The following is a 72,089-nucleotide window of genomic DNA, read 5'->3' on the forward strand; positions in this document are numbered from 1 at the left end:
AGGGAGGAGCCTTAGCTACGTGGGCGGGATCAGCCAAAAGAAGCGCGGAACGGAAAGCGCGGTGAGGCGCCAATCCCGGAAGAGGAACTCCAACCTCCAGCAGGTTAGTGGGAGGAAGGGACGGCCATGTCCGAGTCGGGAGGAGAGGAGGTGGCGGTCGCAGCCGCGGACGCAGGGGCAGCTCCGGTCCCCGCAGCGGGCGAAGCCGCGGCCCTAATGCCACCACTGACTGCCGCAGAACCCGCTGCCCCCATCAGCCAGTCGGACACTGCCGCTAATGCAAAAGCCATAATGCCCTTCTCCATGCCCTACCTGCCCGGAGCGGCCTGGCTCCCACGATACTCTGGGGAGGCGCATACGTTCACTGACTTTAAAGAAGGGCTCTGCAGCCTGCTCGAGTTCTATCCCCTAACCGAGCCCCAGAAGGTCCATATGATAACCGGCCAACTCTTTGGGGCGGCTCTGAGGGAATTGAAATCCTGGCCCGCTGAGGATAAAGGAACTGCACAACAGATTTTTGCCAAGCTTAAAGCCACCTTTGACACTCGCACTGCTACAGAGATTAAACTGACTTTTTATGGATGCAAACAAAAGTCACAGGATAGCTTGCGGGACTATGCCCTTAATCTCCAGGAAGCGATGCGGGCCATTAAGCAGAGTGACCCCGGCAGCATGCAGGATGAAGATAAAATCCTGAAGGAGCGGTTCATTGAGGGGCTCCTGTGCAGTCACCAGCGGGGCCAATTGCACTTTCTGGCCATGCAAAATCCAGACTTGACTTTTGCGCAGTTTAAAGATAAAGCTATCCAGGCATTGCAGGAGCGACAGCCCAGCCGCGCAGTACCACCCAGGCGCCCCGCTCTCACATACCACCAGGAGGTGGCATCGGATACCCCAGTTGCCGCGGAGGCCGACGCCCAGAGCTTCGAGGACGACTCCCCTGCAGGACTTCGTCTCCAGATGCAAGAGCTAACCAAGAGCGTTGCTGCCCTGGCCCGGACGGTGCAGTCCCTACAGGAGGCCCCCAAAGAGAAGATCCAGTTGGCTTCCAGCCCGGAGGATGTCCCTTGGATGCGACAGAGGAGGACTCCGCCGACCAGGAGCCGGCCCGACGATCGCTTCCACCAGGATGGACGACCCATCTGCCGCCGCTGTCACCAGGTGGGCCATCTTGCAAGGTACTGTCCTTTAAACGAGCAACCCCTGGGGCAAAGGGCCAACCCCCAGGAGTAGGACGGTCAGGCCCGCAGCATTGGAGAACCAAGTATATTGGAGGACGACCAGTTCTCCCTGTAGTGATTGATGGAATCCCCTTGAATGCTTTGCTGGACACCGGTTCTCAGGTGACGACTATACCTTACGTGCTCTACAAACGGTATTGGGAGGACGCTGATATTACTCGTGGCCCTGATGATGATTTCACCATAATCGCCAGTAATGGTCAGCCATTGCCACAAGTGGGGTATAAGGAGGTCACCATCAAAGTGGGGCGGGTGGAATTGAAAGCCCAAGGGATTGTGATTGTAGATATTGATCGTCGAGAATGTAATCCCATGATGACTCTTGGTACTAATGTTATAGAAAATTGTCTTGCAGAAGTGATTGTTTTGTTGCAACAGGTGGCAGAAAACGCTGGCCACAGTGAGCAACGTGCCCTGCAGAAGGAAATCAGAGCTCTGATGCAGAGACAGCAGGTAGAGCTGACTGGTGGTGAGATTGGTCGTGTCACTGTAAGTGATTCAAACCCCATCGCGATACCTCCCAAGAGTGAAATGTTAATATGGTGTCGAGCAGCCATAGGCCTCAGGGGTAAGGACTACCAGGCCTTGGTAGAACCTGTATATTCAGACAATAGGCCTACTGTTCTGACAGCCCGGGGGGTGGTAGACGTCCGACAGGGGAGAGTGCCTGTACGTGTCCTCAATTGTGGGGAGGAAGAGGTCCACCTAACCAAGTATACTACGCTCGCCAAACTGTTCACTGTCAATAATAGTGTAATACAGACACCTGAACCCTTGGGCCCGTCAAACGTGGCAGAGAACAAAGGTTCTGCAGAGCACTCGAAAGATTGGTGTCGGGAATTGCATGTGGGCACTGACTCTACCCCATCTCATCAAATACAGGGGGCTTACAGGGTGGTACACGAGTACGAACAGGTATTCAGCAAACACCCCTCAGATTTTGGGCAGGTGAAAGGGATCCAACATCACATCCCCACGGGAGATCATCGACCCATAAAAGAGAGATATCGCCCTGTACCCCCAGCTCATTACCAGTGTGCCAAGGACATGTTGCGGGAAATGAAGGAGGCTGGGGTGGTGAGAGACAGCTGTAGCCCCTGGGCGGCTCCGTTAGTCCTTGTTAAAAAGAAAGATGGTACAATGAGGATGTGTGTTGATTACAGACAGTTGAATCGCATTACACATAAGGACGCATACCCACTGCCCAGGATAGAGGAGTCTCTGGCTGCTTTAAAATCTGCTAACTATTTCTCTACCTTAGATCTCACCAGTGGGTACTGGCAGGTTCCTGTGGCGGAGGCGGACAAGGAAAAGACGGCCTTCACGACGCCAATGGGCCTCTGTGAGTTCAACTACATGCCCTTCGGATTGTGCAATGCTCCCGGAACGTTCCAGAGGATGATGGAGAGCTGCCTGGGACACCTGAACTTTGAAACCGTGCTGCTATATCTGGATGACGTCATAGTCTTCTCTAAAACCTACGAAGACCATCTGAAGCACCTGGCCGAGGTGTTTGAAGCCTTGTCCAAATTCGGCCTAAAAGTGAAACCGTCCAAGTGTCATCTGCTGAAACCTAAAGTGCAGTACCTGGGCCATGTGGTGAGCGCTGAAGGAGTGGCCCCAGACCCCGACAAGGTCACAGTGATCCAGGACTGGCCAAAGCCTAGTGACCTCCACGAAGTCCGGCAGTTCCTCGGGTTGGTAGGTTACTACCGGAGATTCATTAAGGATTTCACCAAGAAGGCCGCACCCTTGCAAAATCTGCTGGTGGGCCAACCAAAGAAGACCAAGGGGAGGAAAACCCTCTTTGATTGGAACGAAGAGCTGGAGGAATCCTTCACCTGCTTGAAGTCGGCGCTGACGGGGGAAGAGGTACTGGCTTACCCCGAATACGACCAACCGTTTGTGCTGTACACAGATGCCAGTAATGTGGGACTAGGAGCCGTGCTGTCTCAGGTCCAGAACGGCAAGGAAAGAGTGATCGCTTACGCCAGCAGGAAACTCCGTCCCACGGAAAGGAACCCTGACAACTACAGTTCCTTCAAACTGGAATTCCTTGCCCTTGTCTGGGCAGTGACGGAGAGGTTTAAGCACTACCTGGCTTCCGCGAAATTCACCGTCTTCACGGACAACAATCCGCTAACGCATCTGGATACCGCCAAACTCGGGGCCTTGGAACAGCGGTGGATGGCCCGGCTGTCCAACTATGATTTCACCATCAAATATCGGGCAGGGCACCAGAATGCCAACGCCGATGCTTTGTCCCGAATGCCCAATTTACCAGAAGTGGGAGAAGACCCGGAGGCACTTGAAGAGGTGGAGCTGCCTGCCTTCCATCGCCCCAAAGCCACTCAGAGCTCTCACCATGTGAAGAACAGGCACAAGAACCAACCGGATGCCACGCTGAATCCCCTGCCCCACCACGGATGGGCAGAAACCCAGGATAGTGACCCCGCGGTCCGTCAGGTGAAGGAGCTCTTGACGCAGGCTGGGTTGCACCCTGGCCCAGATGATCCACAAGAAACCCAACAGCTGTGGAAGGGAAGAAGCAAGCTGTTTATCCATGATGGCAAGCTGTGCAGGAGGAGCATCGACCCACGTACTCATGAATTGGTGTGGCAGATAGTGGTGCCAAGGCGAGATGCGCCCATGGTTCTGGGAGCCTACCATGATGGAGCCGGACACTTCGGATGGAAGAAGCTGGAGAAGCTACTCCGAGGGAGGTTCTATTGGATTGGCATGAAGAGAACCATTGAGAAGTGGTGTCGGGAGTGTGGTCCATGTAGTCTGCGCAGAAAGGACCGTGACAGCCAACGGGCCCCCCTGCGGCCTATCATCACCAAACGGCCGCTTGAACTGGTCACGCTGGATCATGTGAAGCTGACACCTAGCCGGTCGGGCTATATCTACGCCCTTACCATCGTGGACCACTACTCCAGGTTTCTGGTGGTTGTGCCTGTTAAAGATCTAACGGCCAGGACTGCCGCCAGGGCCTTCCAGCAGCACTTTTGTAGGCCCCATGGCTACCCAGAGAAGGTACTGACCGACCAGGGACCTGCCTTTGAAGCAGAAGTATTCCAAGAATTCTGCCAGTTGTACGGGTGTAAGAAGATCAGAACTACACCGTACCACCCTCAAACCAACGGGATGTGCGAGAAGATGAACCAGGTAGTAATCGATTTATTGAAGACCTTGCCTGTGGAGGAACGGAATCTGTGGCCGACAAAGTTACCTGACTTGGTGGATATGTACAACCACATCCCAGTAAGTTCCACCAACTGTACTCCAGCGTACCTGATGCGAGGAAGGTCTAGTCGGTTACCCGTTGATCTGGACATGGGGGTCCTAGTACCCGAAGATACCTCGCCGGATGCGGATTGGGATGCAGAAAGGCAGCGAAGGTACCGCGAAGTGCAAGAGTGTGTGGAGAGAAGTCTCGCCCAGGCTAGGCAGAGGCAAGAAAGGGACTACAACCAACACGCTCCTGCGATTCCCCTGTCACCTGGTGAGCAAGTGCTTAAATGAAAGAGGAGGTTACACAAGCTCGATGACCAATGGGAAGCGGAACCGTATACCATCTTGCCATCCGACTTCGACAACACTAAGGTCTGTCTCATCAGCAAGGACAAAGGGGAGACCTCGACAGCGGTATCCAGGGATCACCTTAAGGTCTGCCCCGATAAATTGAAAGAGAGGGGCACGGCCCCAGAAATCTCCCCGCCGGTGGAAAAGGAGAAAATGTTCCATACTGTCCTTGGCGACTTTCCCCAGTCCTGGACTCTGATAAACCAAGCCGTTGCGGTACCTGTTGTAATGTTTGAACAGCCGGACCCGCCAGAAACAATGGTGGAACCAGATCATCCGGCCCCGCAACCTCAACAAGCCTTGCCTGAAGAAGCCATGCCAACCGTTGAACCGGCAAATCCTCCCTCTGCTATCAGTGAGCCTGCCGTACCCACTGTTGATAGCAGCAGCTCTGAGAGCCCCAACCTGCCAGTGCTACCCAGACTCACTAGAAGTGTAGTTAGAAGACAGCGCACTACACCAGCGGTAGCAAGCATAGCGGGCCCTGTTAGGCCAATAGCAACCCCTGCGCTGCGAAGGTCCACACGCAGCACACAGAACCAAACTCCCCTCCGCTACAAAATGTGGAGGTATTGATAAGGGCTGCTATTTCATTAAAAATGTTTGTATGCATATCTTTTTGTTACAGGTTGTTAAAATGGACAATAGAGTAATGGACAGTGAATTGCTCAAAAACTTTCATAAGGGGGACCCCTTTGTTTACCCGGGGTCCCCGCTGTTTCAACCACTGAACTGAGAGTCATAAACTGTGCATGACCTAACTTTTGCAACGTTCAAGAATCCTCACCTCTCGTAAAGGGAAGCATTGTTATGTTCAATTGTTATGCTATTTCAAAAGTTTGTGTGTTTCCTGTTAACATGTATTATTGTTCTTGTTTTCCCAGTCCCGGAGAACTGGATTTAACCGGGGGGGAGTGCAGCACCCCAGAGTCCTGGTTGTTGCAGTACTGTGGCTCCGCCACTATGGGGAGCTATGGTACGTCTGATTGCACTAAAGGTACCTTCACACGAAGCGACGCTGCAGCGATAGCGACAACGATGTCGATCGCTGCAGCGTCGCTGTTTGGTCGCTGGAGAGCTGTCACACAGACCGCTCTCCAGCGATCAACTATGCCGAGGTCCCCTGGTAACCAGGGTAAACATCGGGTAACTAAGCGCAGGGCCGCGCTTAGTAACCCGATGTTTACCCTGGTTACCAGCGTAAAATCTAAAAAAAACAAACAGCACATACTTACATTCACGTCCCCCTGCGTCCACTTCCTGACTGACTGAGCGCCGTACAGTGAGAGCAGAGCGGTGACGTCACCGCTGTGCTGCTTTCACTTTCACTTTGCGGCGCTGAGTCAGAGGAGGAAGCAGACTGCAGGGGACGCAATGTGAGTATGTGCTGTTTGTTTTTTTTACATTTTACGCTAGTAACCAGGGTAAACATCGGGTAACTAAGCGCGGCCCTGCGCTTAGTAACCCGATGTTTACCCTGGTTACCAGTGTAAAATATCGCTGGTATCGTTGCTTTTGCTTTCAAACACAACGATACACAGCGATCGGACGACCAAATAAAGTTCTGGACTTTATTCAGCGACCAGCGACATCACAGCAGGATCCTGATCGCTGCTGCGTGTCAAACGAAACGATATCGCTAGCGAGGACGCTGCAACGTCACGGATTGCTAGCGATATCGTTATAATGTCGTTTCGTGTGAAGGTACCTTAAGGAGTTTCTCTGACCAGGTACATTCTCACCACACTTCACACTCCGGCCACCAGGGGGGGTGGTCCTATCTAGTAGGCCACTCCTCACAACTCTGGTAAAACTGGGGGTTGGACAGGAAGACAGGGAGAAGTAGCTGGGAAGAGCTAGTGAGAGGACCTGTCAGGGATGGGGATCCTGGCAGACTCCTCAGAGCAGAACTAACCAGCAAACAACGGGAATACAGAAAAGGAGAATACCAGCAGGGGTTTTGTTGAAAGAGGCAGCACCTTGCTGAGGCGCAAACAATCGGTGGCCGGAACGCCGAGCAAGTAAGAGACTTTAAGTACATTGCAAACCACGGCCGGACAGCCAATTATAGGTTGGCTGTCTCACTTAACACCTAAGCAGACAACGGAGGCAGCTGTGGGAGAGGGGCGACTCTAGAGTCCCGGAAGAACTCCAGGCCTACCCCGTCATACGGGTGCGTCCTACCATATCACCTGGAGGACGGAGAACGAACAGTAGAGACAGAAAGAAACAGTTGTGAGGACTATCCCGGGAGCTCAGCAGGGAAGAACTACAACACACAGCGCTAGAAGGTAGATACTGATTCCCACCTGTGAGGAGAACTCCTGATGTGTCGTTGGACCGGCCGGTCTCTGAAAACCCAGTTAACAGCGCTCTGGACTGAGGTCTCCAACATCTTCAGTAAAGAGGTAAAGAGACTGCAAACTGGTGTCTTCGTTATTTACCGCGACCTGCACCGTTACCACACCACTTATTGCACCGGACGTCCCCCATTGACAGACAGGGCCACGGACCGGGTCTAGCCACCGTGACAACCCCAGGACTGAGACCTAGAGGCCCGGCTCCGGGTACCCCTCGGCCCTGCGGCGGTGTGGGGGCGCTCCATCTCCGTTACTTGAGAAAACTGTCACTACACGTACCGGAGCAAAAAAAGGGGGAAAGCTAGGGAGCACTACCAATGGGCAAGGAGCCAATCACAACCTATAGGGTAAGTATAGTGAGGGGTGCAACTCAATGCATAGCAGCAGCATATATCAGACAAACAAGAAAAGAGACTATGCATATAGGGCTCACTCCCAAAATACAAATAAATACCAAAAATACAAAATTTTTATTAGGGAAGACAGAAAACACAAGTAAAAACATATATCAAAATACAACCAACACACCACTGGTCCTATAATAAGTCAATATATAGAGACAGCTTAAGGTACAATAGTATATCGTAAATCACGCCACCAACACACTATTGGTACTATCATGAAATATATAGAAGGACAACCCAGGGTACAGTGATGTATCACAAATAGCACCACACATATGCACAGACAATGGCTTGTGTACACAATAGCTTATGTACACAGAGCAAGGCAGCAGGTAAACTATGGGCGCCCCCAGAGTACCATATAGTGCGGGAGTGCCCCTATTTAAGTAAAGGGGCTAACGCTAGCTAGGGGGCCCCGATAAGCCTACTAAATTGCAGCAAGGGAATAAGCATAAATCCCTCAAAAAGAAGAAGAAAAAAAAAAAAAAGTGGAGTTTTATACCAGAAACAGCTCCTATGGAGAGGCAAAGCTACCACTGCGGCAGAGAGATAAGCCTGTTGGAGTAGTGTAGGGAGCGTTTAGGGTTCACCTGCCAACATATGCCATCAAAATGGAAGGAAAAAGGGCAGACCTATGTCAGGAAAGTGGGCCAAAAGGCTAAATGTGAAAAAAGAACATCACCATATCAGGCAGTCCAGTGCGTGGCGTCAGCCGTCATAGAGTCAGAAAGGGAATGGTCCCGGGATCCAAGTAGTGTGGGGAGAGCCCCACTCGTATCGCTGCAGGATGCAGCTTCGTTGTACCGGAGCCACTGACGTGTGAAACTGGCCTTAGGCCGGGGTCACACTTGCGTGTGTGATGCAAGAAACTCACGCAAGTCTCTCACATCAATACCCGGCACTGCCACCGGCACTCAGGACCGGAACGTTCAGCTGCTAGAAATACATGCATCCGCACACTCCGCTCCCGAGTGTCGGCGGCAGTGCCGGGTAATAATGCGCGAGTTTCTCTCTTCACACTATCAAGTGTGACCCCGGCCTTAGAAATGCTTACACATTAGGCCTTTGGGTAGGTCATCAATGTTTGATTGATTGGGGTCCGACACCCAGCACCACCGCCGATCAGCTGTTATTGGTGTCGGTGGCAGCTGGAAGTACTCACTGGTGGACTACTCTGTATTCTGATAGTGGCCTAGGCTGGGTACTGCACATCCGCCTCCTATTCAAATCAATGTCTAATACCCTGCAACGGCCATTATCAGAAAACGGCCAGCTCCGCAAGTGGACATCCTCTTTAAGGCATAGAAAACAGAAGATTCCTCTAAGTTTTTTTCATAAAAAACTAAAAAAAACACTTTATCAATGGGATGGGGATAACCAGCTGAACCTTGAGGGTCCAACTGCTGCAACTCTGGAACCCTGAGAGGATGGCTCTGCAACCTTGTCTTGAATGGAGTGGAGAAGTGTATGCTTTGTCAGGCGAGAGAGATGAAAGCTGTACGTGACTTTGATCAATGAATTAAGCGGAGGCTGAGTATGGGGAATACAGGTTCTAAAGCCCCGATCTCAGGATCTCTGGGGGTCCCACAGTTTGGACCCAAGTGATTAGCAAGATATCTCTTATGGCATGGAAAGATGCGCATGCATATGGGTATAACACCTTTAGAAAAAATTTCAGGATTGCACAAGATAAGATTCAATCCATTCTTGGGTGTATCATTAGTGCAGAGGTAATAATCACACCCAACCCTGGGAATTGAGGATATCCAAAGGCCCTGCACCTGCTGTCATTATAAAAAGATACCAGTACTATAAATGGCACATGGTACAAGGAAGGTGGAAGGCGTTACAGAGATTTCCTTCGATGACTGGAATGTAAATTTGTGACAATATTATTGATTAATGTAGCATGGGTTATGTTTCTTGAGTAGTTAAGAGAAATGAATAAATTGTTCGAATTTGCCTTAGAAATTCTGTAAAAGGCTTGTGAGTGCGAAAACAGTCATTTCCTGCACATGTGTTGCATTTTTCCCCTTGCCTGTAACCTCACTTTTAATATGATGTAATAAAAAATAATTTTTATCATTTTTGGAGAATGCTGCTGAAAATTCTTTACAATCGATATGAATTAGCCCAAATAGTTGAACAAAAATGTAGCAAAATTTGCACCAAAATTTCAGGCACTTACTACGGTACATTAGACCAAAAATGTTGTCACATTTTGAAAATGCAATTGATGAATCAGCCATAAACATCATACCCAAATCATGCCCCTAAAAGGGTTGTCTACTACTAGGTATTCCCTTCTCAAACTGCATGCTTGGCATCGATAAAATGCAATTAGAGGAGATCAAATCATTGTATCTACTCCAAAATGATATCAAGAAAAATATCAGCTCAAAGCGCAAAAAAACAAGCCCTCACACAGCCCCATATCCTCAAAAATGAAAACATTACAGCTCTCGGAAAATGGATACACAAGGAAAATTAATTTTTTTTTACAAATTTCTGATTTTTTTTCACCACTTAAATAAAATAAAAACTACGGATGTCTGATATCTCCATAATTGTACTGACTTGAAGAATCACATTAACGGGTCATTTTGAATGCTGTAAATAAAAGAAAAAAGCAATTGCCGAATTTCAATTTTTTTGTTGTTGCAATTTTGCCGCACTTGGAATTTTTTTGCCGCTTTCCAGTACATCACATGATAAAATGGATGGGGTCATTCAAAAGCACAACTCGTCCCCCAACAAACAAGTCCTCACATGGCTATATCGACGGAAAACTGGAAAAAGTTATGGCGCTTGGAAAAAGGGGAGGTAAAAATGACAGCGCAAAAATGGAAAATCGCCCAGTTGGCAAGGGGTTAAAGAAGGCGTAAACTGAAAGAAAAGTAAGGCACAAATGAGGTGCAAATTAAATAATGAATTGGGCCCATGGTGTTTTTGGACATTGCAAAGGTATTTGACATTGTATCGTGTCACTAACAAGATTAGTGGGGCAATTAGTCCAAGGAAAACAAAACTCCCATAACTTTTTTTTCTTAGCACATTTTATTCAGCAACAATGCAGTTTAGATCTCGTGTTTGCATATATCTTGGTCCTGACAGAGTGCTGCTGTGTCCCCTTTTTTATGCATGCTATGCAGTCATTGCAGCTTACACCTGTTCACACTATATGGAGGTGCTGGTCAGGCTTTTTTCTTTTTAGTTTTTACACCCTCACGACTAGTCACCCACTACTTAGCATATCACGGACCAAGATATAAACACTATTTTATGATGATAGACAAAGCAATAAACCAGAAGAAGTATATTAAAGGGTTTGTCTGGTCTAAAATGAAAATGCCATGTCTTTATTTAACCATTAAAGGGGTTGTCCAGTCTAAAATGAAAAGTTTGCAGTCACTTTGTGTGAATGAAGACCTCTGAAGTGCACAAAATGTGCACTATTAGGATACGTCATTCACTGCAATATGCATAGTCCCAGCCAGAAACTGTCTAATGGACGCAACCTTGCTCAATACAAGTGTATTGTGCGATACTCCATCCCGTCTATATTGTGCGTTACCCTTTCACCCGAAGCCTGTTTTCACCTTCCTGACCAAGCCAATTTTTTAAATTCTGACCAGTGTCACTTAAAGGGAACCTGTCACTCCCCCCCCCCCAGGCGTTTGAAACTAAAAGAGCCACCTTGTGCAGCAGTAATGCTGCATTCTGACAAGGTGGCTCTTTTAGTTATTGGTGCTGTAACTTGAGAAATAATCCATTTTGTAATTTGTCCTAAATGCCTTTCTTCAGTCCTGGAGGCAGGCCTTTCCCCCCCCTGCTGCAGACACCACACAGCCGTCACTCGAGTCTTCTTGGCGCCGGGCGCCGCCTCCTCAGCGCTGTTTTGAAATCAGCCGGCACCTGCGCTCTTTTGTCATGCCTTGGGCAGGCACAGTGAGCGCTGCCCGTCCGTCCTCATATGCTGTCTAGCTGACTGCGCCTGTGCGGCCGCCCTGCCTGTGAATCCCAGCCCCGCAGTGAGAATAAATCAGAAGACACTGCGGGAAAGGTCAGAGAGGCCCAGCACCTGCGCACTGCAGTACTTTGCCCTGCCCTCAACAGGGCAGACAAAGTATGCCTGCGCCGGAGCCACGACAGGAAGCAAAGAAGAGGACGTCATCGCATGAAGATGGGAGTCCCCGCACCGGGACCTGCAACACCCATTGGACCGGACCGCCCCCCCAGGTGAGTATAATAAAAGTTATTTTTCTTATCTTCCAGGTCGGATCGGGGGCTTATCTACAGCATTATAGAATGCTGTACATCAGACCTGAAAGGCAGTGGCCGTATCTTATATCGGCCGAACCTGGTAACAGGTTCCCTTTAATAAGTTAGAAGGGTTAAAAGTTGAACAGCAATTTCTCATTTTTCCAACAAAATTTACAAAACCAGTTTTTGAGGGACCACGTCACATTTGAAATGACGGCCTATATGACAGAAAATACCCAATAGTGACACCATTTTCAAAATTGCTCCCCTCAAAGTACTCAAAATTGCATTCAAGAAGTTTATTAAACCTTCAAATGCTTCACAGGAATTAAATCAATGTGGAAGAAAAAATGAAAATTTTACTTTTTCCCACAAAAATGTTGCTTTAACTCCAAATTCACAAGGGTAATGAGAGAAAATGGACCATACAATTTTCTATGCAATTTGACCTGAGTACACCGATACCCCATATGTGATGGAAAACCACTGTTTGGGCGCACAGCAGGGCTCAGAAGGGAAGGAGCATAATTTGACTTTTGGAACGCAAAATTGTCTGGAATAGATAGCGGACACTACGTCGTGTTTGCAGAGCCCCTGATGTGCCTAAACAGTAAAAACCTCCCCCAAGTGACCCCCTTGAATACTACACCCCTCAAGGAACTTATATAAGGGTATGGTGAGCACCTTCAACCTGCAGGTGCTTCATAGAATTTTATAACGTTATGCCGTGAAAATGAAAAAATATATTTTTCCAAAAAAAAGGTTGCTTCAGCGCAAAATTTTTCATTTTCATAAGGATAATGGGCGAAAGTGGAATTTACAATTTGTTGTGCAATTTCTCCTGAGTACATCAATACCCCATATGTGGTGGGAAACTACTGTTTAGGTGCACGGCAGGGCTTGGACGAGATGGAGTGTAAATTGAATTCTGGAGAGCAATTTTGACTAGAATAGATAGCAGATGCCATGTCACATTTGAAGATCCCCTGACATGTCAAAACAGCAGAAATCTCCACAAGTGTCTCCATTTTGGAAACTACACCTCTTGAGGAATTAATCTAGGGGTACAGTGAGCACCTTTAACTCTCAGGTGATTCATAGAATTGTATAACATTGGGTTGAGTCAATAGAAAATTACCACTTTTTCCACTAAAATGTTGCTTTGGCCCCAAGTTTTTAATTTATAAAAGGGAAAATAAGAGAAAATGAATGGTACAATTTGTTATGTAATTTCTCCTGAGTACACCAATACCAAATATGTGGTCCAAAACTACTTTTGAGGCACAGTTCAAAGCTCAGAAGGGATGAAGCGCCATATTGGAGTTCAGATTTGGTTGGAATGACTTGAGGGCAGAGCCGCTGAGGTGCCAGAACAGCAGACCCTCCTATAAGTGACCCCATTTTATGAACTACACCCCCAAGTGAATTCATTTTGGGGTGCAGTGAGAATGTTGACATTACATGTGCCTCACAGAATTTTATACTATTGGGCGGTGAAAAAAGAATAATTAAATTTTTACCACTAAAATGTTGTTTTACCCCCAAATTTTAAATTTTTATAAGGGCTATGAGGACCTAACAGTTTTTTGTGCAATTTCTCCTGAGTGCGACAATATCTTGCATGTAATTGGGGAATGCTGTTCAGGAACAGTGCAAAGCTCAAAAGGGAAGGCGCTCCATACTAAAGGGCAGACTTTGTTGTTATTGTTTGTGGGTGCCATGACCCACTAGGAGAGACCCTGAGGTGTCAGAACAGCCGAAGCCCCTCATAAATGACCCCATTTAACAAACTACACAGCTCAATTAATTCATCTAGGGGTGCAGTGATCCTATTGACACCACAGGTGTGCAGAGAATTTTATACCATTGGGCAGTGAAAAAATAATAATTACATTTTTATCACAAAAATGTTGTTTTAGCCCCAAATTTTACATTTTAACATGGAGAAATGGGTAAAAATGGCACCAAAATTTGTCACACAATTTCTGCTGAATGTTGCAATTCTCCATATGTGGTGGTACAGTACTGCTTAGCGAGTCTCGGGAGGGGCAGGGCACTATCTGACTCTTGGAGAACAAATTATTGTAGAATAGTTTGTGGACTCCATATACAAATACTCAAGTGTCTGAAGAGCAGAATCCCCCTCAAGAGATCCCACTTTGGAAATTACACTCCTCTGTGAAATTATCTACATGTGCAGTGATGATTTTGACTCCATGGGTGTTTGTTAGAAGCAAGCAGCAGTGAATGTTGCTGAGTGAAAATTGTAAATCTACCACTGTAGTGCCCATACGTTGCAGTGCCAACTGCCAACTGCGTTGCACTGTCCAGCTTGTGCTTCAGGAGACATGCACCAGACGTGCTTCAGGAGACATTAAGCTGTCTCTCATCACTACAGAAATGCCAAACGTGGAAGCTAAATGTGGTTTAGGTACACTGTGGGGCTCAGAAGAGAGGGGGCATTTGGATTTGGGAGTGCAAAATTTGCTGGATTTCTTTTGGCGGGCGAGGAGCCATTTCGCTTTTCCAGAGCCTTTGTACTATCAGTAACGTGGAACCCCCCTATATTTCCTTTGACAGATGACAGACCTGAATGGGGACTTTTTTTATGTGGATTGAGTTGAAGCTTTTATTGGGAACATTTTACATAACATTTTGGATCACGCTTATTCTGCTCTTTACGCTGAGAACTTACATAGGGGTTTCCTTCTAAATCTCTTAATGATGTGATTGAGATTAAACCCCTGTGGGATTCATTCATTGTAAAGAGTCAGCAGAGATACTCTGAACTCTGTCTGGCCTCTGTCCAGCAGCGTGCTTCTTTGTAGAAGATTGTTCTCAGTGGGAAAAACAAGAAGTTTTGAGCCTTACAGCAATCTTTGGGAGGCAGAATAAACAAATCAACAATAGGTGAAGAATTGGTTTTAATTTATTACCATTTCTGGTGCGATATAACCAGGGGCGGATTATCAGAGGGTCAATATGGGCGGTAGCCCAGGGCTCAGTGGTGTGGGGGGGCCCTGGGCTACCGCACACATTGACCCTCTGATAATCCGCCCGAGTGTGACTGTGAATGCCCGCCAGCATTTATGTGCCCCCGGACCCGGTGGGCAGAGAGAGGGGGCCCGCACGTCAATAGTTAACAACAGCCGCCAGCCAATTGGAGGCTGGCAGCTGAAGTCGGCCGCAGCGCACACGTCGGCTGCGTCTGACGTCATTGTCAGTTGCCGGCGAGTGTGCGCTGCTGGAGGGAGCTCGCCGCCTGGAGCGCTGGTCAGGTGAGGAGACTCTGTTTGTTTTTTTTGTTTTGTTTTTTGATAAGCTAACGGTGGACACACTGGGGGCAATGCTGGAGGACACACTGGGGCAATGCTGGAGACACTGGGGCAATGCTGGAGACACTGGGGCAGATTGCTGGAGACACTGGGGGCAATGCTGGAGACACTGGGGCAGATTGCTGGAGACACTGGGGCAATGCTGGAGACACTGGGGCAGATTGCTGGAGACACTGGGGCAATGCTGGAGACACTGGGGCAGATTGCTGGACACACTGGGGCAATGCTGGAGGACACACTGGGGCAGATTGCTGGAGACACTGGGGCAATGCTGGAGACACTGGGGCAGATTGCTGGACACACTGGGGGCAATGCTGGAGGACACACTGGGGCAATGCTGGAGACACTGGGGCAGATTGCTGGAGACACTGGGGCAATGCTGGAGATACTGGGGCAATGCTGGAGACACTGGGGCAATGCTGGAGACACTGGGGCAGATTGCTGGAGACACTGGGGCAATGCTGGAGACACTGGGGCAGATTGCTGGACACACTGGGGCAATGCTGGAGCACACACTGGGGCAGATTGATGGAGACACTGGGGCAATGCTGGAGACACTGGGGCAGATTGCTGGACACACTGGGGGCGATTGCTGGACACACTGGGGGCAATGCTGGAGGACACACTGGGGCAAGGCTGGAGACACTGGGGCAATGCTGGAGACACTGGGGGCAATGCTGGAGACACTGGGGCAGATTGCTGGACACACTGGGGCAATGCTGGAGGACACACTGGGGCAGATTGCTGGAGACACTGGGGCAATGCTGGAGACACTGGGGCAGATTGCTGGACACACTGGGGACAATGCTGGAGGACACACTGGGGCAGATGATTGCTGGAGACACTGGGGCAATGCTGGAGACACTGGGGCAGATTGCTGGACACACTGGGGCAATGCTGGAGGACACACTGGGGCAGATTGCTGGAGACACTGGGGCAATGCTGGAGACACTGGGGCAATGCTGGAGGACACACTGGGGCAATGCTGGAGGACACACTGGGGAAGATTGCTGGAGACACTGGGGCAATGCTGGAGACACTGGGGCAATGCTGGAGACACTGGGGCAGACTGCTGGACACACTGGGGCAATGCTGGAGGACACACTGGGGCAGATGATTGCTGGAGACACTGGGGCAATGCTGGAGACACTGGGCATTGCTGGAGACACTGGAGCAATGCTGGAGACACTGGGGCAGATTGCTGGACACACTGTAGGCAATGCTGGACATACTGGGGCACATTGCTGGACACACTGGGGGTAATACGCTGGAGACACTGGGGCAGATTGCTGGACACACTGGGGGCAATGCTGGATACTCTGGGGCAATATGCTGGCATACTGGGGCAGATTTTTGAACACACTGTCTGGGGGCAATGCTGGAGACACTGGGGTAATGCTGGAGACACTGGGGCAATGCTGGAGACACTGGGGCAATGCTGGACACACTGTGTGCAATGCTGGACAATTGGACATACTGGGGCAGATTGCTGGACACACTGGGGCAGATTGCTGGAGACACTGGGGCAGATTGCTTGACACACTGTCTGGGGGCAATGCTGGACACACTGGGGGCAATATGCTGGAGTCAGACACTGGGGCAGATTGCTGGAGACACTGTCTGGGGCAATGCTGGACACACTGGGGCAGATTGCTGGACACTGGGGCAATATGCTGGACATACTGGGGCAGATTGCTGGACACACTGGGGGTAATATGCTGGACACACTGGGGCAGATTGCAGGACACATTGGGGGCATGATTGGAGACACGGGGCAGAATGAAAGACATGGGGCAAGATTGGATCATGGGGCAGGATGGATACGATGGAGACAGATGGGGCAGGATGGGGAGATCATATGGTGGAGAATGGATACTCATGAGTGCAGGATGGGAGAACATATGGCTGGAGCCAGGAATGAGACACACGGGGCCAGGGTGGGGAATATTATTACCATAGGGGCTAATTAAGGGATATTATTACTGCAGTGATGTATTTATTTTATTTTTTGAGTATACTGTTTTAAATGGGGGGGGGGGGGGCGGTCCTGTTACTGTGAAGAGTGACACTATATCGCCTTTTTTTCTCCATGTGGTGTAATGTAGAAGTTGTGAAAAATTAAGTAATGTGTTCTGCAAGCAGAGCTCGAGATAACTGTGTTATTTCCTGCAGAAACGAGTCCTGGCTGGAAGAAATGATGGCGGTCTGTGCTGGATGAAAGATGAAGGACTTCACCTAGAGACGTCACTGGTGAGTCAGTGTTACCTATACACTGACACTATACACTGTATACTATATACAGAGGTCCTGTGTACAATGTCACCAGTGATCACTGTATTACCTATACATTATATACAGAGCTCCTGTGTATAATGTCACCAGTGATCTCTGTATTACCTCTACACAGACACTGCATACTAAGTACAGATCTCCTGTGAATACTGGCACTTATGGTGATAGTATTGTGTTGTTTGTTTTTTTTAATTACTGATCAGTATTGTAGTATTCAGTCACTATGTGGTGGTAATATGTGGTCTGGAAATGGTGTTGTGGTATTTGTCCCTTGAATGTGCTATTTGGTCACCAAGCGGTGGTAATATGTGGTCTTGACATGGTGCGGTGGTATTTGTTCCTTGTATGTGATATTATTCGATCACTGTGGTTGTAATTTGTGGTCTGGTCATGGTGCAGTGGTATTTGTTCCTTGTATGTGATATTATTGGTCAAAATATACCTAAATTGTATTGCAGATTTTAACAAATATTTAATAGGTTACAGTAGAGTAGGGCCCGGCCATTTTTCTGGAATAATCTGGTTCGGGTATAACATGACCCCCGTCACATGACCCCCGTCACATGACCAGGGGGGGCCCACAGTGTCTGAACAGCCCGGGGCCCTGGCTACCCTTAATCCACCCCTGGATATAACTGATTAAACAGATTTATTCTTTGTGTCAGTGCAATTACTGCAATACCAGATTTATATCTGGTTTTTATGTTTGGCTGCTGTCACACACTAAAAGATGCTTTTTTTAAAAAAAAAATAGTTTTTTTATCGCCATATTTTGAGAGCTATAATTTTTCTATATTTCTGCCGATAGAGTCTTGTTTTTGTGAGACATGTTGACTTTTTTTGATGGTACCATTTTCGGATACATAACATTTTTGGATCGCTTTTTATTCTGATTTTTGGGAGGCAGAATGAACAAAAAACAGTGATTCAGGAAATTTTTTTTATGTCGGTCACCGTGTGGTAAATTTGATAAAGCAGACTTAATTTTTCGGGTCAGTACAATTACAGAACTACCACATTGATATCTTTTTTTATGTTTTGACGCTTTTACACAATAAAAAATATTTTGTAGGAAAAATAATTATTTTTGCATCGTTTTATTCTGAAAGTTACAGCTTTTTTTTAAATTTATGACCAGGTGGGTGGTTCCTCCTTTTTTAAGTGTTGGTGTTTTAAACCCTCTTTTCTTTTTATACTGATTGCGCTATGTAGCTTTTTTTTAAGAAGAACTCGGTGCAAGCACAAAATGTGTAAAAATAAAAGCTATGACATTGCTGTTCCATTCTGCAACTGCTTACTTTATACATCAGCACGGTTTACTCTGAAAGGTCAATCTGCTTTTTCTACTAATAATTATATGTATGTATGTATTTTTTATTTTAAATATTAACTTATATTCTTAAAGAGGTTGTCCACTACTTTTATGATGATGGTCTATATTTAGGATAGGTCATCAATATTTGATTGTCTGGGGTTCAACACCCGGCACCCCCGCTCATCAGCTGTTATCGGTGGACGGCCGGTAGAATTTACTTGAAGAGCTGGCCGTCTACTTGTAGTGGCTGCCAGTAGTACGGCACATCTCCCTCCGATTGATTTTAAAGGGACACTGTCACCTGAATTTGGAGGGAACAATCTTTAGCCATAGGGGCGGGGTTTTCGGGTGTTTGATTCACCCTTTCCTTACCCGCTGGCTGCATGCTGACTGCAATATGGGATTGAAGTTGATTCTCTGTCCTCCATAGTACACGCCTGTCCCTTTAATATTTGCATAGGAGGCGGATGTGCAGTATCCTATGGCAGCCATTACAAGTAGACGGAGCAGCTCAGCAAGTAGGTAATTCCGGCCGGCGGCCGCCAACAGCGATAACAGCTGATCGTCGGGGTGCCGGTTGTTGGACCCCGGCCAATCAGACATTGATGACCTATCCTAAGTATAGACCATCAATGTAAAAATAGTTAGAACTTCTTTAAAAACTGACTGTAAATCTCAATGTAATAACTGACACATACTGAATATTGCAAAACATTTCCAAACTGCAAAACTACAACTCTCATTTAATTGTTTTAGAGTAATATAAATCACGGAGGCTGCTCTGATATTTTTGGATTATTTATATCATTCAATTGTTGCACTTGCATAATGCAAGATATTACATCAGATAATGATTTTGCTGATTACTTTCTTGTTTTCTGCTGTCACCGAAGCCTGAAATAAAATAAAGAAAATTAACTACTAGTAATTTTGACAAGTTAATAAGATTGATAGGTATAGAAATGATAGAGAAAAAGTAAAATGATAACTCATTGGAAAAAAAGAAAACTAATACAAAATGAGAGACCGAAAAGTCAGCTCTAAAAGAAGAAGGGAAAACGTTTTTGTTTTTTGTTTTTTTTTTATATCTAAAAAGAAAAAAAAAAATACAAATAAACCAGATGATAATTATTTGAATACAATATACAGCATAAAAAAATGTCAGAATTGCTGTAAAATAAAAAGAAGTAAAGAAGTGAAAAAATAAATCTGTATCTAAAATGATGAGAAACTGCAACTTGGCACAAAAAATAATCTCTCGCACAACTTTATTAATGGATGGATAAGTAGGCTATAGCTCTCAAAATACAGAGAGGTAAAAATCCATTTTTATGTTTTTTTACAGTGTAAAATAGTTAAAAGGGTTGTCTGCTTTCTTAGTGCAATTTTCATTACAGACTGACCATCACTTCTGTCCATACAATGGCCGCTGATGGAGCATGTGACCAGACTTGTCCATCAGCCACCTCCAATAGTAAAACCACTGGCAAACACAGGCAGAAAATGGCCCCTGTACAAGGACAATATCTGGCCGGCCCGAGAGCTCCTAAAAATGCAATATTGCAGCTGTTTTGGAGGTAGAAATGGGCCCCCTTATCTCTCGGCAGCACAGGTTGTCCAATGATATGTCCGCCCCTGAGTAAGGCATCTTGTATGGGAAAGCTGCATTCCTACTGGAGGATGATGATGGGCAGGTGTGGTCAATGGTTGCACTAACAAGAGAAAGTGGCTAACTGCTTTAACAGTAAAGACTTAAAATACTAAATTGTGGACTTACTGTTTTGTTTTTTTTCCATTCCATTCTAAAAATAAAATCCCAAAATATTTTTTATGTATTTACCCCAAAATTATGCGATCGAAAAAGTAATCAGCTAATCAGCTCGTCCTGTGAATATTGTCATAAAATTAGAGAAAAGAAAGACGAACTACCTAAAACTCACCTCTCATAAAAGTATTGTCTAAATTTAAAGCAACAGTACCAACTCAGAAAGCCTCCTATATAGAACAGGTATTCCACTATCAGCATTGCCAAGGCAAATGAGTAGAGATTTGGGTAACAAAGAATAAGTTCTTCATCCTCATTTATGGTTTTAAACACAAACGAACTGCCTAAAAAGTAAAGAAACACATTAGTGTGTACAACAGCATCTAACTAGCCCTAAAAGATTATCATTCTCACAAAAGACATTTACACACTGCGGATTTGCCGCAGAAATTTCTGCACCTGTCTGATTTATCTTAATATGGTGCTTGTTGGGCCAGCTTCAGATGACACCTAAAATGATCATTCAGAGTTTCATCCTGAAAGCTCAGATGATTTTTTTTTTACTACAGCTATTTTTAATTACAAGACTATTTATGTTTTCCTATGTTACAGAATTGCAATATATTCTTTAAAAAAAAAACGGGTGTCATACTGTGTCTCCATTTTTTTTGCACACATAGACTTAAATGTGCGAGTCTCATGTCCCATTGAATAACTTTGGTCCGAATACAATCCATTTTTTTTTACGGCTAGCACTCAGACCAAAAATACGGTCGTGTGCATGAGCCCTAGTGGTTATAGTCTCCTACAGAGGACAGAGACCTGACGGTGGCATACTGAATAGTGGCACAGAAAATGGTTGCACTGTTGCAGACCACATGGCCTGCAACAACTCCATCAGATCTCAGGGTCACTTATTTTTCTTGGTACACAGCCCTCCAGAACCTCTCATTACACTAAGGCCGGCGTCACACTAGAGAGTTTTACGGACGTATGAGAGGCGCAAAGACTACGCATTGCACACAGACCAATGATTCTCTATGGGGAGCTCCTATCTGCCATATATTTCTCAGCTGTATTTTACGGGCTGAGAAAATGGCAGCATGCTGCGTTTGTCAGCGTATTGGGCAAAAAATCCGCCAATGAAAGTCTATGGGGGCGAGAAAATTACGGATTACACACGGACCATCAGTGTGACTTGCAAGAAATACGCAGCGGTGTTCTATAGAAAAGCCGGTAATTCAGTGCGGTGTACAGTAAAATCACACTGACAGGTTAAAATAGAATAGATCAAATAAATGTCTACACATAGTATAGGGAGATATATATATATATTTATATTTCATACAGCGCTAGATAGCATAAACGCCGGTAATTCAATTGCCGGCTTTTGCTATCTCCCTATCAAACCCGACAGGATATGAGACATGGTTTACATACAGTAAACCATTTCATATCCCTTATTTTTTTACATATAATGTTAGTAGAGTGTGTGTGCAAAATTTGGGGGCTCTAGGTGTTAAAATAAAGGGTTAAATCACGAAAAAAACTGGCGTGGGCTCCCACGCAATTTTCTCAGCCAGAGTGGAAAAGCCAGTGACTGAGGGCAGATATTAATAGCCTAGAGAGGGACCATGGATATTGCCCCCCTCCCCGGCTAAAAACATCTGCCCCCAGCCACCCCAGAAAAGGCACATTTGTAAGATGCACCTATTCTGGCACTTAGCCTCTCTCTTCCCACTCCCGAGTAGCGGTGGGATATGGGGTAATAAGGGGGTTAATGTCACCTTGCTAATGTAAGGTGACATTAAGCCTGGTTAATAATGGAGAGGTGTCAATAAGACACCTATCCATTATTAATCCAATAGTAGTAATAATAAATAAATAATAATAAATAATACACACACACACATTAAGAATAAAGTATTTTAATGAAATAAATACACACATGGGGTTGTAAAATCTTTATTGTACGCTTAATCCACCTGAAGACCCTCATTCTGTAAAAGAAAAAAAAGAAAAAAAGCAACAATATCCCATACCATTCCGGCGTGCTGTCATGTCCCACGCTGTAAATCCATCTGAAGGGGTTAAATAATTTTACAACCAGGAGCCTGCTAATGCAGCTGTTGCTCCTGGTTGTAAAAACTGGGGAATGAATGGAATACAGGGGAACGTAGCATCGTAGACTTGTGGTAATGCGCCCAATGCACCCCCTGCTGGCATAAACTCATATGAACTCTAGCGTGAGAAAATATTCAGAAAAATTCTCACGCTAGAGTTCATATGAGTTTATGCCAGCAGGGGGCGCAGCACTGCAAGTCTACGATGCTACATTCCCCTGCATTCCATTCATTCTCCAGTTTTTACAACCAGGAGCAACAGCTGCTTTAGCAGGCTCCTAGTTGTAAAACTATTTAACCCCTTCAGATTGATTTACAGTGTGGGACATGACTGCATGCTGGAAAGGTATGGGATATTATTGCTTTTTCTTTTTTTTTTCTTTTACAGAACGAGGGTCTTCAGGTGGATTAAGCGTACAATAAAGACTTTACAACCCCATGTGTGTATTTATTTCATTAAAATACTTTATTCTTAATGTGTGTGTGTGTATTATTAACCCTTTTCTACTATTGGATTAATAATGGAGAGGTGTCTTACTGACACCTCTCCATTATTAACCAGGCTTAATGTCATCTTACATTAGCAAGGTGACATTAACCCTTTATTACCCCATATCCCACTGCTACTCGGGAGTGGGAAGAGAGTGGCTCTGTGCCAGAATAGGCACATCTTACAGATGTTCCTTTTCTGGGGTGGCTGGGGGGCAGATGATTTTAGCCAGGGGGAGGCCAATATCCATGGTCCCTCTCTAGGCCATTAATATCTGCCCTCAGTCACTGGCTTTACCACTCTGGTGGAGAAAATTGCGCGGGAGCCCACGCCAGTTTTTTCCGTGATTTAACCCTTCATTTTAACAGCTAAAGCACCCAAATTTTGCACACACACTCTACTAACATTATTAGTGAGGAATATGTAAAAAGATAATGGATATGAAATGATTTACTGTATGTAAACCATGTCTCATATCCTGTCGGGTTTGATAAGGAGATAGCAAAAGCCGACAATTGAATTACTGGCTTTTAAGCTATCTAGCTCTGTATGAAATATACAGTTAGGTCCATATATATTTGGACAGAGACAACATTTTTCTAAGTTTGGTTATAGACATTACCACATAGACAGATGTCTGTCCAGCCTCTGTTTGAAGACTGAGGAGAACTCACCACCTCTTGTGGCAGCCTGTTCCACTCATTGATCACCTTCACTGTCAAAAAGTTTTTTCTAATATCTAATCTGTATCTTCTCCCCTTCAGTTTCATTCCATTGCTTCTCATGTTTCCTTACTTACTGATCACTCTGACCTCGAGGTGCTGTCAAAGCCTTCTGTTATAATTCGACTCCACCTAGAATGGAGGCGGTGTAGCACAACGACTTAACATCTGCACGTGTCCTGTGTTCTATCCCATGCTACACACCGACCACCTACAAAACGCTTCAGTTATAGTACATTATGGCTATGTTCCCACGATGAGTTTTAGGTGAGTTTTTGATGTTGCAGCTTTTCTGCACAATGTCTGCACCTTTTAAGAAAAATAGGTTACTTGCAGTAGCATAGCTACTGGAGGGTGGAGGCTGCGGTCGACTCAGGCCCAGGGGCTCACCCGGAGCTACAGCTAGTCTAAACTGTATCCACGTGCGCAGCGTGGGGTTATGCATATAATGTGGAGGGGCTACTGGGGACCATGCAAATAATGTGGGGGGATACTAGGGGCCATGCATGCAGTGTGGGGGATGCTACTGGGGGCCCTGCATACAATGTGGGGGGCTACTGCAGGCCATACCAACAGTGTGGGAGACTACTGGGGCTAATGTATACAGTGTGGGGGGCTACTGCGGACCATGCATACAGTGTGGTGGACTACTGAGGACCATGCATACAGTGTGGTGGACTACTGGAGGCCATGCATACATTGTGTGGGGATTGCTGATGGAAAAACATAGAGTGTTGAGGGAGCCATCTTAAAGTGAGGGGAGACTTCTGAGGGCCATCTTACAGTGTGGGGACTACAGGGGCCATCGTACAGTTTGGGGGGCTACTGAGGGCCTTCATACAGTGTAGAGGCTACTGGGTGCTGTCATACAGTGTGGGGGTGCTGTCATACACTGGTGCTGTAAATTTGGTGCTGTCATACACTGGTAAGGGACTACTCTGATGCCCATCATGCTCTGTATAGAAATCTGTGGGCCCAACATGCTGTTTATGTGGGAGCTTTGCGGGGTGTCATGCTGTGTAGAGGGGAACTATATACAGTATGGGGGGACTCGGGACATTATTAAATGTTAAGTGGGTACTTAAAGGGAACCTGTCAGCAGGATTGTGCACAGTAACCTACAGACAGTGTCAGGTCGGCACCATTATACTGATTACAATGAGACCTGGGTGATGAGATCAGTATTGTGGTTGCTGTTTAATCTTTATTTTCAGTTTTAAGTTAATGATATGCTTGTGCTCCGTGCGGCCTGTGGGGCGGGGCTTCATGTTGTGCTCGGCTTAGGTATTCATAATGCAGACTTCTGACAGGTCACTGATCCCTCACTGACCTGCCCCCTAGTTTACATAATGAATACATGTACATACTGCAGAACAGAAAAACCATTCTGCAGGCAGGCGCCAGCTGTGGCACCTGCCCTGCAGCATAATTGCATGTTTAGTGTCCTAGTAATCACTGTTCTTCAGGTTATTGATCAAGTAAAAAAAAAAAATTTGAAAATGGCGCCCGCCACGCCTGCGCAGTAGCAGCTTTCGGTGTTTATAGAGATCAGATAGCTGTTATTGCGCAGGCACTGGTGGCGCCATCATGCTGGAGAAGAAAAAAAATGTCCTCCTCCAAGATGGTGCCACCCACGCCTACGCAGTAGCAGCTCTCAGGTGATAACCTTTGGGAGTTCTAGAAGCTCAGGCTTCCACTAATTCCCACAATGATGTAAATGATGCAGCAACTATTGTGAAATAAATGTCAGAGAAATTTTACACACCGTTCTTATGATGTAGGTAACGTTTGAAATATTATACAGGGTGATTCACGCACTACTTTACCCAGAAAAATTGCTGTAACTACTAAAAGAGATGGTCAACCGTATTGAAATTTGGACTTTGGTTCATGAGCAGTGAGAGTGCAATGATGCTCAGCGAGAGAGACGTAGAGAAACATCCTCGCACTGAGTGGTCTTTGCCGACTTGTCACCCCGCCGGTCAACTCCACTAAGAGGTAGACTTCCTGCCCGCCATTCTGTAGTTTACGTGTGATGCTGCATTTCACTCCTGCCGAATTCCTTCTTCATTTGTCAACGATGTACAGTTAGGAGGATCGTGTTTTCATTGTGAAAACGTATTGGAAAGCGGAGTCCTTAAAGAGGAGCCAAAGTGAGTTTCTAAAGAAGTTTGGAGGTCGAAATCCACCATCCAAAAAGTGTAATCTGTCATTAATGAATAACCTGGAACGTTCAGGAACATTACTGGATAGGCATGATGGAGAACATTTTTGGGGGGGTTATTTGATAGGTTGGGGTACAGTAACAAGTTACCAACAATACAGGCAGTCAGAAAGAATATACAGAGAAAAATTCAGGCTATGACCCCAGACTTCCTGCCGAATACATTCAACAATAGGAAATGGCACGTTTAGTTGGGCTTATATGCGAAAGGTGGACATTTTAAACACCTGATTTAAAACCTCCGTTTCTCATGAATCAAGGAATGTACAGTCCAAATTTCAGTACGGTCGACTGTCTCTTTTAGAAGTTACATCCATTTTTCCTTGTAAAGTAGAGCGTGAATCACCCTCAATTATAAATGATGACCACTTACCTGCTACAAACCAGCCAAAGCTAATCCCAATAATAATATATTCTAAAGGCATGCAAAATTTCTCCAGCTGAGATCTTAGAAGCAATAATATAACCGACACCAAATGGACAACTCCATTAATCAGAAGAAAGATGGGCATGTACGGCCTGCTCGGACAGTCATCTTTATGAATGGCTCCTGTGGATAAGTAGGAATTCAGATTAACAGTGTTGGGGGTGGGGTTGGACTAGGAGGCAAGAGACACCTAGTCCAGTAATGATAATCTGCTAATAAAACACTGATTTTATTGAAATAGTAAAACACAGCCTAGTAAGTAACACATCGCTAGAATCAGGGTCTCTGACCCTACATTATGCTGCTCTCAGATTATGTATCAAAAGCCCAAAAGCTTGTATGGGTGTCGTACTTTAGATCGTGAGCTCCAAAATTGACAAGCTGGAAACAGTAGAGATCTACTTTCCTAAGAATGGACAGTAAATGAGCAAATAAAAGCAAAATGGCGGCTGCTGTTTACTATTTGACTGAAAAATAAAAGGGCATCAAAATATTAAAAAATAATAATAAAAATATTATTACAATATATTATTACAATATATTATTACAATGAGTAAGGCGGCAAGACCGTTGAAACGCGTTTGATTTTAATGCACTTTAAGCCTGTGACTGTCACTGGTATGAATCACCCGTTTTTGTGTCTATGGATATGAAGATGGACTTTGGATTTATGTGCTTTTAACAAAAATGGAATAAAAGTTATTTTTTATGGACATCACCCACGCTGGACTTCTGCTTTTCCTTCGTACTACTTGCAGCACTGCATGATCCGTGCGCTGGGACTGAGAGGAGGTGAGCTGATCTTCGTTGCTTTTTCTTTTCTTTAATAATAAAAATACTTATACTCATTTCCCCGGCCTTTCCGCTCCTCACAGTCACCCATCTGGTCCTTGATGCATTTTCTGATCGCCACCGTTCACGCTGAATTCCCCGGAGGGTTCTGCATATGTGCGCTAGGTCACGGCACACGCTATAACATCATGTTGTCATGATTTTTTTGCACTTGTGCAAAACTCTTCCAGGCCTATTCAAAGCCGAAATACCCGGCCCGGAGTGTGAGGCCCGGGGATTTTAGTTAGGGAATCAGAAAAAGGTCTATTGTTTTTCGATCCAGGAACAAGTACTTTTAAAACATTTTTAGCATTTTTTTTTTTTTTTAAATATCCCGTTCTTTATAAAAATAAATAAAACATTAGTAGTCTTGCAATTTTCACTATGGCCACTGTGACTATTTTAGAGTCAAACTTCCTGTCATTTTAAGAAAAGTTTTCAGCCATGGTTCCTCTTGGATCTGCTAAATGGATTGACATGAGCCAAGTCTGTCTGAGGTAGTTCTTTTAGGCAAATGGCTTCAGACAAAGATTACAGTCCCACTCCCTTCACAATGACCTTTGCACATGCTTCTTAAATGTCCAATATAAACATAAGGTCTGAGTCAGTCATTTTCTGTTAATGTTTATGAATTTCCTGAAACACCAGGAAGTATTGGTCTAGAATATTATGGTGACCTCTGTGAAGATTGCAAGATTTCAAATTTTTTATTTTTCAAGAAAAAAACAGAAAAGAGAGGAGCCCACATAGGGTATCTCTGAGGTAAATGGGAATAGGGGGCGAGGAAGTGTTCACCTGGTGGGTTGTGGTGGCACAACTCCAATAGTTCCGCACTCTTAGGGAAATTCCAGTATTTTTTTATTGACGCATTTCAGGTTGAACCAGATCTGTAGTTTATTTTGAAAACGGGTTCGGTTGGGACCTGAAACGCGTCAATATTTCTTTATTTTTAGTACAGTTTGTGATATGGAGTAAAAAAAGCCATACTAAAAAAAAGCATTCAGTGCAAAAACATTTTGTCATTTTTGATGACACATTGCAGTACCAGCTTTCAGATAACTCATGAATTCACTATTAATCACTGATTGTCATATATGATAAGTAACAGAAAGATAATGGAATAATGACTTACCCATTACAATCATAGCTATGCCTAATCCAAACCAGACAATTAACACAGATGTTTGGGCAACTGAAAATTAAAGCAATTGGAAGTAGTTGACTTTTGGTAAAAAAAAAAATCTAAGAAATAATTCTTACAACTTATTTACAGGGGGCTTCCAGAATTAATCTGCTTGAGTCTAGTTTTCCGTGATGAGTTTTTGGTAAGTTCTTGCCATTTTTAAAAAAAATGCAAAGTAACCTATTTTACTTAATGGGTGCAGAAAATCTGCAACATCAAAAACTCATCAAAAGCTCATCTGCAGCTGCACTGACCGGTGGCAGTGGCGGAGAGGAAAAGCTGGACCTGCAGTGGGTGAATAAAACACGTTTTTATTATTTTTAGTGTACATATCTTGTGAGTAAAAAAAGAGAAATTATTATAATCATAGAAATGTTTTTTTGTTTTTTTTTAGGGGGGCGAGGGAAATCAGCATGTTTATCCAAGGATATTATGCATATCATTCACTGCAGTTACTGCGTGGGGAAATATTGGCCTTGATTCAGGTTCTCCAGGCTCCTTGAAATCTGTGTTTTTAGGATTCGGTGTGTAAAATGCTCTTGGCGCTGCCTACAAATAGCATTTTAAATCAAAAGATATTTAGACTGTAAATCAATCGCTTCACCTTTTATATCTCTATCATTATGCGAGGGGATGGAGTCTAGCACGACGCGGTAGTCAAGGGCGAGGCGCTCACCTTCTCCTGTGACGCCCCAGCATGCTACATGAAAAACTGGATCGTAGCTGAGTGCTGGAATTGTGAGGGCCTTGCCCCACACAAGCGTCCTATAGCCAATGGTGTTGGCTGGCCAGGACCATGGGTTTAAGGTTCAATAAAGGAGACTTCCTTTTTAAAACACAGTCTTTACTGGTTCCCCCTACTTCGTCATAGCCTAGCTTGATGCCACAGTCCTGATCAGCACGTCTCTCTACCTGCTCAGCAATTCCACATCCTATTTCTTCCACTACTGGTGCCTTGGATTTACTGCTCAGGACCACCCACTAGTCCCACGAACACAGTCCTCTTTAGGTAAGTTACCTGTGACTTTTAGCAAGCTCAGGGTTTCTCGTGAAAAGTCGTCCTAACCAAGAACCCCTTTAAGGTGGAAGGCCACTCTGTCTTGTCTTCGGTCAGTTTCAGTTTGCGCTACTCCCTTGTCCCTTGGTCTCCTCTCCAGTAGGTCACTCAATGGCAGCAATGCTAGCCACAGACACTTCCTACCACTACTTGAACTTGTCCCTATCTAACTAACCTACAGGAATACTTACACTAATGTCAGTATCTAACTACAGTCACTACCTTATATTGCCGATCTTATGTCCTAAGCCCTAAACCATGACTTGTCCTATACTATACACTACCATCATTATCAATATTACCAGACATTACATGACACAATATATAAAAGAGACACGCAACACTCTACACACTAAAAAGCGATTGGTATCTTCAGGGGCATGAACGCAACAGTCCAGTCCACACCCCTTACAGTAGCACTCATAAATGCAAAAGTAAATTAAATGCAAGTTGTCCTTAAAGGTGATACTTTTTCCCCACTTTTTATACCTTTAAATCTGCCGTACTTTATTCACATGCGATTGTGCACTTTATACTTTGTGTATCTTAGAACTATTTTCCCTTTTCCATGTATATGTCATTACTATATGTCATTACTTATTATTAACTTTTGTGATCTTACATTACTTTATGCTTTATGGCAATTAGAGTTCTTTATTGTACATATACTTTACCCTTTTTTAATAATATCCATACAATAGTACCGCATTTTTCAGACTATAAGACGCACCGGACCATAAGAAGCACCCCAAATTTTAAAAGGGAAAATAGGGGAAAAAAAATTAATGCGTCAAGTGGGGGTCCATCTTACAGTCCGAATTCAGCTTACCAGGGGGAGGGGAAATCGACAGCGCTGGTGGAGCGTGGTCACAGGGGGTGTTCAGTGGTCCGACAATGATACGACCCTGTCCCAGACTGGTACGGCAGTATTCAGTGGTGATCGGTGGAGCTCCGCCAACATTTTGTGAAAATCCAGAGCCCCGCACATCCATTACTGCAATGCGGTGGCCTCTGGGAAAATGACTGCCGGAGGTGGCGCATGTGCAGAATGAGATCTCAGCACAGAGATCTCGTTGCCGAGACCTCAATCTGTGCATGTGCCACCTTCGGCATCCATTTTTGCGGAGGCCACCACATTGCAGCAATGGAAGTGCGAGGGCTCTGGGCTTTCCCAAAATGTTGATGGAGCCTCTTCACCACCGAGCACTGCCGAATACTGCCGCACCAGTCTGGGGTGGGAGTCTTGTCATCGCCCTGCAGCGTCGGACTACCAAACACTCCCTTTTCTCAGCCCAGGGCCGGCAGAATCGCCCGACTCCTGCCGCCGCCACACTCCTGGTAAGTACATTCAGACTATAAGATGCACCCCCATTTCCACCAAAATTCTGAGGCAAAAAAGTGTGTCTTATAGTCCGAAAAATACAGTAATATTACTTTATGCCTTTCTGATTCCTTTTTTTTCCATATTTATTATCATGGAACATGGCTCTGTTCTTAACTACAAAGTACAAAGTTCACCAGTTCCCATAGATTGGCTGTTGAAAGTCCTCGACACAGAAAGTAAATGCTTCAGATGCCAAAAAAGCAAATGAAGGTATCCAGCCATTTGGATATAAACATCATCAATTTGTTAGAACAGCTTAAAAGGTTCCAGGTATATTAAAAATCTTGCAACAAGGCAAAATCCGACTCGTTTCGGAAATAGGATTGTCCTTATTCATTTCCATGACATATAAAACTTCTCCAATTTATTGGTACAGCTTAAAAGGTTCCAGGTACATTAAGAATATTGCATGAAGGTAAAAACTGACGCATTTTGGACATAGAACTGTCCTTAATAATTTTCATCACTAAGGACAGTGCTATGTCCAAAACGCTTTGGTTTCATACATATGAGAATGACTAAGGACAATTCAATGTTCAAAACGAGTCGGTTTTTGCCTACACTACACTAACATTTACGTAGGTTTAGAAAATAAAAAAAGGAACGAGAGTGCTTCTTCAATAATGTTGTTTGCATAATATATTCCTTTAGCTTTTAATATCACTACATCCATAATATTATAGTATTGTTCTTAATATTAATGTGTCCATTACTGATGTAGCAGTGGCACTCTCATCGCCCCTCCTGATAATAGATACTACCAATATATAATATATTTAGCAAGCTCTGATCACACACTTACATAATTCACAGGATAACGCCATATCTTCAGTGTGACAAAAGCCCTGTAGTATCTTGTACAAAACAAAAACTGAGAAAAAAAACACATATTACTTTTCCAAATAAACAGGTAACATGCACTCGGTATAACACGCCTGTCATTATATGGTATTGTTGGATGGAAAGAATGATAGATACAGGGATAGATGGATGGGTAAAGGGATGGATAGATAGATAGATAGATAGATAGATAGATAGATAGATAGATAGATAGATAGATAGATAGATAGATAGATAGATAGATAGATAGATAGATAGATATGGGATAGATATATATGGGATAGACAGATAGATAGATAGATAGATAGATAGATAGATAGATAGATAGATAGATAGATAGATAATTAGATAATAGATAGATAGATAGATAGAGATAGATAGATATTAGATAGATAGACAGACAGACACGTGCACAGATACATATTCACCTCTTCACTGTAGTAAACTAGGATGTGGTATATATTCCCATTTTCAGTTTCAAGTTAGAAAGTTCTGTCAATGAGGAAGTAAAACCAGAGTAATCATATGACCGAGTGCTGTAAAAAGTAGAAACCTCCTTGCTACTAATATTATGCAGCGCCCCAGAGTCCTGGTCGTTGCAGTACTGATGCTCTGCCGCTAAGGGGGGCTATGGTACGTCTGATGGCACTGAAGGAGTTCACCTGACCAGGTATCACAGACACCAATACACTTCACAGTCTGGCCTCCAGGGGGAGCTAAGGGTGCTATGTATTAGGCCACTCCTCACAATCTGGTAAAACTGGGGGTTGGATAGGAAGTTAGTCAGAAGCTGACTGGGTTGGAACCAGGCAACATCCTGTGGCAGAGGGTGTTGCAGGGGAAGATTCAGGGGGGTCCCTGTCAGGGGTGGGATCCTGACAGAGGCCTAGCGAACAGAAAGAACGTTACGGGACCGTGCCAGTGCAGCGCCCCAGAGTCCTGGTCGTTGCAGTACTGTGGCTCCGCCACTATGGGGAGCTATGGTACGTCTGATTGCACTAAAGGAGTTTCTCTGACCAGGTAACACCTCACTACACTTCACACTCCGGCCACCAGGGGGGGTGGTCCTATCTAGTAGGCCACTCCTCACACTCTGGTAAAACTGGGGGTTGGACAGGAAGACAGGGAGAAGTAGCTGGGAAGAGCTAGTGAGAGGACCTGTCAGGGATGGGATCCTGGCAGACTCCTCAGAGCAGAACTAACCAGTGCACAATGGGAATACAGTAAAGAGGAGTTGGGACCAGAAGGAGTCGTGCTGTTAGACTGAGGCAACATCCTTCTGAGGCGCAAACAGTCGGTGGCCGGAACGCCGAGCAAGTAAGAGACTTTAAGTACACTGCAAACCACGGCCGGACAGCCAATTACAGGTTGGCTGTCTCACTTAACACCTAAGCAGACAACGGAGGCAGCTGGGGAGAGGGGCGACTCTAGGGTCCCGGAAGAACTCCAGGCCTACCCCGTCATACGGGTGCGTCCTACCATATCATTTGGAGGACGGAGAGAACGAACATCAGAGACAGACAGAAACAGTTGTGAGGACTATCCCGGGAGCTCAGCAGGGAAGAACTACAACACCCAGCGCTAGAAGGTAGACACTGATTCCCACCTGTAAAGAGAACTCCTGATGTGCCTTTGGACCGGCCGGTCTCTGACAGCCCTGTTAACAGCGCTCTGGACTGAGGACTCTAAAACCTTCAGTAAAGAGGTAAAGAGACTGCAACCTGGTGTCCTCGTTATTTACCGCGACCTGCACCCCACAACTGCACCACTATCACCACTCATTGCACCGGACGTCCCCCACTGACGGGCAGGGCCACGGACCGGGTCTAGCCACCGTGACAACCCCAGAGCAGAGACTCAGAGGCCCGGTACGGGTACCCCTCGGCCCAGCGGCGGTGTGGGGGCGCTCCACCTGCACTTCGTTGCGGCGGTACACCAAGAAAGGACAAGAAGCGAGGTTTATTGTGCTGAGTGAGAAACGAGATCAACGCAACAAGGAGAAACACCAGTAGGAGTCGTGCTGTAAGTCGAGGCAACATCCTACTGAGGCGCGCAGCCGGTGGCCGGAACGCCGAGGAAGTATTAAGCTCCAGGCCTTACTTCAAACCTATGGCAGGACAGTCAGTTATAGGCGGGCTGTCTCACTCAAATCACCTAAGAAGACAGGGGGCAACATTTGGAGAGGGGCGACTCTAGGGTCCCGGAAGAACTTCGAGCCTACCTGTCATACGGGTGCGTCCTAGCCATATCATCTGGGGGACGAAGCAGAACATCATAATCGAGTTGTGAGGGAACTTCAGAAACAGACACAACAGTTGTGGGGACTATCCCGTAAGCACAGCAGGGGAGGACCACAACACACAAGCGCTAGAAGGTAGGCACAGATTTCCACCTGCAAAGGGAACTCTGGAGGTGCCATCGGACCGGCTGGACTTGCGCAGCCTGGTTAACCGTATTCCGGACTGAGGATCCTGAAGCCTTCAGTAAAGAGGTAAAGAGACTGCAACCTGGTGTTCTCGTTATTTACTGCGACCTGCACCACATCATAACATCATCACCATACCTCCACCTTCATTGTACGCCCCTCAGCAGGGTCACGGACCGGGTCCAGCCATCGTGACAACCCCAGAACAGAGATTCAGATGCCCGGTACCCCTCGGCCCTGCGGCAGTGGGGGCGCTACAACTACATATTCTTTATGATGAATCATGGCTATAGTAATCTTTACACATAATGTAATTGTTGCCCAAATTAGTGAGAAACCAACACAGCATAACCCTGTATCCCCAGGGGTAATGTATGGCAAACCCCCCCCCCGCCGAAAACGTCAGCTGGAAGTAAAATATCACCAGAAAGATGTGCAGAAAATACAAAGCCAAAAGAAATTTGTTTACAAGTAAAGGTCTCTTTATTGGGTCTAAAAATACATAAAAAATGAAAATAAAATTGCAATAGGCAGTTTTAAATTGCCTGATTAATGTAGAAGTCATGTTTGTCTAAGGATGGAAAGTTGTTCATCAAAGTAATATACTGGAACTCGCATATAGCAGTCATATACTCCACCAAAAAATAATGCTACCATGTACTATTCAAATAAATAATGTTCTCCATACAACACTAATAACTGGTTGGGCCGCCCTTAGTAGCAACAACTGCAATCAAGCATTTGCCATAACTGGCATTGAGTTTTGTACAATGCTCTGGAGGAATTTTGGCCCACTCATCTTTACAGAATTGTTGTAATTCAGTCACAGTAGAGGGTTTTCCGAGCATGAACCACTTTTTTAAGGTCATGCCACAGCATATCAATCGGACTAAAGGTACCTTCACACTAAGCGACGCTGCAGCGATACAGACAACGATGCCGATCGCTGCAGCGTCGCTGTTTTGTTGTTGTGTGGTCGCTGGAAAGCTGTCACACAGACGGCTCTCCAGCGACCAACAATGCCGAAGTCCCCTGGTAACCAGGGTAAACATCGGGTTACTAAGCGCAGGGCCGCGCTTAGTAACCCGATGTTTACCCTGGTTACTATTGTAAAAGTAAAAAAAAAAAACACATACTCACATTCCGGTGCAGGAGGAGTGCAGGGAAGCGGACGCCGGGCACCGGAATGTGAGTATGTGTTTTTTTTTTTTTACTTTTACAATGGTAACCAGGGTAAACATCGGGTTACTAAGCGCGGCCCTGCGCTTAGTAACCCGATGTTTACCCTGGTTACCAGTGAAGACATCGCTGGATCGGTGTCACACACACCGATTCAGCGATGTCAGCGGGAGATCCAGCGACGAAATAAAGTTCTGGACTTTCAGCAATGACCAGCGATCTCACAGCGGGATCCTGATCGCTGCTGCGTGTCAAACACAACGATATCGCTATCCAGGACGCTGCAACGTCACGGATCGCTATCATTATCGTTGTAAAGTCGCTTAGTGTGAAGGTACTTTAAGGTCAGGACTTTGACTAGGCCACTCCAAAGTCTTAATTTCAAGCCATTCTGACGTGGACTTACTGTTGTGTTTTATTGTCCTGCTGCATAATCAAAGTGCGCTTCAGCTTGAGGTCACGAAACAGATGGCCGGATATTGCCCCTCAAGCATTTTTGGTTGACAACATAATTCATGGTTTTATTTACCACAGCAAGTCTTCCAGGTCCTAAATCAGCAAAACAGCCCCAGACTATCACACTACCACCACCATGTTTTACTGTTGGAATAATGTTACCTTTCTGAAATGCTATATTTCTACGTCAGATGTAATGGGACATGCACCTTCCAAACAGTTCAAGTTTTGTCTCGTCAGTCTACAGAGTATTCTCCCAAAAGTCTTGCGGATCATCGGCATGTGTTCTGACAAAACTGAGAAGAGCCTTTTATGTTCTTATTGCTTAGCAGTGGTTTTCATCTTGTAACTCTGCCATGTAGGCTATTTTTTCCCAGTCTCCCTCTTATGGTGGAGTCTTCAACATTGACTTTAACTGAGGCAAGTGAGGTCTGCAGTTCTTCGGATGTTTTGATCCTACAAAAAAACATGGAGTTTATGTCCACAAGATGATAATCAAATAAATTTAGTGAGTGATAAAGCATAAAACATAGATCACAAAAGCATACATAAACAATGTCAAACAAACAGAAAGACGCTCGAGTATGAAGGACATAAACACATCACTAGTGCAAACAGGATCATGGAAAACTAAGCCTTAAAGGGCAGTATCCTAATAACTAGTGAGAGCATAAAGTACTATCATACTACCACCACCATGTTTTACTGCTGGAATGATGTTACTTTTCTGAAATGCTGTGTTTCTTCTTCAGCAGACGTAATGGAACATACACCTTCCAAAGGGTTCAACTTTTGTCTCGTCAGTCCACAGATTATGTTCTCAAAATTCTTGCGGATCATCAGGATGTGTTCTGGCAAAACTGAGATGAGCGTTTATGTTCTTCTTACTCAGCAGTGGTTTTCATCTTGGAAGTCTGCCATGTAGGCTATTTTTGCCCAGTCTCTCTCTTATGGTGGAGTCTCAAAAGCATATGTAAACAAAGTCAAACAAACAGAAAGAGGCTCGAGTATGAAGGACATAAACACATCACTAGTGTTAACAGGATCATGGAAAACTAAGCCTAAAATAACTAATGAGAGCATAAAGTGCTTAGTGCAAATAAAGTGCAGCACAATGGCCCAATGATGTTAATATAAAGTCACACAACCAGCCCCAAGCTATATGTAACAAACATGCTCCCATAGAACTGGCAGATAATACCAACTCCCTAACATGGGAAAGCATTTGGTATATGAGGTAGAACATGGGCTGAGCCAAATATAATGCAAGATCAGGCAGAAGTCCAGCTTACCCATAAAGTTGCCTGTTTGATGTGATGTGCAGTGCAGCCCCGATGCGCGTTTCGCATGGGCTTCCTCGAGGGGGGGCTGTAACTTTATGTGTCTCAAGAGTGTTTAAATATGTCCCGGACCAGATGTTCATTGCAATCAACATGATATTTGGCGCATGCACACCATCAGCAATCCCTGGAAGTATCGGGCACCTCAATCATCAACTGCAGCGAGGCTAGCCAGGGGGCAATAATAACATACTATTGACATCCATAGATGAAATACAATAGTTGCAAACCAAAGGGATATCCAGGAGAATTTGCCACATCCATGAGAGTACGGATGACTGTTATTTATGGTAAACACAGGTACAGGCACATCTTCACAATGAGGGACAGGCCTTCTTGCAGATTCCATGTTACTCCCATTTTCGTTTCTTATGCTTATTGAATCCTTGCACTTGCACTGCACAGAAATAACAGTCATCATGATGATTTTTTGGGCTCTCTCCACACCATTGGAACACCAAATTTGAAGCTTTTTCTTTGTCCTTTGCTCCATTTTCGTAATAATTCGATACATGCTTTGCACACTATGTGTGGTGCCCAAAACTTGTCTTGGTCCCCAAGCATAACCCCAAAATAGGCAAAATACACTTTTTTTACGAAGTCTGTTATGTTTCTTCTATGTTTTGGCAGTGTGTATTCACCACAAATGTAACAGAATGAGTCTGGATCGTTAAGACAACTTCTTCTTGATGAGTTCATGCTTTTCACTGGAAAACAGACAACAACATAAAGTTAGTGCAAAAATCAAGCTATGAACAAACTTTTAGAACACTAATTAACACAAAACTATATTGAGAACTGCTCAGTTCAAGTACTAATCCAAAGAAATTAATGAGATGATGCGTCGCATTTACCAACAAGTGCTATAAATAAGATACCAAAAATGTAAAAAACTTGAGCCAATCTGGCAAAACTGATAGCATATTTAGAATCAGCACCCCAAAAATACCCCAAATTCATTAAAATATTTTGGGCACCAGAAAAAATTTTTTTTTTTGTTGACCTGTGTAATGTGTATACTAACCTGCGGTGCACTTTTTATATCCGCAACATGTCAAAGAGTTCTGGTTTGTGGCTTTCTTGCAGCATTTTTGTGCTTGGTTACCAAAACATAGAATGTTTGAACTACAGCATTTTTTTCCAACATTTTCTCTACGTGACTTCAAAAATGCAGTAATGATAATGTAAAATGTCAATTTTAATGTATGGAAAAAAAATATATAAAAATCCTTGAAACATTTAGCTGATTGTTATTCACAAAAAAGTGTCTTTTAGAAAGAAAAATCCAGCATAAAATGGGTACGGTAATTGTTATTAAATATCAATCAGTTTACCAAAGAATAGCTAAAATAAAATACAGGATCTGAGGTTAGCCAAAAAAAATAAAAAAAGATATATATATATATATACTGTATATACATAAATATTATAAAAATTATATTTAATTGTATTTATATTTTTGGGGGCTAATCTCAGACCTAGGGTGAATTCTTGCAAAAACCTCCCAGATTAAATGAGATGAGAAAAAGTTAGGAAACTTAACCTAAATCTTCTGGCGCCATAAAGGGAAGTCACACAAATTCAAGTCACTCAAATTCTTGGTAGACAGATCATTTTTTAGAAAAACTCACGTGATGGGAAATTACAACATAAGCCTTTTTCTAAAAAATGTGCCATTAGTAAAACTAAAGTACATGAATTAAGCAAGGAAAACCCAAGAAGGCATCCAAAGTCTAAGAATTACATAGTACGTAGCAGCCAATTCAGAAGAGTCTGCCAGAGTCTGAACCCAAGAATATGTGCGCATGGAGTTTTTTGAGGAAGTCAAAAACAACTATTTTACTAGTGTAAACCGATTGAACACTGCTTTCATGATTTTTTTTCCTGTGGCATTTCCTGGAGCATTGTTGAAATGTGTTTGAAGTGTTTCAAAAGAGTTTTTCTAAAACTTTTTTTTGCACCCTTTTGATTGGACAGTGCCTAGTTTGGAGCAGATTCCATCGGAAAAAAGCAGAGTGACATCCACTTTCTTTTTTTTCCACCAGGCAATTTTTTTAATCTTTTATGGAAAAAAACAAAAAACAACCATGAATAAACAGCAAAGTAGTTTTACAAAAATACAGAAAAAAATGAATAGAAAGGGTCTTTCGAGTATTTTTAAGTGATTTTTCAGGTGTTTTTCAAGTAGACTGGCTCTTAAAAAAATTATTTAAAAGCCTTTATGTGCACACACTGTATTGGGACATACTATATGAATTTCAATCATCGTTACTGTGGAGACACTATTTGCTCATTGTAGTTTTTATTAAATAAAAAAATAAATGAAAAAAATTGTGGTAAATGGGTTGATGTTGTTTTGTTCATCTTTCTGGCTTTACACATTTATGTTATTCTTTTCTCAAATTTATACTAACGACGTATCATTTTATTCACTTATTTATGAAATTAATAATAGATTCATTCATTCCAATAAAAAAGCAAATGATTGAAACAAACGATCTGAAAAGTTTTATTTGAGTAAGGCTGAAATCAGAAATCTGTATTTCATGGTCAATATAGGATTTCGTGGCACGACATTAGTCCATGTCCGATATATTAGTAATCTTCCAAAATCCAGTAGCAAAGCAATCATCATGTTTAGGCCCTCAACAGGGCAGACAAAGTACCCCTGCGCCAGAGCCAAGGCAGTAAGACAAGAAGAGGATGTCATCGTAAGAAGATGGGAGGCCTCGGACCTGACCGCGACGCCCATCGGACAGGACCACAGTGGGACCGCCCCTGGGTATAATCTAACCTTTTTTCTTCTCATCTTTCAGGATACATCGGCGGCTTATCAACAGCATTACAGAATGCTGTAGATAAGCCCCTGATGTCGGTGGGCTTAGCTCACTTTCGACTTTGGGGGTGACAGGTTCCCTTTAATGTCAGCTGCCAATACAAAGCTGACTTCAACCCCAACCCTATCATCTCACTTGCCACCGCATCAGAACACGTGGGAAGAGTGGAGGTTAAGTGCCAGAATAGGCACACGCATGATCCGTGTGCCGTGCAATTTTTTTTCTCGCACCCATTGGCGAGTCTCATCCGATATACGCGGCAAATCACAGCATGCCGAGATATTTTTCCTGAGTCCAATTTCAGCTGAGGAAAACTTCACAAATGAGCAGGGACTCACTGAATATAATTGGTGCAAGTGCAATTTTTAGTGATGAGCGTACATGGCTTGGATAAGGTGTTGTTGGAGCATAATAGTGTGCTAACTGAGTGCTCGAATAATATGTTCATGTCCTCGCGGCTGCACGTCTCGCGGATGTTGAACAACCACAATATATGCAGGGATTGTCTAACAAACAGGAAATACGCATGTGTTGCAGCTGTCTAACAGCCATGAGACATGCAGCCGTGAGGACTTGAACCTATTATTCAAGCACTCCAAAGTCATTCGGTTAGCACCCGAGGTAACACCTTATCCCAGCACGTTCGCTTATCATTAGACATTAACACAGTCCATTCTCTGCTTACAAATATAAAGCAACCATTGTAGTTGAATTTATTACAAGTATCTCTGATATTTTCACATATAATTCCGTTTCCATTTCATCCATTCAGCTTTGTTAATTTTCTGATAATTGCTGCTTTGTCTTCCTTTCGGTTCGTGATTTATCACTCGAGCCTAAAACACAATGGGAAAATAATACATCGCTAAGAAAAGATTCATTTTACTGTATCTAGCAAAGAAACAAAACCTGAATGTCATATTTATCTATCCCCAGCACAACCTACTGTGTGATGCACTGATTGTGATGGAAAAAAGAGACGTTACTATTAGGCCGGGGTCACACTTGCGTGTGCAATGCGAGAAACTCGCAGGAGTCTCTCGCATCAATACCCGGAACAGCCGCCGGCACTCAGGACCAGAGCGTGCGGCTGCATGTTTTTCTAGGCAGCTGAACGCTCCGGTCCCGAGTACCGGTGCCAGTTCTGGGTATTGATGCGCGAGACTCCTGCGAGTTTCTCGCATTGCACACGCAAGTGTGACCCCGGCCTTAGACCTCTGCTATCATATGTGGGGGCTGCAATAAATGCTCAGATCTTGTTTTTCCAGCTTACATGAAAAATATATGTGTAAATATAAAAAGAAATGACAATAAATAACAAAATAAATAGAAAAAAAAAATAAAACAGTAATATTATATGAGCTCGTTCCAGGTTCTAATAGGCAGGTGTGCATGAGGTCTTAGTGCTAAAGTGGATCTGACACTAGACTATACATGACAGACTGATTATATTATTACATTAATCTACAACTGCTTGCAGAATTATTCGGCAAGTTGTTTTTTGGATCACATGATACTTTTTATACATGTTGTCCTACTCCAAGCTGTTCAGGCTTGAGCGCCAACTACCAATTAAGTAAATCAGGTGATGTACATCTCTGTAATGAAGAGGGGTGTTGTCTAATGACATCAAAACCCTATATAAGGTGTGCTTAATTATTAGGCAACTTCCTTTCCTTTGGCAAAATGGGTCAGAAGAGAGATTTGATGGGCTCTGAAAAGTCCAAAATTGTGAGATGTCTTGCAGAGGGATGCAGCAGTGTTGAAATTGCCAAACTTTTGAAGCGTGATCACCGAACAATCAAGCATTTCATGGCAAATAGCCAACAGGGTCGCAAGAAGTGTGTTGGGCAAAAAAGGCGCAAAATAACTGAATTTAGGAAAATCAAGCGTGAAGCTGGCAAGATGCCATTTGCCACCAGTTGTGCCATATTTCAGAGCTGCAATGTTACTGGAGTAACAAAAAGCACAAGGTGTGCGATACTCAGGGACATGGCCAAGGTAAGGAAGGCTGAAAAACGACCATCTTTGAACAAGAAACATAAGATAAATTGTCAAGACTGGGCCAAGAAATATCTTAAGACTGACACTTCAAAGGTTTTATGGACTGATGAAATGAGAGTGACTCTTGATGGGCCAGAGGATGGAACAGTAAAGGGCAGAGAGCTCCACTCCGACTCAGACGCCAGCAAGGTGGAGGTGGGGTACTGGTATGGGCTGGGATCATCAAAGATGAACTTGTGGGACCTTTTCAAGTTGAGGTTGGAGTGAAGCTCAACTCCCAGACCTACTGCCAGTTTCTGGAAGACAACTTCTTCAAGCAGTGGTACAGGAAGAAGTCGGTATCGTTCAAGAAATACATGATTTTCATGCAGGACAATGCTCCATCAAATGCCTCCAACTACTCCACAGCGTGGCTGGCCAGTAAAGGTCTCAAAGAAGAAAAAATAATGACATGGCCCCCTTGTTCACCTGATCTGAACCCCATAGAGAACCTGTGGTCCCTCTAAAATGTGAGATCTACAGGGAGGGAAAACAGTACACCTCTCGGAACAGTGTCTCGGAGGCTGTGATGGCTGCTGCACGCAATGTTCATCGTAAACACATCAAGCAACTGACAGAATCTATGGATGGAATGCTGTTGAGTGTCATCATAAAGAAAGGTGGCTATATTGGTCACCAATTTTTTGATGTTTTGTTTTTGCATGTCAGAAATGTTTATTTCTAAATTTTGTGCAGTTATTATTGTTTACCTGGTGAAAATAAACAAGTGAGATGGGAATATATTTGGTTTTTATTAAGTTGCCTAATAATTCTGCACAGTAATAGTTACCTGCACAAACAGATATCCTCTTAACATAGCCAAATAAAAAAAACCCCCACTCCAACTTCCAAAAATATTAAGCTTTGATATTTATGAGTCATTTGGGTTGACGGAGAACATAGTTGTTGATCAATAATAAAAATAATCCTCTAAAATACAACTTGCCTAATAATTCTGCACACAGTGTATAGACGAGTGGATCAGGCAAAATTTGAATCTGCCAGTTCATGCAGAAATCCGATTTACAGAAAAGTTATTCTCTATTAGGCCGGGGTCACACTTTCGAGTGTGATGAGAGAAACTCGCGCGAGTCTCTAGCATCAATACCCGGCACTGCCGCCGGCACTCGGGACTGCCAGCACTCAGCTGCATACAGCCGCACACTCCGGTCCCGAGTGCCGGCGGCAGTGCCGGGTATTGATGCTAGAGACTCGCGCGAGTTTCTCGCACTGCACTCGAAAGTGTGACACCGGCCTAAATGTAATGTCACTTATTATATTCTGGGGTCTCTTTAGATCTCAGAGCAAAATAAATGTAAGATGTAAAAAATAAAAATGGCGTCCTGACGTCATGTGACCTTGCGTACACATGCAGGGATTTCAGGACGCTCTAAAGATGCGCCGAGGACTTTACAGGTTACGATGATGGGCGGAGCGTCTGTACAGGGCACTGTAGGTTTGGATACATTTTTCCTTTCATAATAAAGATCTTCATGTAAAAATTTTACATTTGTTTGGTGATCGTAAACATTTAAGTGTGATGAACATACAAAAGAATAAGAGATCGGTAAGGGGGCAAACACTTTTTCACACAACTGGATGCCATATAGTATATTCAGAAAGATAGGGAGTATTTATTTTTACCTGTAATGTTAATATATATATATTTACATTAATTGAATTGTTTAAGCCCAAATAACATATACATTTTACAATAACCAAAACATGAAAAAATAATAATAATTAAAAGCAAAAAATCAGTTAAAACAACTTACCTCTCATAAAAGCATATTTTTAGTGAACAACTAATGCATGGAAGTATCAAGCTAAGACCAATAATAACGTATTCAAATATCAAGAATACAAAAGCAAAGTAGTAGAGGGTCTCGTTACACAGGTCCGGCCCTTTATCCTTACTGTACAGACTGAAGACCCAAATACTTCCTAAAATAGAGAAAAAAATAGGGCAAAAATAAACTTCATATAAATCTGAAATTCATTTCACTAATAAATTACATCAGACAAAATTCTATGAATAATCTAAGGATTATGTTGGCTTGAACAATTCAGGATATCATAACTTCTTTCTGATAAGTCTCTGTCATTGTAAGTGGAGACAAATGGAAAAAGATATAAGTTCCGGTCCTGCTGTGTATAAACCCAACCTAATACCCTTATCGGGCAAAACACAAAAATAATACAGTAGTAATGTAGCGCCATCAAAGCAGTGGCGTAGTGTGGGTTACCAGCGCCTGGGCAAAGGCAAGTATTCTGTGTCCTCTTAAACCAATGTCCCATTAGCTCTCCCCCAAGCCCCAACTACCAGTCTAGTATTGGGCTCCTAATCCCCCAAGCACATGTATTTTAAGAAAATACTGATGTAATTATACTTTGCCTGTTATCTCTCTAGTTTTTTTTCTGCTTTTTGCTGAAATCAAATATAAAAATGAAAAAATATAAATCTATAAATTTTTATATTTTTTTGTTTGCTTTCTATTACATTTTTTTAAATATATAATGATTTTATTACCTTTGGATAGCCCTAACCCTAGTCCCAGTACTATACCTAAACCTAATCCCCATCCTAGACTTAACGCTACCCCAACCCTAGCTCCAGTACTATACCTACACCTAGTCCCCATCCTAGACCTATTCCTACCCCAAACCTAGCCCCAGTACTATACCTAAACCTAGTTCCCATCCTAGACCTAACCCTACCCCAACCCTAGCCCCAGTACTATACCTAAACCTAGTTCCCATCCTAGACCTAACCCTACCCCAACCCTAGCCCCAGTACTATACCTTAACCTAGCCCACATCCTAGACCTAACCCTACCAAAACTCTAGACACAGTACTATACCTAAACCTAGCCCCCATCCTAGACCTAACCCTACTCCAACTCTAGCCCTAGTACTATACCTGCACCTAGCCCCCATCCTAGACCTAACCCTACCCCAACACTACCCCCAGTACTATACCTTAACCTAGCCCACATCCTAGACCTAACCCTACACCAACATAACCAATAAATTCCTCATCCATAATGAATTGATCCCTTCATCAGCAAATATAAATGCACACCAATAGAGAAAAAATTGAAGGAGTGGAATCTTAGATATAAATAGTAAAACATGTATTTTATTACAAATTTTAAAACAAATACATAATGCAATATTACTTGATGAGATGCTATATATCCGGGTGCTCACCCACAACAAAGCTGGAAACCGGTATCACCCCCACATAGAGAAAAGTTCAGACATGGATATAGTAAAAAGTATAATAAATATCTCACAGGAATAATATCATATACAATAAATGACACAGGGTACCTTTCCCCAATAATCATGGACAATCAAGAGACAAAACATATAGAGATCTATGACCTATAAGACCTGCTATCGACACATATCATGATACTAGTATGACTATTCATGCTGGCAATTAATGTAAATCTGTATATTTAAATGACACACTTTGCCAGCATGCCTATCCATATATATATATATATATATATATATATGTATATATATATATATATATATATATATATATATATATACAGTGGGGCAAAAAAGTATTTAGTCAGTCAGCAATAGTGCAAGTTCCACCACTTAAAAAGATGAGAGGCGTCTGTAATTTACATCATAGGTAGACCTCAACTATGGGAGACAAACTGAGAAATAAAAATCCAGAAAATCACATTGTCTGTTTTTTTATCATTTTATTTGCATATTCTGGTGGAAAATAAGTATTTGGTCAGAAACAAACAATCAAGATTTCTGGCTCTCACAGACCTGTAACTTCTTCTTAAGAGTCTCCTCTTTCCTCCACTCATTACCTGTAGTAATGGCACCTGTTTAAACTTGTTATCAGTATAAAAAGACACCTGTGCACACCCTCAAACAGTCTGACTCCAAACTCCACTATGGTGAAGACCAAAGAGCTGTCAAAGGACACCAGAAACAAAATTGTAGCCCTGCACCAGGCTGGGAAGACTGAATCTGCAATAGCCAACCAGCTTGGAGTGAAGAAATCAACAGTGGGAGCAATAATTAGAAAACGGAAGACATTCAAGACCACTGATAATCTCCCTCGATCTGGGGCTCCACGCGAAATCCCACCCCGTGGGGTCAGAATGATCACAAGAACGGTGAGCAAAAATCCCAGAACCACGCGGGGGGACCTAGTGAATGAACTGCAGAGAGCTGGGACCAATGTAACAAGGCCTACCATAAGTAACACACTACGCTACCATGGACTCAGATCCTGCAGTGCCAGACGTGTCCCACTGCTTAAGCCAGTACATGTCCGGGCCCGTCTGAAGTTTGCTAGAGAGCATTTGGATGATCCAGAGGAGTTTTGGGAGAATGTCCTATGGTCTGATGAAACCAAACTGGAACTGTTTGGTAGAAACACAACTTGTCGTGTTTGGAGGAAAAAGAATACTGAGTTGCATCCATCAAACACCATACCTACTGTAAAGCATGGTGGTGGAAACATCATGCTTTGGGGCTGTTTCTCTGCAAAGGGGCCAGGACGACTGATCCGGGTACATGAAAGAATGAATGGGGCCATGTATCGTGAGATTTTGAGTGCAAACCCCCTTCCATCAGCAAGGGCATTGAAGATGAAACGTGGCTGGGTCTTTCAACATGACAATGATCCAAAGCACACCGCCAGGGCAACGAAGGAGTGGCTTCGTAAGAAGCATTTCAAGGTCCTGGAGTGGCCTAGCCAGTCTCCAGATCTCAACCCTATAGAAAACCTTTGGAGGGAGTTGAAAGTCCGTGTTGCCAAGCGAAAAGCCAAAAACATCACTGATCTAGAGGAGATCTGCATGGAGGAATGGGCCAACATACCAACAACAGTGTGTGGCAACCTTGTGAAGACTTACAGAAAACGTTTGACCTCTGTCATTGCCAACAAAGGATGTATTACAAAGTATTGAGATGAAATTTTGTTTCTGACCAAATACTTATTTTCCACCAGAATATGCAAATAAAATGATAAAAAAACAAACAATGTGATTTTCTGTATTTTTTTTTCTCAGTTTGTCTCCCATAGTTGAGGTCTACCTATGATGTAAATTACAGACGCCTCTCATCTTTTTAAGTGGTGGAACTTGCACTATTGCTGACTGACTAAATACTTTTTTGCCCCACTGTATATAACTCTAATGAATCTGCAGTACATATAACAACTTCCTATTATTTATTGCCCAAATAAAGGGCTGTAAGCAAATAACATAGCCACTGTGGCTCTATAAGTAGCTATACAGGATTACAGAGTAAATTCAACAATTACCTGCGGCTATATCTGTAGCAGGGTAACGGTCTGTGGCTACACCTCGACACGCATTTCACCGCCTCTGCAGTTTCGCACTATTGGTTTTTAGTTATTGGATTTGAAGAGGATCATAGTTTATTTATTGTTGGAGGAATTGTTTTGGTTGTATGGATATAGTAGCCCATATGCCTGATACCGATCTAATACATGTATTGTAACTGAATATAGGATTCGCTATATGTATTGAACAAGTGAGTAACACAGATCTACCTATCTACCAACATAGTGCGTAATATATATAACATGATCAAATACACATCTTGCTCCATATAGAGATAATATAATCCTCAGTTACAATATTGCCAACAGGACTGCTATGAATAGCCATAATTACCTGCAGTCCTGCTGGAACAGAGGGAGTTAACCTAGTCAGAGCACACCTCGACGCGCGTTTCACCGCCACCACAGTTTCGTCAGGAGGTCACAATAGGAGTTACAATACAGGTATTAGATCGGTATCAGGCATATGGGCTACTATATCCATGTCTGAACTTTTCTCTATGTGGGGGTGGTACCGGTTTCCAGCTTTGTTGTGGTTGGGTACCAGGATATATAGCATCTCATCAAGTAATATTGTATTATGTATTTGTTTTAAAATTTGTAATAAAATGCATGTTTTACTAACCCTACACTAACCCTAGGCACAATACTTACCTAAACCTAACCTCCATCCTAGACCTACCCCTACCCCAACCCAAGACACAGTACTATACCTAAACCTAACCCCCATCCTAGACTTAACAATACCCCAACCTTAGCCCAGTACTATACCTAAACCTAGCCCCCATCCTAGACCTAACCCTACCCCAACCCAACCCCCAGTACTATACCTTAACCTAGCCCACATCCTAGACCTAACCCTACATCAACCCTAGACACAGTACTATATCTAAACCTAGCCCCCATACTAAACTTAACACTAACCCCAATACACTAGGGATGCAGTGAGTGACAGCTACGCCGCCCATTAGATGGCAGTGGCATACTGAGCTATCAGGATTGTGAATGGTATAGGTCAGTTGCCTAATCAGGAACTGAAGAGTGCTGATTATCTTCATATTCGGCCCCCTTAAGGTAATTCACTATGTCAGAGTTAAGTTTGGGCATGGTGGAGAAGGTTTCAGCATGTTGGCCATCAACAAACCCAATTCTCTGATTCCCTAGCAGAGATGCACTCCTAGAGTTGTCACCCTAATGAGATAAATGTACATGACAGATCGATCCGTTTGCACATATTTATAACATTCAAGATAAGGTAAAAAAACAATCTGCTCAGGAAAGCTCACACCCGGCTAGCTTAGAATTACATGGTGAAAAAAGGGGGGAAAAATGATACAAAAGGCCCTTACTCTTTGCAATTGTCAGATTAACCAGTCACAAATAGCTCCTCAATCAGGACCCCGTGTAAACATGGAATGCGTAGAAAAAGCAAACTTTTCGTATTTTCTTTGCCCAAATGTACATATTGATAAGGGAGTTGGGTGCAATGTAAATTAATCAAATTTATGGATCTATTTTAACATAGTAATGACATAAACTTTATATTTTAGTTAGAAGAAATACTCACCTGTTATGAACCAAGCAAAGGTGAAAATTCCAATTAATCCTTCTAGAATTAAGCTGCATACCCCCAGAGCGCCTCTTATAAACAATAATAAAACTGCCACCAAGTGTGTGACACCAGAAACCAAAAGAAAGATGGGTATGAGCGGTTGGATTGGGCAATCGTCTTTGTATATGGCTCCTGGGTAAGAGAACAGGATAGTTAGTTGTCAGTCGATAATTCTATAGACCAGACTGTAGAGAGCCATAACAGTACAGCGATGGGCCACTGAGGATTGCTGTCTGCACCGTGTTATGATGGAACAGGGTTGCCCCTTATTTTAGTCCTAGTTACTTACAATGTGAAGTCCACAGGTGTCACCCATTTGAACCTGTGGACTTATGGAGGCCACAGATGAAAGTCAGACCTTCCTTTACAAACCAATTTAACTGATAAAATGGACTGTGCTGTCCCATTTCACGTCACCGCTCACAGCTGATCCAACACAGACCGCAGCAGCATAGGGGCTTCGATGGGCCGCAGGAGGGTTGAGTAAGGTTACTTTCCCACAATGAGTTTTTGGTGGGTTTTCGTTGTAGTGTCTTACATTTCCTAAGGAGCATTATTGAAACTCAAAGTATGTAAACTCTGGTTAGATACCGCGTTAGACAGGCTTCGTTACAGCCACCACCCACCACCGATATGTGCTCCCTGGTATATCCCCGCAGGGATCCCCATACTTCTATACCTCTGGTCTTTTGATCCTCATAAAGATAACACTTCAGCAGTTGGGATACTGAAGAAGGTCAATGCTGACCGAAACGTTTATTAACATTGGACTGCAATAAAAATACTTCACAGTACCTACATAAGTTGAGGGCCAAATTTTACTTCTAACTATACTATTGGTCTGGGAACCTATTTGAGCACCAATACAGCTGTGCCCCGATATATTTTCCATGCATCAATAAAGTTGTCACATCTCCACCAGGACCTGCTCCTGTGACGTCTGCTTCTTGCCAGGCACTGCTGTATTCATTATGTGGGCGGCATTGGTGATAGAAAAGACGCTGGGACCAGAGGCTCTGAATGGCACAGGCTCTGTCCAGTCACTAAGCTTAGGAAGGCTGGGACCTAAAGTGCCATTATGGGTTTGTGTGCCATCCAGCTGCAGTTATCAGCTCACTACTCCAGCCAATTGGTGAGCACCACTCCCTACCTAAGCTTCCAGCTTAGTGCTGGAAGCTGGCAGACATAGTCTAGTGCTCCTCTGGTTAAGTCCTGTCTGTTCAGCTCCTCTCTAGAGTATTTATTTCCTGTTCATACATGAATCCAGCTTTTTTTTTTGTTCGGAATTGTCACTCTTTTTACAGACATAAAAAAAACGTTTTCCCCTAAATAAATTGATCAAATTGTTCTGTTTTCCAAAAATGTTTTATGATTTCACATATGTCTTGCATTGGTGGACTAACACTTTGTATTGCTTATACGTGCAAGATGAAAGCAAAGCTGAATTTTGGGATCCTGATAAATGCAGCAAACAATGGAGTAAGAAAAGCAGGAAAAAGGCAGTAAGATCTGTGTTTTCACTGCAGCTTTTTTTTTACATTTTTTAGGAGATTCACTCATCTCTATCCTTTATACCTTGCCTCTTATTTAGGCCAACACTAATGCTATATCTACATCCGAGGGTCCACTATCCATGTGTACATGTGCGCGTATGTGTGAGTTTGTGTGGCTCACGGTAAAACTAGCACAAGCTGAAGGATTGATGATATTTTTAATATCACTTACCAATTACAATCATAGCTATTGCTAATCCAATCCAAACAGTAAGAGAAATTATTTGGAAACCTAGGAATAAAACACATGGTAAATACGGTATTTGAGTAACACATTATACTACAAAATTAGCTAAAATTAAACAATTGGCTGCACTCCTCAATCTTTGTGTGCGGTAATTTTGTTGCTTACACTGGTTGTACAGTAGTCCTTCACGTCACAATGGCTGGAGGATGCAATATTACATACAATGTTCTTTGATGCACAGAGAGACAGTCACGTCTGCAAGTGGCCAAGTTTTAGTATGGCCGTATGTAAGAACCTGGCCTGTTTAGAAGATCCAACCCCGAATTCCATGGGCATTTCACTGTATAAATTACTGAAGTGCTTGCACTAATAGGCTGTCTTGTAGCACCCCTCTTGTACTACATATTCAGTACCGGATGAACTGCTCCTTTGGACGCCAGGTGAGAGTGGCTCCATTTCATTTCTTTCTGTATAACTGCATACTGTGCAAGACCCAGCAGAAACTTTTGTCCTCTCTATATAAAGTTGCTTCCAGCTGCTTTTCCTGACCTTCATTTATGAAATGTTACACATTGTCCCAGATATCTCAGGCTCTGCTTCCTTCACCTCGGGTCCGCTGCCCTCTATTGTGCTCCACGTTGGGTTTTGCAGGTTGCTCGGCATGGCTCAGTGATGTCATCTCACTAATACTATTTAAGGCCCATTAGGATATACATCTGTGTCTTAGGATTGAGTCTCAAGACTTTTGCTAGTGCAGCACACCAGGGTCTTGGTTGCTGCAGTAATATTGTTCTCCTCTAGGGGGGAGTGATGTTACGTCTGAAGGCAATAAAGGAGATCTTCTCACCAGGTAAACACAAGGCATGTGCAGCGCCCAAGAGTCCTGGTCGTTGCAGTAATGTCGCTCTTCCACCAGGGGGAGTGATGTTACGTCTGATAGTGCTAAAGGAGTTCACCTGACCAGGTATAACAGTCACACACTACACTTCACACTCCAGTCCACCAGGGGGAGCAAAGGTGCTATTTACTAGGCCACTCCTCACACACGGGTAAAACTGGTTGGTTGGATAGGAAGTTAGGGAGAACGCTACTGGGTTTGACCCAGGGAAGACCTGTCAGGCAGACAGGGGGAGAAGGAGGAACATCTGAGCTGCAGACAGAGGTCCCTGTCAGGGGTGGGATCCTGGCAGAGGCAGAGCGAGAGTTAGAACGTTACGGAGCTGCGCCTGCACCTCATTGCAGCAGCATCCTAAGAAAGGACACGAAGCGAAGTATATTGTGGAGAGTGAGAAACGAAATCACAGCACAAGGAGATAACACCGGGAGGAGGGTCTGCCCCGAGATCGGCGGCCTCCTTCTGAGGCGCGTAGCCGGTGGCCGGAACACCGAGGGAGTAATTGGCTCTACGCATTACTTTGAACTATGGCAGGACAGTTAATTCCAAGTTGGCTGCCCAACCTTTAAACCTAATGAAGACAACGGAGGCAAATTGTGGGAGAGGGGCATCTCTAGGGTCCCTATAAAATAGCTCCAGGCCTACCCCGTCATACGGGTTGTCCTATCCATACCATCTGGGGGACGGAGAGAGAATATCAGAAACATACACGACAGTTGTGAGGACTATCCCGTGGTGCTCAGCAGGGAAGTACTACAACACACAGGCGCTAGTAGGAAGGCTACTGATTTCCACCTGCAAAAGGGAACTCTGGATGTGCCTTCGGACCGGCCGGACTCAGCCAGCCCTGTGAGCAGTGCTCTGGACTGTGGACGCTGAAGTCTACAGTAAAAGGTAAAGAGACTGCAACCTTTTGTCCTCGTTATTTACTGCGACCTACACCATCACCATCTACCTTACTGGGAAGCCCTGGGGACATATTTCACCTGTGGGAAGGTATACCATCTAGCTGCCATTCCATCACCCCAGCGGACCCCTAAGCAGCGTCGGTCATCCTGACCGAATACCACAGGTGGTGTCACGAACACCGTACAAACTTCTACACAGAACAACACCATATTCTTCAAGTGGACGTCCCCTCACTAGGGCCATGGACCGGGTCGGGCCACCGTGGCCTCGCCAGAGCAGCGAAGGACCCGGTACCGAGAATTCCCATTGCCCTACACGTGGGGGCGCTCCACATGCCACATGTTCACACTCCAGACCAGATGGGGGAGCTCTAAGCATGTTTAAGGTGAACTCCCCTATAAAACATCCTGGTCTGGAGGGAAAGGGGGTTCAGAGTTCAGTTCCTGTCAGGGGGACAGAAGAAGAGGAGCTTTGCTGGCATGAAGTGCTGCAACTCCTGGGAAAAGACACTAAACAGTGAGCCTATTGCAGAGAGTGTGCAGGAAAGCAGAGCACAGGAGAGGAATATCAGAGGGAGATCAGCCAGGATGAAGCTGATCCTTTCTGAGGTGCAGAAGCCAGTAGCCAGGAACACCGAGGGAGCAACTGTCTCTAAGCCTTGCTCCAGAGACTGGCAGGACAGTCAATTCCAAGTTGGCTGCCCGACCTTAATACTTAGGAAGACACAGTGGCAACTTGTGGGGGTCGGGGTGTCTCTAGGGTCCCTATAAACAATCCTCAGGCCATCAGTCATACGGGTTTGTCCTATCCATACCATCTGGGGGACAGAGAGGAAGAAACAACATCTAGAACATCTACAAGAGTTGTGAGGACCTTACCGAGAAGCTCAGCAGGGAGGTGCTACAACACCCAAGCGCTAGTAGGAAGGCTACTGATTTCCACCTGGTTAAGGGGACTCTGGATTTGCCTTCGGACCGGCCGGACTCTGCCTACCCTGTGGTCTGTACCCTGGACTGTGGATGCTGAAGCTTCCAGTAAAGGTAAAGAGACTGCAACCTTGTGTCCTCCTCCTTCACTGCGCCTCACATTATCCACCATCACCACCTACACTTCTGGGAAGCCCTGGGGATACACTTCAGCTGTGGGAAGGTATACCATCTTGCTGCCATAACATCACTCCAGCGGACCCTTAAGCAACGTTGGTCACCCTGACCGAATACCACAAGTGGCGTCACGAACATTTTCCCTTTAAAGACCTTTCCCATCCATCAAATGGACATTCCCCTAGGGCCACGGACCGGGTCAGCCACCGTGACATCCCCCGAACCGAAGGACCCAGTACCGAGTATCCCATTGCCCTAACCTGGGGGCGATCCACTTGGAGTATGCCACCTTCTGTGCACACCCTGCTTTACTTGCTTACATCACTGCTCGGTTCCGCTTCATCCATCCTGCTGCTCCTGAAACTCCTGTGTGTGCCATGTTCTCGTTCCTAAGTGCCATCCTGCTTGCTGCACTGACACTAGGGTCTCGTGTGCCCACCCGGACCTGGCTGAGGCTCAGAGGATCCACCTCACCAGGTGAGCCACAACAATATGTATTAATTATCTGCAGATATTTGTTTCATCACTATGGCTTCTGAACCAGTAACTAGTTTTTCACGCAATTACGGCTTCAAGTTACAACAGGTTTCATTCACAATGATTGTGCCAAATATCTGTCAGCGACAACAATATCAGCTCTCGTGAAGTTACAATCTACTGTTACCCCAGCCACTTAAAGGGAACTTGTCAGCTACAAAAATGTTATTTACACACGGGCAGATATAGTGTTAATCTACAGGTATAAAGCATTTTAATAGCATGTAACTGACGCAGCGGCTACAGGGAGAAAATGAAGTTTTATTCTCCCTGGAGCCACTTGCTTCCAGTCATAAGGACGCTGCTTTCAAGCTGTGATGGTCTTCGGTAAGGAAGGGGGCCACAAACTGTCCCTGGAACTGGGACCCTAACTATTCCTGTCCTGGAGGTACTCTTGAAGGTAAAGAGGTCTGAATCTCCGACCTTACAATGCTCTTGTTAAACCCTTATCTGTCCCCTCCCCCACCCCATGATTCATGGGAAAGAAATGTAATGTAAACAAGACACAAAGACAAACAGGAATAACGCAAAACCTCTATCATAAAAAAGCACTAACCAACAATAGGGAGGACGAAAGGAAAAAGAAGGAATAAACTAAATGGGAACAGGGACCAGGAGATAAACACACACGTACTACAACAAACCACAGAACACTTCTTCAGCAACTCTACTCCAACCACTTAGCTTTAGCACACAGCACAGGAAGACAAATCTTTCAGCAGTAGGGACAAGAAGGTCTGGTCAGTTTTTATAGGAAAAGGTAATGATCAGATCAGAAGTAGCTGAAATGGAGCTGCATGTTTCTGACCACCATAGAAAGGGTTGTTAACCTATTCAGCACCATTGGAAACTAAATCCATTTAATATGGGACACAAATTGCGCCATCTTTACAGAAGATCTGTGATTCATTACCCAACGTGACCGTCTAACTCCAGTTCTTCTAGGGGGACGTGACACCCTAGTGACTGGTGCAGGCAGTGGTAACAGTCATTGCTCACCACACAGTGACCGCTGTAATCACTCCCCCTGCACCTTGACTGACAGCCCACTCTGCACACTTACTGGAGAGCAGGCTGTCAGTCAAAGTGATAAACATTCTTTTCAGTGGTATGCCAAGATGCAGGCGCACATGGAACAGATTGTTAGGATCCTAATTAGGTGGAGCTTAATGGAAAAATCGGTTCCATTTCAGTTCTTTCTCTCTCTTTTGCCTTAAGTAATGGCAAAATAATAATTGTTATGCTTCTAACTAAACAGAAAAGTGATTGAGTGTTATACATAACACTGGGGAACACAATTTTTTAAGAGTTAGGTCAGACAACTGTTCTTAATTAATTTTTGGATGCTGAATCCAGAAATTATCTCAGTTTTTCTCTATCACGTCAAGTTTTTGAACTATAGGATTTTTGTCTTCTCAAAAATATGTAAACTACTGTACCTAAAAAGATATAAATATAAAGATATTGATAATTATGACGTATTGGGAGTTGCACACACCTCTCACCACACTGTCTCAGTTGTGACTACTCTTACAAGTTGCCACGTAGCTCTATATGAGTCGAATTGTAATCAGATAAGTCTTATTACAGACATCAGTGCAATTGTGCTTCTCTGGCAGGTAAGTTGTGGAGGAAAAACTTGACGTGCTAGAAAAAAAACTGACTACATTTTTGGAATCAGCATGCCAATTTTAGTATAAATCAGCTCAAAAATCTAACTCAACAGAATTTTTTTTTCAAATTGTTCCCCTGTGTAATTTTTGCCTTAGTGATCAAATATTTATTTTAACCCTCACCCACCTTTGTAACAATGTCCCCATTTTTTTGTAAATTATTACTGAAAAAAAAAACATATTCAATATTAAAGGGGATTCAAATGGCATCTTTAGTTGGCACTGGCCAGGCGATGTAAAAATGAAGTATCACCTAAACATGACATGTCAGATTCACAAAAGCGATGAACTCCTCTGCTATCTATACGACCCTGGTAATAGGAATTTGGGTTATATGAGTTGAATAATAAGGCCGGGGTCACACTTGCGAGTGTGATAGGAGAAACTCGTGCAAGTCTCTCACATCAATACCCAGCACTGCCGCCGGCACTCAGACCGTATCGTGCGGTTGCATGTATTTCTATGCAGCCGCACACTCCGTTCCCGAGTTCCGGGACTTGATGCGAGAGACCCGTGCGAGTTTCTCGCATTGAACTCGTAAGTGTGACCCTGACCTATAGTAGATTATATCACCTCTGAAGCTTTCATACCTAATATCAATGTAATTACATGTTAAATATACACTCACCGGCCACTTTATTAGGTACACCATGCTAGTAACGGGTTGGACCCCCTTTTGCCTTCAGAACTGCCTCAATTCTTCGTGGCATAGATTCAACAAGGTGCTGGAAGCATTCCTCAGAGATTTTGGTCCATATTGACATGATGGCATCACACAGTTGCCGCAGATTTGTCGGCTGCACATCCCAAAGATGCCCCATACAAGGCAGGATGGATCCATGCTTTCATGTTGTTTACGCCAAATTCTGACCCAACCATCCGAATGTCGCAGCAGAAATCGAGACTCATCAGACCAAGCAACGTGTTTCCAATCTTCTACTGTCCAATTTCGATGAGCTTGTGCAAATTGTAGCCTCAGTTTCCTGTTCTTAGCTGAAAGGAGTGGTACCCGGTGTGGTCTTCTGCTGCTGTAGCCCATCTGCCTCAAAGTTCGACGCACTGTGCGTTCAGAGATGCTCTTAGGCCTACCTTGGTTGTAACGGGTGGCGATTTGAGTCACTGTTGCCTTTCTATCAGCTCGAACCAGTCTGCCCATTCTCCTCTGACCTCTGGCATCAACAAGGCATTTCCGCCCACAGAACTGCCGCTCACTGGATTTTTTTTCTTTTTCGGACCATTCTCTGTAAACCCTAGAGATGGTTGTGCGTGAAAATCCCAGTAGATCATCAGTTTCTGAAATACTCAGACCAGCCCTTCTGGCACCAACAACCATGCCACGTTCAAAGGCACTCAAATCACCTTTCTTCCCCATACTGATGCTCGGTTTGAACTGCAGGAGATTGTCTTGACCATGTCTACATGCCTAAATGCACTGAGTTGCCGCCATGTGATTGGCTGATTAGAAATTAAGTGTTAACAAGAAGTTGGACAGGTGTACCTAATAAAGTGGCCGGTGAGTGTATATTAAATATTTACATCTGGAGGTTACTAGGGAGAAAACTTCAGATAAACAGACTTACATAAAGAACAGGAAGACTCCATTGTTGCAGTCTGCAAAACACAAATATACAAATTAGATAGATAGATATTCAAAAAGAGAGCACAGCAGTCAAAGTATATGCAAACACTGAATACATGGGATCTACAAAGTATTGTTGCTAAATAAAATGTACTTACAAAAATGAACTTGCAAAAATGATGGTTCTTAGTGCATAAATTGGCCAATTCATGTGTGCCCATCAACCATGGCCAAGCGATACTTTTCTGATGGTTAACCACTCTGGCCAATGTATGCGCTAAGAACCTTCATTTTTTGCATATACCTTGGTATACTTTATAGAGTGCTGCTGTGCTATCTTTTTGCATATTGTGCAGTCATTGCAGCTAGCACCTCTTCACATTGTATGGAGGTGCTGGTCAGGTTTTTTTTCTGTACATAGATAACTATTAGATAGATAGATAGATAGATAGATAGATAGATAGATAGATAGATAGATAATACTGTAATAGATATATGATAGATAATAGATAGATGATAGATAGTAGATAGATAGATGATGATAGATAATAAATAATAGATAATAGATAGATGATAGATAAATAGATAATAAATAAATGATAGATAGATAGATAGATAGATAGATAGATAGATAGATAGATAGATAGATAGATATGGGATAGATATGGAATAGATAGATAGATAGATAGATAGATAGATAGATAGATAGATAACAGTTTCAGTATCTTAGCTTTTCAAAAATTATACATAAACCATTTATTGCTTTCTTAACATTTTCATTATCAATCATATCATTTTTAGGATAAAATAGATGACATACAGAAGAATCTAGGCACACGTACCTCTGAAAATCAGCAGTCTGCAAAGTGACTTGTACGGCAACTAATCCAACCTCCTACATCAGCAAATATTGTCAAATGGGAAGTAAAACCACTGAGAACATCAGGATGTTGAAAGACAAATCTCATGAAATCCAGAAGTCTCCCACGTTACAACATATGGTTTTATATTATAATTTGAACATTCTGGTCTCCGTACAGCGAGGTGGATCCTTTCCTATCTCTCATGACTCCAGTCCAGGTGGTGATCAACTTGGTGGTGAATAAGATTATGGAGAATGCCTACTGTAAAGTTTTTTTATGATCTGAAGGCCCCTGTGGGAAGGAAGGAACAAAGCTTAAACCATTTTGGCCTTGAATAGTGACCATAGTGGTCCCAGTCTTCCACTTGCCTATTTCTCATATGAACAATATAGGTGAAAATAACCATATAGTGTATGAAGCATCACAATGTATTTTCCTACCACCTATTCTTTTTCGATTTCTGGTGAAGTGCTTCTATACTTCTCTTTTTTCTGACTTCGTGCCTTTGTGCCCCACAAACAGCCAGCTAGTGTCACAATGACAATGTCATATACACTCACCGGCCACTTTATTAGGTACACCTGTCCAACTTCTTGTTAACACTTAATTTCTAATCAGCCAATCACATGGCGGCAACTCAGTGCATTTAGGCATGTAGACATGGTCAAGACAATCTCCTGCAGTTCAAACCGAGCATCAGTATGGGGAAGAAAGGTGATTTGAGTGCCTTTGAACGTGGCATGGTTGTTGGTGCCAGAAGGGCTGGTCTGAGTATTTCAGAAACTGCTGATCTACTGGGATTTTCACGCACAACCATCTCTAGGGTTTACAGAGAATGGTCCGAAAAAGAAAAAAAATCCAGTGAGCGGCAGTTCTGTGGGCGGAAATGCCTTGTTGATGCCAGAGGTCAGAGGAGAATGGGCAGACTGGTTCGAGCTGATAGAAAGGCAACAGTGACTCAAATCGCCACCCGTTACAACCAAGGTAGGCCTAAGAGCATCTCTGAACGCACAGTGCGTCGAACTTTGAGGCAGATGGGCTACAGCAGCAGAAGACCACACCGGGTACCACTCCTTTCAGCTAAGAACAGGAAACTGAGGCTACAATTTGTACAAGCTCATCGAAATTGGACAGTAGAAGATTGGAAAAACGTTGCTTGGTCTGATGAGTCTCGATTTCTGCTGCGACATTCGGATGGTAGGGTCAGAATTTGGCGTAAACAACATGAAATCTTTGGGATGTGGTGGAACGGGAGATTCGCATCAGGGATGTGCAGCCGACAAATCTGCGGCAACTGTGTGATGCCATCATGTCAATATGGACCAAAATCTCTGAGGAATGCTTCCAGCACCTTGTTGAATCTATGCCACGAAGAATTGAGGCAGTTCTGAAGGCAAAAGGGGGTCCAACCCGTTACTAGCATGGTGTACCTAATAAAGTGGCCAGTGAGTGTATATGGCCACTCTCAATGCTGCTACATCAATTATTTCTAGGTGTATTGAAAAAAAAGACAACTTTCCCATTACAAATAATTAGCAATTATGGTAAGAAAGGGTGACATGCCTGGCTCTTACTAATCATATAGAACCCCTTGTTTCAAGAAATTCATAAGCCAAAAACCCACCACCGTAAAAAACAGCACAATCCAAGCGATAAGAAGGAGAAAGTATGGGATTGTGACCATTCATGGGGGCTGGTTCCAGATCACAACATTTTTTTTTCCACAAACCTGTAGTAATGTATTCATAATACTTTTTGTCAAGTCCATAGTATATATCTGAATAGGTCAAAGAAACTAGAATGATGTGGACTTTAGCCCCAATAATATTGGATGGTTGCTTTGTTTGTGTGGTTATTTCCATCATGCTTTATGTGAAATACGAAAAAGCAGCAAATATACACTTGGCTGTTTCTGTACTTCCAGGGCTAGACAATTTTTTTAGATCAGTTGCAAGTCATCAGTCAGACCCAACTAATGAAGTTTTTAAACTATCCAGTAATTATGAGAGAGGGATAGCATAGGAAACTTAAAGGGTAAAAGATTATAGATTACGAGAATTTTGCCAACTATTTACTAAAGTGTGCCATTGTGTGTCAATGAGAGAGCGACCAACCTCCAATTCAGCCCTGCAGCTCCTTTGTTGTTTCCTTTTGCTTCTTTACCATAACTCCCAAACAGTCTTGGAGTGATATTTGACACAGAACCTTTATTTATTTTCTATTTCCAATCAATTGCTCTCTCATGTTTCCTGCATCTTTAAAAACATTTCCAGAATCCGACCTTTTCTCACCTTTGATACTGCAAAAACCTTTTTGCTTTCGCTCTTAAGGTACCTTCACACTAAACGATATCGCTAGCGATCCGTGACGTTGCAGCGTCCTGGCTAGCGATATCGTTGAGTGTGACAGGCAGCAGCGATCAGGATCCTGCTGTGATATCGCTGGTCGTTGCTGAAAGTTTAGAACTTTATTTGGTCGTCCGATCGCCGTGTATCGTTGTGTTTCACAGCAAAAGCAACGATGCCAACGATGTTTTACACTGGTAACCAGGGTAAATATCGGGTTACTAAGCGCAGGGCCGCGCTTAGTAACCCGATGTTTACCCTGGTTACCGGTGTAAAATGTAAAAAAACAAACAGTACATACTCACTTTCGCGTCCCCCGCCGTCCGCTTCCTGCACTGACTGAGCGCCGGCCGTAAAGTGAAAGCACAGCGGTGACGTCACCGCTCTGCTGTTATGGCCGGCACTCACAGTCAGTGCAGAAAGCGGACGCCGGGGGACGCGAAGGTGAGTATGTACTGTTTGTTTTTTTACATTTTACACTGGTAACCATGGTAAACATCGGGTTACTAAGCGCGGCCCTACGCTTAGCAACCCGATGTTTACCCTGGTTACCCGGGGACCTCGGCATCGTTGGTCGCTGGAGAGCGGTCTGTGTGACAGCTCTCCAGCGACCACACAGCGACGCTGCAGCGTCGCTTAGTGTGAAGGTACCTTTATTCATTCTGATCTGGACTATTGCAACTCTTTACAGATCGGTCTTCCTCTAACCAAACTTTCTCCTATCCAATCCATCCTGAGTGCGGCAGCCAGGGTCATATTTCTGTCCAGCCGCTTCACCGATGCCTCCACCCTGTGCCAGTCATTACACTGGTTACCTATTCACTACAAAATACAATATAAACTTATCACCCTAACCCACACAGCTCTCTACAGTCCTGCACCACCCTACATCTCCTCTCTCATCTCTATCATCCTAACCGTGCCCTCCATTCTGCAACTGATCTAAGATTAACATGCTCCATAATCCATGCCTCCAAATTCCATCTCTAAGACTGCTCTCGTGCTACCCCAGTTTTCTGGAATGCACTTCCCCAGATGATCCGACTAATACCTAGCTACCACATTTTTAAGCGTTCTTTAACCCCTTCCCGACCCATGACGCCACGTAGGCATCATGAAAGTCGGTGACAATCCGACCTGTGACGCCTATGTGGTGTCATGGAATGATCGCGTCCCTGCAGATCGGGTGAAAGGGTTAACTCCAATTTCACCCGATCTGCAGAGACAGGGGGAATGGTGCTTCAGCCCAGGGGGGGTGGCTTCACCCCCCCCCCCCCCCGTGGCTACGATCACTCTGATTGGCTGTTGAAAGTGAAACAGCCAATCAGAGCGATTTGTAATATTTCACTATGAAAACTGGTGAAATATTACAATCCAGCCATGGCCGATGCTGTAATATCATCGGCCATGGCTGGAAACCCTGATCTGTCCCCCCCCCACCGCCACTGATCGCCTCCCCAGTCCTCCGATCTGTCCTGTAGTCCCCTCCATCCGCCTGTCCGCTCCCCCGTCCTCCTGTCCGCTCCCCCCATGCTCCGATCCCACCCCCCGTGCTCCGATCACCCCCCGTGCTCCGATCCCCCCCCCCCCTCATATTTACCGAGTCTCCCGGTGTCCGTCCGTCTTCTCCACGGGCGCCGCCATCCTCCAAAATGCGCAGTGCGCCCGCCGAATCTGCCGGCCGGCAGATTCATTCCAGCTACATTTTGATCACTGTGATAAAACCTATCACAGTGATCAAAATAAAAAAAATAGTAAATGAACCCCCCCTTTATCACCCCCATAGGTAGGGACAATAATAAAATAAAGAAAATATTTTTTTTTCCACTAGGGTTAGAACTAGGGTTAGAACTAGGGTTAGGGGTAGGGTTAGGGGTAGGGTTAGGGGTAGGGTTAGGGGTAGGGTTAGGGGTAGGGTTAGCACTAGGATTAGCGTTAGAATTAGGCTATGTGCACACGGTGCGGATTTGGCTACGGGTCCGCAGCAGATTGGCCGCTGCGGATTCGTAGCAGTGTTCCATCAGGTTTACAGTACCATGTAAACCTATGGAAAACCAAATCCGCTGTGCCCATGGTGCGGAAAATACCGCGTGGAAATGCTGCGTTGTATTTTCCACAGCATGTCAATTCTTTGTGCGGATTTTGCAGCGTTTTACACCTGTTCCTCAATAGGAATCCGCAGGTGAAATCCGCATAAAAAACACTGGAAATCCGCTGGAAATCCGCAGGTAAAACGCAGTGCCTTTTACCTGCGGATTTTTCAAAAATGGTGCGGAAAAATCTCACACGAATCCGCAACGTGGGCACATAGCCTTAGGGTTGGAATTAGAGTTAGGGTTGGAATTAGGGCTAGGATTGGAAATAGGGTTAAGAATAGGCTTGTGGTTAGGGTTATGGTTAGGGTTAGGGGTGTGTTGGGGTTAAAGTTGGGGTTAGGGTTAGGGTTGGGATTAGGGTTAGGGTTGGGATTAGGGTTGTGGCTAGGGGTGTGTTGGGGTTAGGGTTGTGATTAGGGTTATGGCTAGAGTAGGGATTAGGGTTAGGGGTGTGTTGGGGTTAGTGTTGGAGTTAGAATTGAGGGGTTTCCACTGTTTAGGCACATCAGGGGTCTCCAAACGCAACATGGCACCACCATTGATTCCAGCCAATCTTGCGTTCAAAAAGTCAAATGGTGCTCCCTCCCTTCCGAGCCCTGACGTGCGCCCCAAACAGTGGTTTACCCCCACATATGGGGTACCAGCATACTCAGGACAAACTGGGCAAAAATTATTGGGGTCCAATTTCTACTGTTACCCTTGCAAAAATAAAAAATTGCTGGCTAAAACATAATTTTTGAGGAATGAAAAATTATTTTTTATTTTCACGGCTCTGCGTTATAAACTTCTGTGAAGCACTTGGGGGTTCAAAGTGCACACCACACATCTGGATAAGTTTCTTGGGGGGTCTAGTTTCCAAAATGGGGTCACTTGTGGGGGTTTCTACTGTTTAGGCACATCAGTGGCTCTGCAAATGGAATGTGACGCCCACAGACCACTCCATCAAAGTCTGCATTTCAAAACGTCACTACTTCCCTTCCGAGCCCCGACTTGTGCCCAAACAGTGGTTTACCCCCACATATGGGGTATCAGTGTACTCAGGACAAACTGGGCAACAACTATTAGGGTCCAATTTCTCCTGTTACCCTTGGGAAAATAAAAAATTGCTTGCTAAAACATCATTTTTGAGGATAGAAAAATTATTTTTTATTTTCACACGGCTCTGCGTTATAAACTTCTGTGAAGCACTTGGGGGTTTAAAGTGCTCACCACATATCTAGATAAGTTCCTTGGGGGTCTAGTTTCCAAAATGGGGTCACTTGTGTGGGGTTTCTACTGTTTAGGCACATCAGGGGCTCTGCAAATGGAATGTGATGCCTGCAGACCACTCCATCAAAGTCTGCATTTCAAAACATCACTACTTCCCTTCCGAGCCCCGACTTGTGCCCAAACAGTGGTTTACCCCCACATATGGGGTGTCAGTGTACTCAGGAGAAACTGGTCAACAACTCTTGGGGTCAAATTTCTCCTGTTACCCTAGGGAAATTTAAAAAATTCTGGGCTAATAAAATATTTTTGAGGAAAGAAAACACATTTATTATTTTCACGGCTCTGCTTTATAAACTTCTGTGAAGCACTTGGGGGTTCAAAGTGCTCACCACACATCTAGATTAGATCCTTGGGAGGTCTAGTTTCTAAAATGGGGTCACTTGTGGGGGAGCTCCAATGTTTAGGCACACAGGGGCTCTCCAAACGCAACATGGTGTCCGCTAATGATTGGAGCTAATTTTCCATTCAAAAAGCCAAATGGCGTGCCTTCCTTCCGATCCCTGCCGTGCGCCCAAACAGTGGTTTATCCCCACATATGGGGTATCATCGTACTCAGGACAAACTGGACAACAATATTTGGGGTCCAATTTCTCCTGTTACGCTTGGGAAAGTAAAAAATTCCGGGCTAAAAATCATTTTTGAGGAAAGAAAAATTATTTTTTATTTTCACGGCTCTGCGTTATAAACTTCTGTGAAGCACCTGGGGATATAAAGTGCTCACTATGCATCTAGATAAGTTCCTTGGGGGGTCTAGTTTCTAAAATGGGGTCACTTGTAGGGGAGCTCCAATGTTTAGGCACACAGGGGCTCTCCAAACGCGACATGGTGTCCGCCAACAATTGGAGCTAATTTTCCATTCAAAAAGTCAAATGGCGCGCCTTCCCTTCCGAGTCTTGCCGTGCACCCAAATAGTGGTTTAACCCCACATATGAGGTATCGGTATACTCAGGAGAAATTGCCCAACAAATTTTAGGATCCACTTAATCCTGTTGCCCATGTGAAAATGAAAAAATTGAGGCTAAAATAAATTTTGTGCGAAAAAAAGTACTTTTTCATTTTTACGGATCAATTTGTGAAGCACTTGAGGGTTTAAAGTGCTCACTATGCTTCTAGATAAGTTCCTTGGGGGGTCTAGTTTCCAAAATGGGGTCACTTGTGGGGGAGCTCCAATGTTTAGGCACACAGGGGCTTTCCAAACGTGACATGGTGTCCGCTAACGATGGAGATAATTTTTCATTCAAAAAGTCAAATGGCGCTCCTTCCCTTCCGAGCCTTACCATGTGCCCAAACAGTGGTTTACCCCCACATGTGAGGTATCGGTGTACTCAGGAGAAATTGCCCAACACATTTGAGGATCCATTTTATCCTGTTGCCCATGTCAAAATGAAATAATTGAGGCTAAAATAATTGTTTTGTGAAAAAAAAAGTACTTTTTCATTTTTATGGATCAATTTTTGAAGCACCTGGGGGTTTAAAGTGCTCACTATGCTTCTAGATAAGTTCCTTTGGGGGTCTAGTTTCCACAATGGGGTCACTTGTGGGGGAGCTCCAATGTTTAGGCACATGGGGGCTCTCCAAACGCAACATGGTGTCCGCTAAAGATTGGAGCCAATTTTTCATTCAAAAATTCAAATGGCGCTCCTTCCCTTCCGAGCCCTGCCATGCGCCCAAACAGTGGTTTACCCCCACATGTGAGGTATCAGCGTACTCAGGACAAATTGGACAACAATGTTCGTGGTCCAGTTTCTCCTTTTACCCTTGGAAAAATAAAAAAATTGTTGCTAAAAGATAATTTTTGTGACTAAAAAGTTAAATGTTCATTTTTTCCTTCCATGTTGCTTCTGCTGCTGTGAGACACCTGAAGGGTTAATAAACTACTTGAATGTGGTTTTGAGCACCTTGAGGGGTGCAGTTTTTAGAATGGTGTCACTTTTGGGTATTTTCTCTCATATAGACCCCTCAAAGTGACTTCAAATGTGAGGTGGTCCCTAAAAAAAGTGGTTTTGTAAATTTTGTTGTAAAAATGAGAAATCGTTGGTTAAATTTTAACCCTTATAACTTCCTAGCAAAAAAAAAATTTTGTTTCCAAAATTGTGCTGATGTAAAATAGACATGTGGGAAATGTTATTTATTAACTATTTTGTGTCACATAACTCTCTGGTTTAACGGAATAAAAATTAAAAATTTGAAAATTGCAAAATTTTCAACATTTTCACCAAATTTCCGATTTTTTTAGAAATAAACGCAAAAATTATCGGCCTAAATTTACCACTAACACGAAGCCCAATATGTCACGAAAAAATGATCTCAGAATCGCTAGGATCCGTTGAAGCGTTCCTGAGTTATTACCTCATAAAGGGACACTGGTCAGAATTGCAAAAAATGGCCAGGTCATTAAGGTCAAAATAGGCTGGGTCATGAAGGGGTTAAACACATCTCTTTAGACAGGCCTATCACCGGACTTCATTAATCTAACTCTTCCCTGTTCCCTCTTTCTAAATAAAATTATTTTGTATTATTATTTTCCCGCACAGCAATGCCTCAGCATCCCAGCTATGTGAAGAGTTACAGCAGCTCACACTTATGTGGCACCCCAGGAGTTTGGGTACCACAGTAGTGCTGCCTTCCTCTCGGGGAGGGTAGTGCTATGCCTGGAGACAAGTGAGATTCCCTTTGGCAGGTTATCACACACATAACACCTTCCAAATCCAGGCCAGGAGGGGGAGTTCAAAACCCTGTTTTGAGGCAGCTTCCCTGGGTAAAGATCCTGGTTTGGAGAAGGAGTTAGTTCAGTCTGTACAGAAAGTCTGTGTGCAAGGACAGACAGGGATGAAGCACAGTGGAGATACAAGAATCCAGGAGGCTACGAGAAAGGCCTCCAGGGAGTCGGTGCGCAGAATCCGGGTACTGGGAGTCTGAGGCTTTTGTGGAACTATTAGACACAGAGCAGAACCGGAGGGCAGAGAATTACATGGACTTTGCCTATATTCACCTGCGGTACAGCAGCACCTTGGAGCCTGGACTCTCTGTGGAAAGACCCCGGTAAGCACGGCTCAAGCTGCCTACCATACAGGTACCTGTCCCAGGACAGGGGAATAAATTAGGACTTTGCTGGGAACACTTAGTGGCAGCAGGGACCTCAGTTACACCAAGTGCAGAGTGGAAGGCTTCTACCTGACCTGCCAAGGGGATTCTGCTTGTCTCTGGACTGCCTGGACTCCTAATTCACCTGTTGCCGGTGCCCTGGACTGTGGCCTGTCATGCGCAGTAAAACAGGTAAAGACTTACAACTTGTCTTCTCTCATTTATTCACCAGCTATACCATCCACGCCCTACACCATAGGACCCCCTGGGGACCCCGCTTCACCTGTGGGAAGTGTAACATCTGTGATGTTGCAATATCCCCCAGGGGACCCCTTTAATGCAGCGTCGGTCCAACTACTGACCGAACTCCACAGGTGGCGTCACGACAGACAAACTTTGAACATTTTCCCCTTTAACGTTGAGGCCCAAGGCCACGGACCGGGTCGCAGCCACCGTGACATCCCCCTTGCGAATGGACCCGGTACCAAGTACCCTACTGCCCTGCGGGCAACTACCTTCCTTCTCGTTCAGACGAGCAATATGGACGTTTTCTGTCCGAGTCAAAATGGCACAGCACACTGACCAATGTAGCTCAATAGGGCACATCAGATGACCGAGTGTCTGTTTGCAAACACTGGTAACATGCAATATTCTCGTCTGTATCTCGGATGAGTCTAGCCTATGCAAGACTATGAGTGTGCAAAATGACAGCGAATCCAACATCCATATGTTATACTTGGGATTTTTAAACCCCATTCATGTGTATGGAGAACGTTTTTGCAAAAGAAATCTGTATTTTCGATATACAACTTCCCCAAAAAAGAAGTGTACTTTCCCAAATAATCCAGAACCAATATTTTAGTAATCTGCAGCAGTTAAATCATCACTTTCGGTGTCTACTAGCAGATTGATCGTCACATTCACTGCTCCGTAAATATGTCAATATTTTTTTAAACAAGATACTTGTAACAAGGAACGATTTCCACTTAAAAAATATTATTATGCAAAACAACCACTGGAACTGAATTTATTACAGGTTTCTCTGATATTTTCTGATTTAAAGAATTCTAAGATGAGAATGACATCTCCATTTGACATTTATACAGCTATGTTCATTTTCTGACAATTGCTGCTTTGTCTTCTTTTCTGTAGGTGATTTGTCAATCAATCCTCAAACACAATGAGAAAAAAAACATCACTAGTTATTACGAATGGAAAATAAACATCTGAAACAAATAAAGGTCTCATCTCCTTAAAAAGATAAAAAAGCAAAGTTCTTGTATGCAAATATCATCTTCAGAAAAGAAGAGGACAGGAACTGTGACGCAACCTATTGGGAGGGTGTAACAATATTAAAAGTCAATATTGACCCTTAACGAGCTTTGCGACATCGCCTGTTATCCTATGTCATGTGGCAAAGCTTATTAAAGAGGCCATATTGACTTTTAGGATTGATACCTCTAATGTAGCAAGGCTCGATAAAGGGTCAATATTGACTTTTAGGATTGCTACTTCCAGTAGGTGGTGGCTCTTGAGTTCTTCCTCTCTAAGTGGATATTTGCATATTTAATTTACCGGAGGAGCATTGCATGACCTATAAAGGCCCCATACACATTAGACTAAAGTCGGCCAAAACCACTGATATCGATGGCTTTGGCTGACTCTCTAATTGTCGGGGGAGATGTTGATAGCACACGTCTGATTTCGGTCTGCAGATCTTATTGTTCTCCCCTCCGGAGATAAGTAAGTAAATGTGGTAAAATGTTAAATAATAGATATAGAAAATAATAATAAATAAAAACAATATAAGAAGAATAAAAAAACCTTCATCCAAACCAAATGCACCAATATAAAAAATCCTATGTGTCATGATTGCATTTTGCAAGTGTACCATTTGCTCTGATCCTAATACATCCACTATCAAGTAAGTACATTTTGCAAAAAAGATGCAAATCTTACCCCGGTCACCAAATGTGTGCCTGCTGGAAGCCAGGCATTTCTGCTTTTATGACTATGCTAAAAAACAATAATGCAACTACCATATATACTCGTGTATAAGCAGAGTTATTCAGCACATTTTTTTGTGCTAAAAACGCCCCCCTCGGCTTATACACGAGTCATTGTCCAGAAAGCCAGGGGGGAGGGGAGCGGCGGAGCAGCGGCAGGAGCCTGTGGCTGTAACTGTGCAGCTGCTAAAGAGAAATGAATATTCACAGGGTCATCCAGGACTCATTTCCTCTCTATATACATATTTATTATCCGTGGGAGATGGGTCTGTCATCAGTTCTGTCAAGGGGAAGTGGGAGGAACTCCTTCCCGATGTACTGGGTGAGGAATGGGAGGATATTCTTGAATCTTCAACTAAAGTTTCCCCTTCAGTCAATAATAGGATGACCCAGTTATATATCATATATCAGACCTATTTGACCCCGACACGACTCTTTAAAATGGGTCGCCTACACTCGTCAGATCGCTTACGGTGTCATACGCATGATGCAGATTTTATCCATATGATTTGGAGGTGCCCTGTAGTTCTTCATTACCGGAAAGAGGTAACGACATTATTAACGTCTTTACTATTGATCCCTGTCCCACTTGAACCATTGACCTGTTTGATCGGGGTGTGGGATACGGAGACCTGGGATCATTATACTGGAATCTTTCTCCGAGAGACGCTCTTTTTGGCACGAAAAGTATTGGAGTTAAGATGGATGGGTGGCTCCCCCCGACCCTTAGAGTTTGGATTGATCTGGTGAATTCGATCATCACATATGAAAGAACGATGTATCAAAATAGAGGATGTCCAGGTAAATTTGAAAAGATATGGGGCGGATGGAATTCCTCTTATTGTACTCTATAGTCTGCACTGACTAGACATCTATATAGGAAGATGGGCTTGTGGTTTTCGGGGGCACCACTTATAGAGCAGGATTTAAATCTGTTTTCCTTTTGGCGACTCACTATTAATGGTTAAAGTTGTTAAAGTTGTATAATAGGTATTTTCTTATAAGGAACTAATGATTTAACATGCACACTCCTTTGTAACCTCTGGATATGACGATACTTTGCAACTATTTGTATTCCACGGTATAATTAATGATGATAATTGCAAATGTGTGCAATGTTTGTTATATTCTGAACTAATAAACGAATTAAAAAAAAAAAAAATGAATATTCATTTCTCTTATAGCGCACAGTGACAGCTGCAGCCGCTGGCTTCCCTAAGACATCATACTCACCCTCCTCTGCGCCGTCACTGCATCTCGATGGTCCCGGCGCCTGCAGCTCTTCCTGTGCTGAGCAATCACGTGGCACCGCTCATTAAGGTAATGAAAATGCACGCATCACCACTCCCATAGGCGTGGAGTGCATATTCATGAACTTAATGAGCTGTACCATGTGATCGCTCAGCACAGGAAGAGCTGCAGGCGCCGGGAAAGAGATGCTGCGACAGCGCGGAGGAGAGTGAGTATGATGGAGGTTTTTTTGGAATAGGAAGCATGCATACCAGGACAGGGGAGAGCCATGCACACAACGACGGGACCGGGGGAGCCATGCATACGACGGGACCGGGGGAGCCATGCATACAAGGATGGGACGGGACAGGGGGAGCCATGCATACAACGATGGGACCGGGGGGAGGCATGCATACAAGGATGGGACCGGGGGAGCCATGCATACAAGGATGGGACGGGGGAGCCATGCATACAACGATGGGAGCGGGGGGAGGCATGCATACAAGGATGGGACCGGGGGGAGCCATGCATACAACGACGGGACTGGGGGAGTCAAGCATACAACGATGGGGGGGAGGCATGCATACAAGTATGGGACCGGGGGAGCCATGCATACAACGACGGGACTGGGGGAGTCATGCATACAAGGATGGGACGGGGGAGCCATGCATACAACGATGGAACTGGGGGAGCCATGTATACAATGGGACCAGGGGAGTCGTGCATATGACGGGACCAGGCTCGGACTGGCCCACCGGAGAACCGGAGGATCCTCCGGTGGGCCCAGGCACTGACACCTGCTGGCAGGGCCCCCACTGCTCCAGGGGCCCCCACTGCTCCGGGGCCCCCCCCCCGGCCGCCCCCCACCCACCCTCCTTGAAGACGATACTCACCCTGCTCCAGGGATGGTCTCGGCGTCTGCTCTGCACTGCATCTTCTTCCTGCTTGTGGTCACATGGTACCGCTTCATTAAGGTCATGAATATGCGCATATTCATGACTTTAATCAGTATCACATGACCGCACAAGCACAAGCAGGAAGAAGATGCAGTGCAGAGCAGACGCCGAGACCATCGCTGGAGCAGGCAGCAGGGTGACTGAGTATAGTCTTCAAGGTGGGAGGGTGGGTGGGGGGCGGCCGGGGGGGCCCCCGGAGCAGTGGGGGCCCCTGGAGGCTGGAGCAGTGGGGGACACTGGGGGGGAAGAATGCTGGACACACACTGGGGGCAGAACGCTAGAGACACACTGGGGCAGAACGCTGGAGACACACTGGGGCAGAACGCTGGAGACACACTGGGGCAGAACGCTGGAGACACACTGGGGCAGAACGCTGGAGACACACTGGGGCAGAACGCTGGAGACACACTGGGGCAGAACGCTGGAGACACACTGAGGCAGAACGCTGGAGACACACTGGGGCAGAACGCTGGAGACACACTGGGGCAGAACGCTGGAGACACACTGGGGCAGAACGCTGGACACACACTGGGGCAGAACGCTGGAGACACACTGGGGCAGAACGCTGGACACACACTGGGGCAGAACGCTGGAGACACACTGGGGCAGAACGCTGGAGACACACTGGGGCAGAACGCTGGAGACACACTGGGGCAGAACGCTGGAGACACACTGGGGCAGAACGCTGGACACACTGGGGGCAGAACGCTGGACACACTGG

At 44.4% G+C, this 72,089-nt stretch overlaps 2 protein-coding genes across 2 annotated transcripts; both read right to left on the minus strand.

Moving 5' to 3' along the window:
- Positions 1 to 18,569: 18,569 nt before the first annotated feature.
- Positions 18,570 to 32,315, minus strand: LOC143809597 (uncharacterized). The gene is made up of 6 exons (XM_077292642.1): positions 32,270 to 32,315; positions 31,804 to 31,872; positions 28,510 to 28,569; positions 26,493 to 26,669; positions 20,736 to 20,904; positions 18,570 to 19,689 (listed from the first exon to the last, which is right to left on the minus strand). The coding sequence occupies exons 2-6, from the start codon at positions 31,823 to 31,825 to the stop codon at positions 19,680 to 19,682; spliced, it is 438 nt and encodes a 145-aa protein (XP_077148757.1). The 5' UTR covers positions 31,826 to 31,872; positions 32,270 to 32,315; the 3' UTR covers positions 18,570 to 19,679.
- An 8,444-nt stretch (positions 32,316 to 40,759) lies between these two features.
- Positions 40,760 to 58,758, minus strand: LOC143806688 (transmembrane protein 272-like). Its single transcript, XM_077287490.1, has 6 exons — positions 58,362 to 58,758; positions 57,521 to 57,551; positions 50,809 to 50,868; positions 49,039 to 49,215; positions 43,897 to 44,065; positions 40,760 to 40,914 (listed from the first exon to the last, which is right to left on the minus strand). The coding sequence occupies exons 2-6, from the start codon at positions 57,540 to 57,542 to the stop codon at positions 40,905 to 40,907; spliced, it is 438 nt and encodes a 145-aa protein (XP_077143605.1). The 5' UTR covers positions 57,543 to 57,551; positions 58,362 to 58,758; the 3' UTR covers positions 40,760 to 40,904.
- Positions 58,759 to 72,089: the final 13,331 nt, after the last annotated feature.

This window comes from Ranitomeya variabilis, chromosome 2, assembly GCF_051348905.1.
Source record: "Ranitomeya variabilis isolate aRanVar5 chromosome 2, aRanVar5.hap1, whole genome shotgun sequence".
Taxonomy (NCBI): Eukaryota; Metazoa; Chordata; class Amphibia; order Anura; family Dendrobatidae; genus Ranitomeya; species Ranitomeya variabilis.

What these genes read in the sequence shown, in the direction of transcription:
- LOC143806688 (XM_077287490.1), bottom strand. Translation starts at nt 57,542, where the DNA reads ATGGAGTCTTCCTGTTCTTTAT. An exon ending in GGAGTCTTCCTGTTCTTTAT is followed by an intron (nt 50,869 to 57,520) that starts GTAAGTCTGTTT and finishes TTTTATTCCTAG; the next exon opens with GTTTCCAAATAATTTCTCTT. An exon ending in CTTTGCTTGGTTCATAACAG is followed by an intron (nt 44,066 to 49,038) that starts GTGAGTATTTCT and finishes TCTCTATTTTAG; the next exon opens with GAAGTATTTGGGTCTTCAGT.
- LOC143809597 (XM_077292642.1), bottom strand. Translation starts at nt 31,825, where the DNA reads ATGGCGTTATCCTGTGAATTAT. An exon ending in GGCGTTATCCTGTGAATTAT is followed by an intron (nt 28,570 to 31,803) that starts GTAAGTGTGTGA and finishes TTTAATTTTCAG; the next exon opens with TTGCCCAAACATCTGTGTTA. An exon ending in CATAGCTATGATTGTAATGG is followed by an intron (nt 26,670 to 28,509) that starts GTAAGTCATTAT and finishes ACTTATCCACAG; the next exon opens with GAGCCATTCATAAAGATGAC.